Raw genomic sequence first — 70684 nt, 5'->3', positions numbered from 1 at the left:
TTATAGTCAGTTAAAGTCTGTGTACTGTTTCTATGCATTTTGTAACGGAGGTATAATCAATATCAGGAGACGTTGATAGGAAATCTGCTGGTCAATTCTCTTAAAACTGAAAAGAAGAAAAATGTCTTATATTGGAAAGTCTGTTCTTTATAATAAAAGCACTTGCTGGTATTTTTGTCCACTAGGGATTTTGTTGTTTAAAAAAAAATAAATTACATCCCCAACCCCATGTACCAGCCCCCTGGAAGTTCTTAGAATAGCCATGACTTGGATCTTTACATCCCAGTCTTACAAGGCAGACCAGCACCAGAAAACCATCAGTGCTGTATTTGGTCCTAAGCACTGGGGCTGGACTAGCTGATTGCTCTGTGTCTCTTCTGACCTGTCATTTTACATATTCTTATCTTCCACTTCTACTTTTTTTTTCCCCCTATTGAGAACAAATACAGTAATTAGAAGTTTTCTTCAGGCAGAGGGAGGAGCAGAGGCAAAGTATGTAATAAGTTTTGTCTGAACTGTTTTCCTTTCGTAATGCATGCCCTAAAGCTGTGTGCTTAGCTGGGTTCAGTGTAATTGTTCCTATCACCGCAAAGCCTTTGGGACCTGCCCAAAACAGAGCAGGCGGGAAGCACCAGCACTCACATCATGCCCCTTCGCTGGCTATGCCTTGTACAGTAAGTAATAGCCTTCTTCCGTAACCAGTTATTTCTTAATCGAGTGAATGAAGCTTAAAGTCTGATTCTGAAGATCCTAAGTTTAAACCTTTCTGACAGCCTGCGTGGATGAAAATAGTGTGTGATCATGTCATTAAACACACTATAATAATGCAGATACACAATTAACTTTGTACAAAGGAAGTTTGCTCCAGCATTGCCTAGTTTTTGCACTGACAAACATTACCTTTCTTTGATACAGGCTTTAGGAAGTTATCACAAGGAAGGCGATTATAGCATCCTATTTTCACTTGCATATTTACTTTTGGTTGACTATGACCCTTTTGCCTTAAAATATTATTGCCCTGCCAGCTTGCTGTAGAACAGAATCACAGAATCATTAAGGTCGGAAAAGACCTCTAGGATCATCAAGCCCAACCATCAACTCAACACTACCATGTCTCCTAAACCACATCCCAAAGCGCCACGTCTACGCGTCTTTTAAACACCCCCAGGGACGGCGACTCCACCACCTCTCTGGGCAGCCTGTGCCAGTGCCTGACCACTCTGTCAGTAAAGAAATTTTTCCTGATATCCGATCTAAACCTCCCCTGGCACAACATAAGGTCATTTGCTCTTGTTCTATCACTAGTGACCTGGGAGAAGAGACCAACACCCACCTCATTACAACCTCCTCTCAGGTAGTTGTAGAACATGATAAGGCCTCCCCCCAGCCTCCTCTTCTCCAGGCTAAACAACCCCAGGTCCGTCAACCTCTATAGGCAGTTTTGTGTTTATCCACACAGTGGAATATTTTAGTGAAAACCTTCAATTATTTAAAAGAACAAATGAAAATATGCAATTTTGTGTCTAGCATTTATGGCAAGGATGTGTTTTTGCTGTCCTCTGAAAATCCACCTGTTTGATCCAGGCACACTCACTACTGTGGATTCAGCTTGACCCTTTTCCAGGGACGTACATGGTTTTTGGACCAGGACATGAGCCGGTGCCTGTGTCTGCACTCTGGGCAGGGGGCACCAGGGCAGAGGAGAGGGGCAGGAAGGGGGACAGAATGCAGTGCCAGCAGGAGAAAGAAGGATAGATCAAGAACAACAGGTGGGAAGAGGAGGAGGACAAAATAAGGGGTGAGGAAGGCAAGGGGCTGAGGCAAGGGAGGGTGTCCTAGCACTGAATTTGGACCTAGACATGGGAGCAGGGAATGGAATGTGGGCATAAATGGGCAAGAGAAACCCAGGACTGGCAGGAGCAGGAATGAACAGCTTGGAAGCAGAAAGCTGAGACTGGCTGGGGCAGAGGCTGGGGAGTGCAGATAACTGGAGAAGGGGCGTTTTTGTGATGAAGACCAGTTGCAGGACGGGAGGCCTGGGCAACGAGGACTGGGATTGCTGATGTGAACAAAATCAGCCTGATTCTTATCAGACTGATAAGAGAAAGAGATTGAAAGGGATGGAGGTCACAGCCTCAGAAATAGCAGAGAAGTCTGTCCACCAGAAAACATTTTGTCCTAAACTGGGACTTTAACTGTGATTGTTTCTCTGTGGTCAGCAAATATCTGTGCAAATGTCTGATCGTTCTGTAATGCTGGTGTTCAGAAAGGATCACAGCCTATTCATGCTATCACTTACTGCCTTAGTTCAAGTGACCGCAATGTCCCTATTAGTGCCAAAAATAAAGGCCTGTTGTTTAACCTGTGGATGGCTGTATAATGCCGTGCGATGAATTTCCAGTTTGTGGCTTAAAATTTAGAATATTTTTAATAGTATTAAAATATATAACAAGATTAATATTTGCAGCCCTGGCTATATTTTTAAGCTGCACACAGAAAATATAAGGATTTATATCTTGAAATGCCCGTTCAGGCTTTATTCAGAGGTAGCATTTGTGTGTGCTGTGATTCAGATCTTAATGGCAGGATAATATTCAGTTGTTCTCCGAGGACCGTAGTGTTGTTTATTGTTCAGAAGACATCTGATCTGAGGATGAATGTGGCATACGCAGTGAAATATGCTTCCTGGAGAACCAGCAATTTGTTGTAGTGTTTGAAAATTGGGATTGTCGAAGGGCAAAGATTGTGGGATGGATGGTCTCATAATTAAGACGATTGAAGGATATCATGGAAGGTATGATGTGTCTCTGCCTATACCACTGAGCTTCTGTGTGATCATGTTGTTCCAACCCACCATTTTTATTTCCATACTCTTATTTTGTGTGTCTCGCATTCTGAGTGCCTGACTTGGGGTTCTTGAAGAAATACTAAGGACTCACAGCTGCAAATGAAGTTAGCATTTGATCATGTGAAATGCTGTATACTAAACGTTCTGGAAAAGCAAGTCCTAAATGCCTCAGATTATGTTTCTGAAATTAGTAGATACCTTTTGCCATGTGTTTTATGGGCCTCAGTTCCCTATTCCTAAAATGAAGGCAACTTTCCTGCCTTATCTCACAAGAATATTAGAAAAATAACACAGTTAGTATTTGTGAAGCATTCAAGTGCTATATACTGACATGTGCTATTGAAAAGCCATTCTGTCTTCAGAACAAGGTTTGAATAGTGTACAATAAATACATCAGAAAAGTTCGGAGTAAACAGTGGCAAGAAAACAAAATACTGAATAGCCAGTCACTAAATGAGCAGTGTGCATCTTCTTCACTGAATAAGATGGGGGAAGAAGATTATATGTGTGTATAATGAAGCACTGTATTATAACAAATACATCTGTAAAAGCCTAATTCAGTCCCACCATCCAATCCGAGGATCTTTAATTTTTAATTTTCCTATTTGAGTCTTTGAAAATTTATAAACTTTCTTCTATTTTCTGTTTATAATTTATATTAGTGAACGAGCACTGTGTTGACTAAGAGGCTGTGTAAATACAAAGATTTTTTTTTCATTTGACCACACTTTATGTCCAGGCCAGTGTGGCAGGGTTTACAGTTCTTCCCTATCTGTGATATTAGTTAGTCCCTGCATAAGATGAGTTTGCTGAGTCTTGGTTCTGTTTGCTCTTCATCACCTTGCACTGAATCCATTTGGCAGACTTGGCAAAAGGGTCAGTAGTTGCAGGAGGAAGACAGTGGTACTACATTTCCCCTAGAGGAAGCCGCCTCTCCCGCTCCCCAGGGTGGGCAGAGAGATGCTAACAGTAAGTGGGAGGTTGAACTAGTTCACTTGTCTTTCCCCTCCCACATACCAGATACCCTGTACCCTGCTGAAAACTGTACAATTTTTTGGAAAGAAAATATGACTGAAATATCCTCCAAGTGCTCCCCTGCGCTTCCCAGCTTTTCCCGTCCTTCATTTACCTGTGGTTACAAGCCCCCTCATACAATCCAAGCTGTAGATTGGCTCTTTCCTAGCAAATGTTTTTCTCAGCAGACAAACAAGATAGGCACGTGCCCTAGTTTATATTGTGTTGATGTAGAAATGAGGCATCATGGACCACAGTTCACATCCACAGCCGTGCTTAGCCTTCTTAGGAATAAGAGAGGAACTGTAAGTGAAGGGTACCCTACCACATCACTGATTTTAATACAGTGAAATTTAAGAGCTGCAAAATGACTAAGTTGTATATGGGGGGTGGGTTTTGATGCATAAAGTGTGCTTCCCAGGCAAAGTGCTACAAATAAATACACCATTTCTCCTATTTCAACACTGAGGTATGCCATCTCACCCTGGGTGCAGGCCTTCCTACTCCCCATACGTTACTTTATGCATTTCCTTCCCTTGGAGAGAACAACAACCCAGCACGTGTTCTCCCTGCACTGCCCACAACCAGGAGTGGCCAGTGGTAGCAAGTGCTTTGAAGCATCTCTCAAGTTACATCTAATTGCACAATGTCAAAGCCATAAATGATTCAAACAGTCGACCCACTGTAAATACAGATATTTCTTATGCTTTTTAATTGAATTCTTATCTTATCCTACAAAAGTTACAAAGGTATTGAGTAAAAGGCAGCTGTATTTCCGTGTCACCATAAAAGCAAAAACATAGCAAACGCAGAGAATAAGGATAGTCCACAGCCTCCTAATGTAGTTTTGCAGCCATTATTGTTACCCTGTTCCCTTCAGAAGCATGTGCACTTTAAAATAAGAGCCACACAGTTTAGCCTTTGCCTACTAAATCTTTCAAGAAATATGCTCCTTCCATGATACCGGTTTCATAAATTATTGCACTGTGTAGATGCTCAACTGTCTCATCTGAACAGCTTTCAGTACCTCACTGTGTCCAAAAGTGAGCCAGTAATTAACCAAGTAAAGCCTCAGCTTTACCTAATTTTCACCTTAATTTACAAAAGCTAAATGGTAATGTCATGTCTTTTATATATCTCCAGTGTAAAAGATCCTCAGAGGGAGAGTTGAAATATTTTTGTCATAGTTAAAAACTAAGGTTTATTATGCAAGAACTGTGTTTGTGGACAACTGTGTAACCTGTGTCTCAGTTTCGTCATCTGTAAAATGACTGTAACGTTCCTACAGCTCACGAGGGATGGCAAGGTTTGGTAGCATATGATTGCCTTATACAAATGCAACTACTATCGCTGCATGTTTTTATTAACAGCTATTAGTAGAATATGAAGACGAAACATTTAGCAGAATAATGCTGCACCCAGGGTGAACCCCCTTCATCTTTTCACCATCACATCATTTATTTTCAGACTCTGCCACAAAGTACGCATGTTTGGAATAAAACTATACTTATACTGTAATGCCATAGAAATCAAAGGATCTGATGTAGGGGTTGACATACAGGGAAAACACTTGTTTTTAAAGGAAAAATGCCCATAGATATAATTAAATACCTTGAGCAAATTTGGCTTGTGTTTAGAAAAATTTCATGAGGAAAAAATCTATTCCAATTTACAGAATCCAATATATTGAAAACATACAAAACTATTTCCAGGTCAGCCTAAAAGAGTGTCAGGGAAGTGTTTTATTTGTGTGAGAAAACATTGATCAGTCAGGAAGACGACTGCATTTTGAAATATGTTATGGAAAATAAATTCCACTGCAATTATTCTTTTTTTTCCCTCCCTGTTTCTTCCTCTCTCTTTCTTCTCTCTCCCTCTCCCTCCTGAAAATCTCCTGCCACAGCGACTGCATTTGCCTCCAGACTTGTCAGACACAGTGAGCCGCACAAGCAAACAGGATCTGGCAGAATCCGCCAAACTGCTGAGCTCAGGATGTGGTGCTATGGCCATCGGCAAGAAGCACCTGGACTTCTAGTGATTTCTACTTAGCAGTTTCACTCAGTTTTATATGACACTCTAATTATGAGTGTTAATGACTTATATAAATATTTTTCTTAATGATTTGACCCAGCAGTCTATAAAAATACATGTTATCATACGGTGCCTTTTTTTTTTTTTTTGTACTGTTTCTTTGTACTGGTTTTGGGCTTGTTTGGATTTTGCTTTTCATTAAAGCTTCTGTTATGTTGGGTCCTGCCATTGTTCTGCTCGACTGGAAACATACAGTATTTTGTTCCTTTCCTTAAAATATGAAAATTAATCTTAGCCTTTCATTTCTATATGGTTTTTTACAACAAAAAGGGATATTTTATCCAATGGAGTTTTTATATACTTACATTTAATATTTTGTATGAATAATAAGTTAAGTTGGATGGTTTCTTGAAATAAAGGAATGAAAGTAAGCAATTAATTGTCACGTTATTCCAAAAGCAAACTACACAGTTATGGTTTTAAAAACATTAAGTTTAGTAATTGAAATACCATTCTTAAATTTCAGGAAATAATTACATTAGTTTATTAAATATGTAATAATACATTTAAAATACATAAGATCTTTTTTATTCTGATATGCCAGTAATTAAGAATGGTTGGTTTTTTAATCAGAATATATTATAGATAATTATTTGCCTTATGGGTTACTACATGCATTAAAATGCACTTGGATGGAATTCGCTAAGCATAGAGAAAATAATTGATTTCCTTATGTAGTTCAAAACAGTAATCCTAAACAATTGAAGTCAGCACTATGAAATTATGTCAACAGACATAATTCAAGATTGAAATTCAAACCGACAGCTACATTAATGCTAGAAAACCAGAAGAGTGCATTTGAGCTCGGGGAAGGGTGTCACAGCATGCTGGTCTAAAGCAGAGCAGAATATACAAGTAATTCAGGCTTCTGTACCCTCAGATACACAATTTGTGAACTTGTAACTGTTTTGTATGTACCTCTGTGTATATCTCATCAAACAGAAGAGCGGTAAAGCAAAGCTGACCTGTAAATTAAAGTGGTTTGCATTCTTTCTTCTGAGGCTGACTTCCATTTTGAAAGGTAATATCTTCTCCTCCACAGAACTTCTAAGCCACCCGGCTGTAAGATTGCATTACAGTTTCAAAATTTAGTCTTTATAATAGTGTATTACATGGCTGGAGTGAAATTGACTCTTCAAAGGCGGTGTTAATAGGATGCAATAATGGTAACTTATTTTGATGGGTTTGGAACCAAGAGTTGGTTAAGTGGTTTGCTTTTTTTCCTTCTGCAATCCAGGTTCTACTTTATTTTTTTCTTGACAACGCTGTGTAAAACAAAGACATAGCTTTTAAAACTGTCTAACTAATATGATGAATGTCAATCACTTAAAAAACTCCACTGTAGCATAAACACATACTGTATACAGCTTTTATTCTGAATTAGAATAATTGAATCAATGACAGTGATTTGCCAGGATGTCAAATCTATCCATCATATCCTGTCACTACCAGTTTATTTTTTGTGATCAAAATCAAAAAGACTACTATTTTGTCATCAGCTATTTCATTAGTAGTAACAATCAGATTTTCTCTTCTATATTTTTTAGATATGCCTGTTATATTTTTTATTTCTAAAGACACAAATCCTTTTTAACTCTTTTCAAAATAAAGTTTCAGAACTGAACTGTCAGTTTAATAAAGCAAAAAGACATCTACTTTCCTATGCCAATATATTTAAAATATTATCATTGATGTCTCAAACATTTTTTCTCTTTCTGTATTATGTGCAACATTGAATGGAAGTCCTCATTAGGTACTTAAGTGTGCCTTTCAAAAGCATGAAATAATTTAAATACTTAGGATAAAGTGATTTTTAACAAAGATGAAGTTTTACATAGTACGTCTTTTAAATGTAAATAACACAAAACACAGTATTTCTTTGTGAAATATAAAGTCACAAGACATATAAATTGCTGCCAACATACTTAAATAGGTCATTGACTTAACATACGGGGGAGAAACTATCATTAAAGTCACAGTCAAATTCTAGTTAACATATTAACAGAAAATCATTAGTGAATAGCATGTGTATTCCAATATGTACGTGTATATTTGTGTGTCCTATGCATTTATAAGACTTCAATTTCAAAAACTTTGGTAGGTTAATATTAAAGCAGACATATTTTTAATAATAAAGGGAACTCCTTCTGCAAATCTGGATTAATTTTTCTTCTGAGTCACTAAACATGCTTTGGAAAATAAGTGTTAGAGTATACAGATGTACAGTGTTGTTCACCTAAGGCAAAAACATGGAGCAAAATTTCTCGTCTTTTCTTCCAAAATATCGTATCGGTTACAACAACATATGACAGTGACTTGGCTTATCCAGTAAACTGGTAAGTGAAATAACGCTATGTACGTGCTACCTGATAGTATGTAGGTATATAGTGGTGATTTCATTTGCTGCACCGAAAGCAGTTTTGACTTGGAAAGCAGGACAAATGTTTACATGGTGATTTTCTGTGCAAAACATCCTTCGCTTCTTTCTCCTCTTGATTTGAAGACAAATATTTAACTAAGGGGTGCGGCTCAGGTAATCAAAGAATGGGTGCAGCCTTTTTTGACAGGCTGTTGCAATGTGCTACCAGCTTCTTTTTGCATCGTCAGAGCCTCCTTGTTGGCTTGGATGGAAAATCTGTGCGATCCTTGTGCTCAGAGGGCTCTTTTCCGCAGAGATGGTGGTACGAGGAGGGAGGGGGTGGGGGGCTGTTGTGATTTTTAAAGCAGAACTTACTACATTTTCGCAGGCTACAAACTGAAACCACCAAACTCAGCTGGGAAACAATAGATTCATCCCAGTGAAGACATTCCCAATTCAGCACGAGAACCTGATCTTTACAGAATTGTGACACAGTCAAGAAAGCAGTAATGAAATTTAAAAGGTTGTATCTTTAATATGTCAAATAAGAATGCTTTATATAATTTCTGTTGTGTTGAGGTTTTCAAAATATAAGTATTTGCAACATGAGATGAATATTATGGTAGATTAAGTCTTTTTCAATGTTTGTAAAGAAATTTCAAAAGCGATTTCAAGGATGCAGCTGAATTCAATTTTCTGTAACAGTAGCTACAAGCATCTGAAAATGGGCATTCAGCTACTTCAGCTTTGATCCATATGGTAACACGCCACTGGTTTCAGCTTTAAGTTTAATATAAAATACTGATGGTGTTCCAAACACAGCTTTTGGAAAAGTGCGAAAGCCTAACTTACAAAAATCCTTTACTATGCCGGTATTGGAAAGTGAGCTATTAATCAAGTTTTTATGAAACCACAAGGTTGTAACACGTCCCTTTAAAAATGTGTGTGTATTACAAGTATTACACACACAAACACACACATACGCACACGTATTAAACCAGTGTTTCTCCAGGATCATCATATATTAGAAATTTAATCCAGTGTTCTTCTTTTGCCTATGCTGGAGAAACGTTGTCCGTAACTACAGAGCACGACAGAAATAGGAAAGAAGATGCTTTTATGCCTTTAAGAGGTGGTGGAAGCAACTACCATCCCCCATAACATCTCTTGGGGTTTTTCTTTTCTCTTGTGAGCTACCTGAGTGCAAGGCCTACATTTCTTTTTTTAATGACATTGAGCACATGATGGTGCTTATTCAATAATAAATGTACCTGTGTATAAAAAGAATGGAAGTGAATCTTCTTCATCTTGAGAAAAAAAGGCAACAATAATGGAAATAAAGGAGTGGAATAATGAAATAATGGAATAAAGGAAAAAGAGAAAAAAAATCCACCACAATTTTTTTCCAGTTTCTGGTCTAATATAAGCAAAAGTTAGGCTCATTTTATTTTCTCAAAAATGGTTCATTAATATAGTGGATGCCTACATCTGTATTTCAACATCTGAATGAACAGACAGATTTTCAGGAGTGTTGAGCATCAGGCATCCCGGAGCATCTGCTGAAAACTTGGCTGCTTATTTAAACTCCGCCTTTAAACAATTTTGAAAGTTATTAGGCACATCGAACTAATTTGCAGACCTTCTGTTCATATCAAAATGAAGACATCTTTTGCGCTTTCTGTATTTTTTTGTACATAGATTTTCTGGTTCTGTAGAGCTTAATCTAGAAGATCTTCCAGAGAAGTCAGTGATGCTTTATACCGGGAGCAAGCTGGCAGGATTAGGTCCAGCGGATCTTTTCGAAAATGTTAGCAGATCTAGAGAATTTGTAGCTGCATATTCCTCTATCTAAAAAAAATTATTTTCATGTCTTCTGGCATTAAAAGTAAATGTTAGATCCAAACTATAGCAAGAATCAAAAAAAAAAGTCTTCACTCTATGCTGGTAGGGTTTGAGTCTGACCATTCATGCCCGCAGAATGCTCCCAGCACTTACGGCATCAGAGGCACTCTCTTAAAAATTCTTGAAAAAGGCTAATTTTGGTGCACTTTCAGCTACATTTTTGGAGTCAGGTTGGAGCAAAACACACTAAAGAAAGCTCTTGCTGAAATTTATGGGGTAAAACTTAGAGTAGAACAGAAATGAGGTCTGGTTTGGGTTTAGATATGCGATCAGGCAGGTTTCAGTGCCAGTATTTTGAGAAAGCGTATTGTGCAGCAGGAAAGCTGTAAACTTGTTTAAAATATGTTGCTTGAGTGAGACTTTTCTGCAGTACTTAGTATGTATTTATTTATATTATCAAAGTATCTCAGAGCTACTACTCAGAGACCAGGACTGTTTTGTGCAGGGCATCATTCTTGGCCTGGGACTTGCACCGCTGCACAACAAATTTGCCTTCCTGACCTGTTTTAAATCAATAGGACAGGGATTGTCCTAGCAGGACTTGATGCCAGTTCTAGCCCCATCGTCTTCAGCTAGCAGCCGTAGCTGGAAACTGCACTCCGGCACTTGACTCCTGACCAGGGAAGTTTTAATAGCTCCCTTTTCACGCTGAGCACATTCAACATCTTTATGGATCCAGCAGATGAACTAGTCAGACAACAGAGGTACATCTGCTATCCGTTGTGTGTAACGAAACTCCTGCCGCCAATATGGCCTTGCACTTGGAAAAGCTAAACTAATGAATAAAGCTGAACTCAGTCAAGACCAGATAGCGACTGGCAGGCGGAGGAAAGCGTTTGGAAGAATTCTTCAGCGTGGCAAAGTTTCCATTTATGGTGCTTCCCAATCTACGTCCAGGATAGCTCAGCAATTTTGGAAAATTACTTGAGTGAGAGGGAGTTTGACAGTACCCTCCTGGAGACAGTGGGGTAGCAAGTCCGTCTGTGTGGGAGACAGAGCCTTCCCAGGAGCCCCCTCAGAACTGAGGCGTTCTTCCCAACCAGCAAAGGGTTGTAGGTAGGGAGCTGCAAACATACACCACCAATATGCCAGCTTCAGACACGTAAATAAAACTTAAGCACAACAAAACACTGGGAAGAGGATGGAAGCACAAGCGGTACTGTAGGCAGGCAGTTACTTCCTGCCTGACAGAGTACAGCAGACAGACACAGGAAAAGAATATATGCAAGGGAGCAGAACAGGGGGTTTGGTTTGCAGTCCTTGCCTATAGAGGGCTCTGTGAAGTTTTAAATATGTCCTTGCCCAAACAGGTGTAAATCAACAACAGTTCATGCGGAGCAACTGAATCATAACTTGGAAAATAATCAGAAACTTAGTTTAAGTAAGAATTGAAGGGTTTGAATGCATATTTTGCGAAGTAGCGGTGTTGACTTTAATTCAGAGAACTCAAAGTGGACAACTTGCTTCTTTAAAAGCAAAAAAAAAAAAAAATTTAAATGACTGGATTTTTATTTAATCCAGTCTGACAGAGGAAGTTTTAAAAATAAATAAACCTTCCCCAGCAGTATTTGAAACACAAAGCTGCAGACTACGGACTCTGAATATGAATCCGACTTTGCAGAGAGAAATATAAAGGGTAAAACATAAACAGTTACAGGGAGAAATATAGATTTTCTTTACTTGTGATAAGTTAACATATTTATTTAATAAAGTAACAACCTGAGGGTGTTTATCTGCTGTATGCAGTTCCATGTAAATCAGAGTCCTTCTGCTGCCCTATATGTAATTTCTGTGGAATAACTGTTTATAAACTTCTCAAAATCCATTGGCATAGGCCTGACTTGGAGGAGGTTATCTGTGAATCTTCAAACTCCTCTGGTGCAGCTGGAAAAGCTCGTATGTCCCGGGAGAGGAAGAACTGCAATTCGCAACCCTCACCGATTTTAGCAGCTGCAGCGTACGTGAGGTCTCTCAGGTGCCTGGAGGCAATTGCAACCTCTGCTGGAGGATTTCATGCAGCTTACAGCTCCTGTCAGGCACCTGAAGGTAACAAGGATCCTCCTGGGTCACTCACAAAATGTCTGCTCACCATCTGACCCAGCTGCAGTTCAAATTTGGAGGTCAGGCTCCAGCGTCTGAGAAACCATAGACCTCTACCAGCCCAGCAGAAATAGTATCATGGTCCTTGACGGGGTCAAAGCAGCTCCGGCACGCAGCCCACCAGCATCAGACCTGCAGTGGTCTGATATTCTCGGTGCGTTAAAATCTAGTCATCAGAGGTTCTCAGTGAAACTTAAGGGAAAGCAGGTTTCATGGGGACTTTTCTCTAAAGGGCCATCTTCAAAAGAAACAACAGGGATTCTGGCAGCTGGAGGTTTTATGAAAATCTGACACATGTCAGCTGTACATGTTAAAAGGCTGATCAAATGGTTTCATTCCTTTGAGGTTTCATTTCTGCAGCCCCTGTGAAAACACCTTCATCTTCCACACAATCGCTATGGAAAACTAGTAGGGTAGTGACCTATCCTAAGTAACGTACGCTAAGTAACTGTCTGCTGATATATTAGGTTTTTCTTTCTTTACATCTAAGAGAATATTAGGGGAGGAATTAATTTAAAACATGTTCTAAAGCAAGGAACTTGCCAACCTGGCTCCTATCCAAACTGTACTATCTTTACTACCACGCATCTTATGTGGATTGCTCCATCCTCTGCTATTTTCTCTAAGAACTACTATACAGATAACGTATGTGAGAGACTTGCCTAACATCATTCTCCAGCAGTAATCCAACGGGAGCTATATTCCATGCTTTGTTTTCCACCCAAAGAGGAAGAACATTTCTTCTGCCTCTACCATGTTGCGCAGGCAGGGGCTTCAGAGGTCCCTGCACACCTCAGCCAGAGACATGCTCCTGCGGCTGCCAGCTCTCCACAGCAAGACGCGTAAATGCTCACCGTCTGAACGAGACCAAACAGCCATCACAGACTCTACTCTCACGTCTATAATTCATATGCCTATTTCTAAGGATGGGGGGATTGTATTTGGGGATTTGTAGGTGCCAATCACACTTCTGATTAGAAACAGGTCTGCAGAAGCTCATTAAGCAAGCAGGTGTCCTGTCAAAGAAGAGGTATTTAAAAAGAAGATGCTGCACCATTCCCAGAGCAGAAGAGCCTTATCAGCTGCACATGGAGCAATGCTCAGCTGCTGATGCTGGGGACAAGAGCAAATGGAAACAAACTGAAGGGAAAAAAAAAATAATAATTACACATTTTCAGTTTTCCTAGTGCTGTTTTTACCATGGAAATGCAGAACAAATTTAAACCTTAGCATAACTCTAAACCTGCACATATCACCCAGAGAAAATGAGATAATACATTTTAGTCAGTAATACCAGAAAAATCAATTAAAATTAAAAAAAAAAAAAAAAGCCAGACACCTTTGGCCTTGGAAAGTGAATGAAATAGCACTACCAATGGCTGGAAAGCTGGGGGAGGCAATGGATGTTATCAATCCCAGGTTGCTCTTTGCAACTGTAATCTTGCCCCCAAAGATAAATCCTGTATTAGGCTGCCTAAAGTAAACCAGCCTACAGGGGCATTTTGCTTACTTTATAAATAAAACCTAGCTAAAACGTCGTGGTGAAATCCCCTTTCAGTGTAACAGCCTGGGTGAGAAAGCAGCTCTTTCTGCCTCCTGGAGCAGGGCACACACTGGCTCGTGCTTACCTTTTAAAAGCAATTAAAACCGGTATCTGCACGGTGCGAGGCAATTCCAACACGTATGTCACCGCATGCATGTTTGCTTCGCCATCAGCATGTATGGCTCGTCATCTGTCTGCTCTGAACAATAACTGTTAGGTTAGCAGCCTTTTCACTTGTAAATGTAAATATTGTATCTAGAACTCAATATTTGAAATACAAAATACAGTGTTATTAAGACAGAGCTCACACATCAATTCTTGTGTGACTATAATTTGTGAAATGCCTTAGGAGGGGCTTATAAATAAAGTAGAAGGTGTTATTATGAAATACATTTTAACCAAATGCACAGAAATGTCTCGTTCCTATTGAAATCAATAGCAAAACTCCCACTAATTTCAGAGGTAAAAAGAGGAGACCCTTGGAAATTGCTGTGTTACACCAAGCAATACATTACGGCAGATTTCAGTCTTTGTAAGTAATACAGCTCTAGAAGAAGAAAGGGGATGAAAATGGGTGTTAGAGGCTGTTCAGAGCACGCGGAAGGTTTTCATTTCCCACTTATGCAGCTGGTAGCAGTGTCTGGCAAGGCAGCACGTCCCCGCGCAGCCGCACGCAACCCTTTCGCCCGTTTGCAGCGACGCTCCGAGGCCGGTTGGGCGCTGAGGCTGCTCCAGGGCTGGCACCGGTGCTCAGGCGTGGGAGCCCCTGCGCGCTCAGCCCCGCGCCCTGACCCACCCTGGGGAAAAGGCTCTTGACAGGGCTGTGGATGCGACGTGCAGTCCAAGGCTGCCTGTAACCCGCAGAGCCCCCAGCACGCATGGCAGCAGCTCTTCAAGGCAAGCAACGCTCTGGGGACCAAATGCCCTAACTTCTTCCCAATGTGCAGCCAGCCAGGGACTTTTCCCCACCGACTGCCTTCCATAGGGCACAATAACAAGCCAGTGAGCCAGAAATGTCTCCTCTCCACTGCGGCTAGCTAGCCTGTCACCAAAATAAGCTCAAGGTTCATCCGTGCATGCAACAGCTTTATAGCATTGTTGCGACTACAGAGGTGCAGGGCTGTGAAAGGCTGCAGCCCTGCAGCGCAGCCTGCCCTGAAGAAGGCTTCAGAAGGGGCGTAGAGGGCTGGTGATGGCTCGATGGAGGCCACCAGCAGCTGGACCGCAGGCGGTGGAGCTGCAAGGCCGGCAAAACCCAGGAAGGGCAGGGAACATCTACGGGGAGCTGCCCCTGCCCACGTATCGGCACCTGCAGAAGCAGCAGCCACAGCACAAAAGCTCTTGGGGGAGGAAGGGATGGGAAGCTCATTTCCGTTCCTGGGTGCGCAGAAGTTGGCATTTAGATAACAAACTACATTAGTAGGTATAAACACGCTAAGGGGCTATATAAATGCTGGGTTTGTACCTGTAATTAATTGTTCCCAGAATCGATTAGCTCTGCGAGAAGGGACCTGCCTATTGTCATGTTTAATGCAATCTATCCATGTCTCATAAATATATAATGTGCATGTGCATGTCCGATAAAAATACATGTATAATTAAAAATAAAATCCGTGTTTCATTAATATTTGCCAATGGATGGCTTGCAGGTAATTAAAACTGCTTAATGCTGATATAACAAATATACTTGCAACTGACCAGTATCAATTAAAAAGAAAGTTTTTAATCTAATGTTTTTGCACATTTTTGCTTGCTTTGGGCTCTTGATTTTATTAACTATCATCTCATGCTTTGAGCGAAGCTGCTCTTTGTCCCTAAAGGATTCGGAGTTTACGTGCATTTAATCTCGTCTGCAGTGTCGCGACTACCTCAGCACCACAACTCTGCTACTCCAAGTTTACAGTGACGTGTTATCTGCAGTGACAGATACGCCGAAAGGAAAACATAACCAGCCTAGATAGTATCTGTGCTTTACAAAGGCTGCTTGTGATGCCTGTGCTTTGACTCAAAACTCCCCGCGCATTGGCTTTTTAATCATGAGATCCCTTTTTCAGCACAGCATCGCAAGTAACAACTGCACCACAATGAGCCAGCTTCACAGATATGGGAATGTTTAGATTTCCCTGCCAGTGACTAAAGGCCTTTAGCTTTCACTAGCCAGTCCCAGCTCGCATTGTTGTTGCCTGTTGATTTGTCTTCTCTCATTATTCCTTGACATGCAGCTCTCCACCCACGCCCACACTAACAACCCTCACACAAAGCGCATTGAGGTATTAACCAGGTTACAAGTTCAATGGAAAATTACACTAAGATTGTGCTGTGTGGCAATATAAAGGGATGGTATTCACTCTCCCAAAGAGCCTGTTAAAAACACAGCTGGGTTTGGGGTTTTTTTTTTTTTTCTTTTTAAGCATCCTAACAAAAACAATTTTTAGAAGTCAGGCATGCATATTTGTGCGTCTATGCGTCTATACGTACTTTATGTATAATTAAAACAGATAGACACAGGCGTGCATCGCGTCTCCACCCCTGACTGGCATGATGCAAACTCCCCGCTGGAAATTCTGCTGGATTCTGGAGTTCATTTAGAACATCCCCAGAAACCCAAGCTAAATAAACAACCTCCTCCTGCTCTCAGCTGCAATTCAATACGTGAACCTATCTTCTTTTTGTTAGCCCAAATTACAGGCTGGTGGAAGTGCTGAAAGTCTGTAAAAACGTTTCTTAAGAATCCCTCCTTATTGCAAACTGAAAATAAATTCAAAATAAAACTTAATGAGATTAACCTAACACAGTAACAAAATTTGCAACACCACACTATAAGGTTAAAAAGAAAATAGTATAATAAAGGAAATACAAAGGCTTTGGCATGGTTTTTACAATCAACAATGGTTAATTTTGATATGTAGTTGTGAACAACTTCAAAACACTTAAGTTTAAAACTCTTGCAAGCACTTTTAATTGATTAGGAATGAATTCTAGATGCACAAAAATGATTGGACTGTGAACAGTAGTACAACTATATCTAAGAACAATTAACTCTTGCCGACCAAAAAGAAACGTATGATGCATGAAAATGTGTATAAAACATCTATAGAATATTCTTGTCAAATATAAATGAAATTAACTTTATTATAGAAATCATTCTGGGAGATTTCTAGGGAAGACAAATACTTACATTTCGACATAAAACAAATTGGATTATATCGAAGACACAATCTACCTTTTATCTATCAAACTCCTTTCTCCGTCGAAGTTCTCTCTTAACCCCTGTTTGCACATAGCTTCAGCCGTTAACAACCTTTGGAAATACCAACAGATATTTTTCTTACATAAATCTAGTGCGTATTGTTCCAGGTTTAATTATATGCAATGGAATGATACAAACTTGGAACATCAATCCATAATCTATGAACAGATTGGTAGAAGTATTCGATATATCTTGATAAAACTCTTAAATTCGTGGCAAAGCTTGTTGATCATGGCTTCTTTTTTTTTTTTCCTTTTCTTTTTTTTAAACAACTTCATGACCAACACAGATCAAACATCCATCCAGTCTACATTGTTCTTTTTTTTTTTTTCATTATAACATACAAATGCCCATTTACAAATAATACACCAAAATGAATAAAAGTTTGGATACCAAAATGAAGATTTGTTCCAACTGATATAATGCCTTCAGTGTACAAAGGTCCATGTGAAAGTCTTTTCCATGTGTTACAGCGTAGGGCACAGTTGCAGTACAGAAGTACTCTGAGAGCCATTCTTCCTTTATAAAATACTGCTGAACATCCAACTGTTGTCCATATAGTCATTTACGGAATTAACACATGTTTTACTGTAATCTTGGCCAGTATTGAGACATATCAGGTTCACTGCCAGGAACTTGCACCGGAACTGACACTCCAGGGGAAATGAGACCTGAAAATTGAGGGGGAAATGGATATTTTAGCATTTCTATACACAGCACAACTTTTGCTTTACAGTTTCATAGATTTGTGCTTTTATTACGGTAAGTATTAAACCTTGCCATCTACCAGCCTGCAGAACCAGGTGTGAGGGGCTATATTTTAAAAACCTATGCGCATCTCACTGATTTGTTGTTATAAATAAACTGTCATGCTTTGAGATATATGCCAGAGCCTCGGCTCATTTGTATCAATTGGGAATTCAGCCCAAAACACACTGAACATTTATATTCTTTTTAAATGTGTCTGGCTTGGTCCTGCTTATGCTGACCCTTTTTTACCCTATTTTGCCTTCCTCTACCCCTTTGGCAGCAGCTTAAAAAGCACATTTTCTGCTCTAGCCCAAAAGGTTATACATCTTTGTCTTCTGCCCAGTTTGGCAGCTACTAAACCCAACAGAGAACCCTCTCCCCAGTGATGAGGAGAGACTTCTCCCAGCAAATACATGCGAGAAACCGGATGGCCGGAGCAAGGAAGCCATGCTGGCAGAGAGGTGGGGGAAGGACGGGGCCACTCACCTGTGGAAGTGGTGCCAGAGGTGCCCATCGGCTGGCTGTTCATGTGTGTCTGCATGTGAGGAGGGGTGTATGTATCATAGCTCCGTCCATTCACCGATGGACTGGTGGGCAGCATGCAAGAGTAGGAGGAGGTCTGGCTGGGTACCGGGGGCTATGGGAGCAAAGGACAAAACAGCATTAAGTATCAGCCAAGGTAAACACCACATTACTTTCTTCTGGATGGATGTGCCAGCCCTCAGGAGCAGCGTGCATGAGGAAAAATGAGCTTCAGTTTCAAATTCAGGGACCCCGGAGTAAATCCCTCTTCAGGAGCTCAACCAAGCAGCCTCTTCCCCGAGGTTTTTGGTCTACAGAAACAATGTAGACAGGCACCGGTACCTTTTCAGACATGCTTGGTGAGCAGATCCCTACATCTAGATGCTAACGAAGGCACTACATACCTAAGCCAAGGAACCAAACCCCTTGTTTGTGCTAATGTAGAAGAAAGATGTCTCCTGCCATTTGCAGCCACAGAGAGACCGAGCAGGACTGGCATCTTACCTTGCATTTGGTGGGGTAACTAAAAACTATTAGCAGCGTAGCTAAAAATTACTCCACTGAGGCACACAGGCTGGTCCTGCATCTGCGAGCATGTTGCACATATGCAGAGATGATATATGTGTTTGGAGTGACCGAGGCTCTGAAGAGCTGCAGTCACCCCAAATCCATGCCAGCAGCATCCCAGGAGACCAGACATCTCCATTTACCTAAACACCAATCCTTAAAACTCCATCTGCTGGGGGCGGGGGGGGCGGGGGGAAGCTGGGGGCAGGGGGTGAGGGATGGCACAGTGCTGGGGAGGGACCAAGCAGGGGCATCTCCCGCTCTAGAGTGCCACGTGAGTGGAGACCAGTGTAGCCCTGACACAGGGAGGCAGCGGGGGAGCAGGAAGCAGGATGAATAATTCCCGCTCCAAGCGGACAAGACTCAACATGTCTGCACATATTTCCTCCATCCACATGCTCCCAACACACACCATCTCCAAAAATACTGACAGCCTTGCTCGCTAAGCACACACGCTGTGTTCCGGGAGAACCAGCAACTCGCCCCAAGTCCGCAGGTAGATGCCGACTGTTCGGCTGCCAAATCTCTGGCTCTGTCATCGTGTGGCCATCACGTCGTGGTGGCCACGTAGGCAGGGCTTTCCAGAGCAGCTCACACATGCTAGGTCCCTGCCCAGGTGCCCAGCAGTGAACCAGGGTCCTCCCGCTTCCCCAAGGGTCCCCTCTCCCGTATCAGCCTTTTGATCTTTAGTCATCTGCTGTCAGCCCGCTGCCGGGAACGGCACCGCCAGCCTCCAACGTCACAGAATAGCGACCTAACCAACGTCATTTCTTTCTGCAGACTTGTGAGACTCTAACTTTATTTGGTTAATTTTGGTTCAGCAATTAGTAACATAGTAATTGCCGCAGCGAAGGAGTCAGGCTTTCTAATCTGCTCGCCTGTCTCCAGCAATGGTCAATGCTGTGTGCCTCAGACAAAGCTGTAAAACTCCCGTAATTGGCCAGCACCTTCCTAGGCCAACCCCACCATTAAAAAAGGAGGAATTTTGCATCTGAAAGGTCTATAGAAACAAACCCCAAAGGAACAGATTTCTTCCTAACCCAGCTGGTGATCAGCTAATGCTTTCAGGCATGAGGATTGACAGCTCTTGCAATTCTGGCTTAGCTGGCATAACCACTGATGCTAATCACATCCTTCCCTCTCTCAGGTGTTCCTAATGTGATGTGCTGCTACCACATTACCTACGCCGAGAGGGTCAGATGCCCCCAGCAGTGTACTCGGACAGCAATTTCCACAATACTGCACCAGTGAGTTCCATAGGTTAACCATGGGGGGTTGGGTTTGTTTTGGGGTTTTTTTCCCCCAAAAAAGGGTTTTTCGTCCCAGGTTTGTAATTTTGAGGACCTTTCTTTTAAAATTTGGGAAAAGGGCTTTTCAAAGCGCTGAGACTTGCAGTACCCTTTCCTTTGGGATTCTCCCAAAACAGGGCATCTTTGCAGAGGCCAGGGAAGCCTTTGGTGCCAGTTTCCCTGCAGCATGGTTTGGGTCCATAACTCCCCGTCTTGGGGAGGAAGAGCCACTGCACACCCCAGGGACTGCCAAGTCCCAAGGGAGCATCATGCCATGGTGTCGGCGCTGGACTTACTTGCATAGGCAGGTTGTTGGCCATGGTGAAGCTAGGCATGGGCGGCAGCGCGCTGTACGTGTTTGTGAGCGCCGTGTCCGTTCTGCCCAACATGGAACCTGATGTGAAAGAGGAAACTATAATAGAATAGACAGATAGATGAACACATTAGTTTAACCACAATTACAGTCAGCAATACAGCCTCAGAGTCTCATTTTCCCAAGAGGACGGATGAACGTGAACAGGTCAGTGGCATTACCGGGGGTGGTCGGTTGTGGGATCGGCTGGTAAACGCTTGTGCTGAAACTACTACTGATGGGAATGTGGCTGGGAGTGTTGCTGGCTTGTCTTCGCTGGTTCCTCAGCTTCTCTTCCCTTCTCCACTTGGCCCTTCTGTTAGAAAACCACACCTGCAAATACAGCGTTTGAGGGACATGAGTGACCTTACAAGGACTAGAGGTGCGGGGCCTCCCCCTTGTAACTCAAGGACATGCTGACAGAAAGCTGGCTTGCAGCATAGCAAAGCAACATGTGAAAGCAAACCCCAGCTGCTGTTATTTTCATGGAGGAGGACATGGACAAATACCCACTCATAAATAGGGGCTGCCCTGTGCTTTGAGAAGCCAGGAATAACAATATTAGAATAGTAGTAGTAAAAATAATAATAGTTGTAATCACACAGCAACTCAGTACCTGTATCCTTGCTTCAGGCAGGTCTATTTTAGCAGCTAGTCTCTCTCTTGCAAACACATCAGGATAGTGGGTCCTCTCAAATTCTGCAGAAGGAAATATTATTGTGTTAGTTGCAAAGAGTTAATGTGGCCAACTGTAAAGTCAGAGTCGTTCCTGCACTGCCTATGCTCTGAATGCTCTTAAGAAACATCATTGTAGAGGCAAAGCTGAGCTTTGTGTGTGTGTGTTAGGAAGAAGGATGCCTTGCCTGCTGGGGGATATTGCTAAGGGGATATAGGGAGGCTTGGGTGCAGTGCTGCATCTTTCAAGAAGCAGTGAGGGCTTCTGCCTCGGCTGAGGGGGTCCCCAAGGCAGCTCTGACCCTGTCACCAAGAAGCGAAATGGCACGTCGCTAAATAACAGCGGAAAATAATATCCGCAGCAGGTCAGAGGCGAGGTGCGCCCAGGCCGGTCAGGGAAAAGGGCACCTGCTCCCAGCCCCGGGCGGCAGCAGCGCTGCGGATGGGAATAAGCATGGGGGCAGGAACAGAGAGCTGCTGCCAGCCCCAGCTGCCTGCCCTCGCCTTCCCAGCGTACGGCAATGTGGCCCGGCCTGGGACACAGCACAGTCGGCAGGAGGAGATTTATCCCCCGCGAGAGGAGCCCGGGGTGCAACACCGGTGTTTCAGTATGATCTGTGCCCTGAGTACATTCCCTTTGAAAACCTCTTAACAGCCTATCAGTGCATACCACAGCCATCGATGACTATTTGGAGCTCAGTGAATAAAAGAGCATGGAGAGAGCCACAGACTTAGAATATATACGTATATATATGAGGCATGTGAACGCCATGTTTCTGTTCAGCTCTTAATATAGCCAGGGCACATCTTGCTTTTCTCTTCTACTTCAGCTGTAGGAAAATGTCACTCACCTTTCTCAAGGGCCTCGATTTGCTCTTGGGTAAAGGATGTCCTATTTCTCTGCAGCTTTCTTTTCAGCTGGAGTCTCATTTGGGCCTCGTCTGAATCTTCTCCATTAGAGCTGATGGAGTTAGTGTTTTCCCCTCCTCCCTCCTGTTGCGGACAGCCATCTGCGGAACGGAGAGTCAGAAAGTGAAGTGCAGGTACCCTTGTTTTAAGATCCCTATCAGAGAAATAACGCGATGGGGAACAGGTTCGGCCATGTTTGCTGACACCCTCCCTTACAAACGTCTCCAGTATCACAGAAACGTTGCGCTAATGACATGGGTAACACAGAAACATTTCAGTTTCCAGCATTATCATAAACATTGGAGATGAGGAATTACAATCGCCCGGTCTTAATTTCATTTTGTTTTTCCTCTGGAATAAAACCCACATGCAAATACTTTCCTCTGAAAGCGATTCTTTCCATGAATCGCTGCTGAAGTGCCATGGCAGTCTTCTCCGTCTGCTGCATTTATTTACCTATTGCTATATTTAAAATAGTGATGTTCAGTATTTCAGATTATCTATAATCAGTAATTCCTATCTAATCAATTAGATGTTGATAGGTTTGCAGAAAATGCTATTAAGAAACCAAACCAAGCTTGTAATCTTTTTTAAAAAATATTTATCCAGTTTTTATTTGAATTCTGCACAGTCAATTTCATTTTAAAGGTTGTGAATTTAGAAGTGCCTGCATTGTTCTGCAGTTTTATTCAACTATTGTATGAGTGTGCATTGCCTTGACACCTATTACTGAGCACAGCTGTAATTATATCATCACCAAGAACAGGCTATAATTGCTGAAAATGGAATTTTATATTTAGATAAAAGGACTGTCCATTCTTTGTAATGTGTTGCACCAGAGAAAAGTAAGATTTCTTTTAAAATTTTAACATGTAATTTTAAAAGAAATAGTAGCGAGTTCACCAACTAGCTAAATACACTATTCTGCAGCTGAACATTTGGCATATCATTTAAGCGGTACATTTGTAATTAGGGCACTTCCACCACTTTTAATGTAATTTCTGTCATTAAACAGGGGAAAGTTTCATTGTGCTCTCCTTTCGGGCAGTCGCAAGGATGCGCCCCGGGCCTGGCCGGCGTTGTGGGGCGCAGAGACACCCCAGGCCGCCGTGGGCAACCGAAGCGGACTCTTCTGTCGAGGCAGGGAAGGCGGTGTCCCTAAATTAGCTCTCCCTTTCCTTTCAAAGCATATTTTTTGAAGCGTTTTGATGTCGCATAAAGGGGGAGATGGGACGAGGGACGCATGGGCTACTTATGCTAATTCCCTTGAAAAGTTACGCCAAAAATAAATAGCGACACTCCCGCTACATCCTTTAAATATTGTGGGAAATCAACTTTAAAGTAATATCATTTATAATCGGGGAACAATAGCCCCGGCCTTCAAAGCTCGGGGGGAATTGTGACAGGATCTGGTGGGACCCTTTCAACCACTTTGAAATGTTTTAAAACCCGAACTTTCTCCCCCATTTAAACACAGGGATTCAGCGGCCGTGGTCACCATATGGGCGGCCGCAGCCCCATTGAGGCGGCCGGCGGCGGGTGAATAGCCGGGGGGGCGGGGGGGGGCTGCCTTTCAGGGCACACAAAGCCGCCGGGCCCGGGGAGAGCCGCCGCGGCGGGGCAGCGCCCGGCCAAGCGCTGGTGGCAGCGCCGGGGGCCGCGCCCGCCCGCTGCGGGGGCCGCCGCTCACCTCCGCCACCGCCCTCATCCATCACTGTCCGCGGGGCCGGCGGGGCCGGGCACCGGCACCGGCACCGCACCGCGCGGCACCCCGCGGTCGGGGGGCGAGGGGCAGGAGCCGCCCCGAGGCGGCGGGGATGGCCGCCCGCCCCGTCGGGGCTCGGCAGCCCGCCCGGCCTCCGCCGGGGAGCGGGGGCACCGCCGGGCCGCGCCCGCCCTGCCCTGCCCTGCCCGGGGCCAGCCCGGACCGGGCGCCCGCCTCGACCACCCACCCCACCCCAGCCAACCCCTCCTGGGTTTTAAACTTTGGAAGCCGCGTTTTTCGCAACCGCGTCTCGGCGCGCTCCCCGCCTCCCCCCGAACCGGGAGCTTTACACCCAGCTACAGGTTTCACCTAGGTTAAACCCCTTAAGATTATTTAAACCCCCGCGCCAGACAATTAGGATACCTTCTTTTTAGAAGCCCCCCCTCTTATTTTTTTTTTTTTTAAAAAGCCCCTAAAAAAGCGATCTCAATAGGGCTGTTCCACCTTCCAGACCTAATCCGTAAGAAAGCGAGTGAATGTCCGTCCCTATTATCCTATAGCCAGACCATCTGACGCTGGGTATAGGATTTGTTTCCTGGAAGAAAAAAAAAAAAAAAGAAAAAGGAAAAAAAAAAAAGACGCTGGGAAATAAAATCATTCCTTAGTTTCTTAGTGTCTTAATCAGTGAGGCGGAAAACAAGCAAAAAAAGATAGCAAACCAATTGCGGCACCTCTCAGCTATAGAGATGGGATCAAAACATTGTAGCATCTGTTGAAAGAGAAAGTGTCTAAATCCTATAGAAGGCTTTAGTCTTATGAGGGGGGGGGAGGGGGGAGAAAGATAAGAAACAGTGTCTCGGTGATCCCTAAAACCACTAAATCACTGGAGAATTTCTCCCGGATAGAGATGTCTCTTTTTGTTCTGTCAGCCCTCATGTATCCATTATTTTATTCACTGCTGCATGGCGTTTATCAGATTGAGACCATATTTGTACCCCTCTGAGACCTAACCTCGCCTTATGCTTTTTGAGTAATGGACTCTTAAAATCCAGTAACATACCCCTGCAAGGGAAAAACATCAGAGGGAGCATGAATATTCCAGAGGAAATCCATTTTATTAATTTTAATTTTGCCATGCGGATGTTCTAAGCGCCTGCCTGCCTCCCCCTCGCCTCTCCTGCCCACGCACACACGCACCCCCGGCCCGGGGCGGCCCGGCCCGGCCCCGCTCCGCACCGCTTGCAATTTGGGAGAGGGCTCCCAGGCTCCCTCCGCCCCGCACGCTCCCGCCCGGGACCCGCGCTCCTCCGCGGACTCTGCGCTGCTCTCCGCGCCACGGGGCGGGTCACCGCAAGCCCCCAGCAGCCCCACCGACCCCACGCACCCCGTGCTGGGGCAGCCAAGGGCCGCCTGGGCCCCAGGTGTGCCCGCACCGCGCCGCTCCGCACCCGCGCACACCGCGCAGGGCTGGCCCGGGGACACCGCTCTGCGGCAGGAGGGCAGGCGGGGGGCGCCCTCAGTGCCCCCATTGAACGCTTTTTCAAAATAAAAAAATAAAAAAACACCAAACCAAAACCAAAACAAAACAACCCGGCGGGCCGGAGGTCGGCCGGGCCCTTTGGACCTGCACGGGCGGAACCTGCGCTCCCCTCCGCCGCCGCGGTTCGGCTCTCGGCTGCGGGCCGAGGAGGGCCGGGGAGCCCCGGGGAGCGGCGGGCCGGGCCGGGGCGCTGGCAGCGGGGCGGACGGCCGCAGGTAGGGGCCAGCCGGCGGGGTCCGGCCCCGCTCCCGGGGGGACATCGGGCACACGGAAAATTGGGGGGGGGGGAAGGCCAAAGTGGGGGTGGGAGGAAGCCAGGGCTCCGCTCTATCTTTCTAGTGTCCTTCATAGATTGTTTTCTTCTCTTAAAACTGACATGTCTAATTGGCAAGCGGTGCCATATCGTGTCCAGAGGTCTCCTGTGGAACATTTCTACAGCTGTCTCCTTCAACTAGACGCTTATTCATGTCGCCTTAATGAGAAACAAAACGATCTCTAATGAGCAATTACATAGCGACAGAATTGTTCCCATAACAAATTCTTGCGTGTGACAGAAACATCCTTTGTACCAGATATTCCGCACACTGTTACCGATTTTTTTTTTCCTTGCGGGGTGAAAACAAAAAGCAGGTTGTTGTACACATACACCTCTTCTAAAGGAGTGACCACAGCCAGGGAGAGAGCCGAGCCTCAACAGAGCCCGCATTCAAAAAGAAGCCATTAACCATCTTAAGTATGTAACGTAACATCCCATTATCCTTCATATTATCCCCTTGTCATTCCTACAACAAATACCTATTAATCTTCAGGATAAACAGTTTCCTATATTTACAAAGTTGTTTCGGGTCCGTGAGGAGGAGCTATAATCAGCCCTACGGAGACAGCTACCGATCCCCCGCCTTGCGAGACCCCATGGCAGCGAGCGGGAGCCCCAATTACCGGGCTGGCGGGCGAGGTTAAGGATCGGCGCCGATCCCGCCCGGCTGCCGGTACCGCGGCTCGGCCGGCGGCCGCTGGGGCTCCCCCGCCGGGACGGGGACGGGACTCGGAGCCCGCCGGGCCCCGCCACCCGCCTGCCCGGGGAGGCGGCGGCACGGACGCCCTCGGACGCCCTCCGGAGAAGATCGCCCGCCGCCCTGAGCACGGGGAGAGGGCGAGGGGACCCGCGGCGGAGCCACCTCCGCCGGGCGAGGCCGAGCCGCCCCGGGCCGGGAGCGGCGGCCGGGCTGCGCCTTACCTTGGGCGGGCTGCCCGGGTACCGAGGTGCCGGGGTACCAGCCGGGCCGGGTGCCCCAGGTCCCCGTCTGCCCGTTCAGCATCCTTAGCTTGTCGTACATCCCGTCGGCACCCATCTGTTGCTTTTCGCTAGCCAGGTTGCGTAGGACTCTGTTTATCGACGACACCTGGAAGGCAAAGGACAGGAAAGGCAATGGTAGTGCGGTAGCGCGCTCCCCGCGAGCCACCCGCGCAACCCCCGCGCCCCTCCGCGCCCCGGGCTGCTCGACCTAGGCGCAAGTCAGGGGTTCCCCGAGCGCCGGCTGCGCGCTGCGGCCGTGCCGCCGTGTCCCCGACTCGCTCACTGCCGGTGGTGGTGGTGCAAACAAACAAACAAACCACGGGGCGGGTGGGAAAGAAAAAAAAAAAAGAGAGAAAAAAAAAAAAAAAGAAAAAAAAAGCCCCAAACCCAACCCTGCAAAACCAGAGTGATGGCTTCGACTGATGCTCGCGGTCCTGAGGCGCCAGGCGCAGGGGTGACCCGCATATTTTTATTTATTTTTTTTTCCCCTCCTTAAAGGCATTTGTCAGATTCTGTATGAAAAAAATGCGTCTGACCCTGCCACATGCAAATGATGTGAACCTGCTATCCTCTCATCTGATATCAAAACAAAGAAAGCAGAGGCTCGCTACGGCTACCCAGCATTGTACACAGCACACAGGAAGGTTTTTTTCATGAACTTACACTGGGTATATTATCGTTGGTACAGACCCCCTCTGATAGTAATCTGTCTCGAATCTCCCACGCAAAGATGGAGGGGCACTCTCGTTTATACTGCGCTATTTTGCTTACAACTTCTGGAGTCGCTACTCTCGGTTTACTACCTCCGATTGCCCTGGGTCTGATGGAGCCAGTTTCGTAATACCTGCCCAAAATTTTACTCACACATCCATTCGACACCTGGATAGGGAAGCGGACAGAAAATCACATTATTAATAATTTCAAGACAAAAATAAAATTGTTTAAGTATGCATTAAACAATGACAAGCTTACGTTTTGATTGTCCAGCACTTGGACTTTTGCATCTGCATGGGTCTATAACACAAAAATATACCTTAAATGGTATGAGAACTTACTTAGAGAGTCTTTTTTTTCTTTAAAAAAAAAAAAAAACATTCGTGGCCCTATCGTCTACAAATGTGATACTTTCAAAACATTTGGGAAAAAAATCTGGTCAAAACGTAATTCTTTTAGTATTAATGTTAAAATACGCCTTAAATGCGAACAATAGCTAAGCCAGACTAGTCTCCATCGTCCTCACTGCTCTTAACCAGAGAACGTGCGGGGGACAGGGCGAGCGAGGGGTTATCAAGACCTACATTTACAATGTACCCCTGAGCTGCGCCAGATCGCGTTAGTGTCCGTAAAGACAGAATCCGGGCTAAAACAGCGTGGCTTTGAGGGGGTTTGTTTGTTGTTTTGGGTGGTTTTTTGGGTTCCTTTTTAATCTTTTTTTTTTCCTCGCTTTTTTTGGAAGAAGAAAAAAAAGGTAAAAATAAAAAAAGCAGTAAGCCACGCCAAATGCATACAAATCTCACAAAATCATAAGTAAATGGGGGAGGGGGGGAAGGAGGAAGGAGAAGAAACTGAAATTATGCCGAGCCGTATAATTCAGTTTATTACAGCGAACTAACTGTAACGGGGGTGCGGGTTATCACCGGACGGAAATAAAGGGAACAAAAAAAAAATGTAAAAGCTTTTATAAAGTAGAGAGATATATATACGCGTAGAAAGGTCTATTTGCAGCAACAATCGAGATAAGCAGATGGATCGTTTTATTAGGCTGGAAGGCGGGTGGTGGCGGTGGCGGTGGCGGTGGCGGTGGGTGGGTGGGTGGGTGTGGGGGGGTCGGCAATTAGCGCCCGGGCGGCCAGCGGTGGACAAAGCGGCTCTGGAGCGGAGCGGAGCGGAGCGGTGGGAGGACGGGGGGCGCCGCCGCCTTCACCTGCAGGATCCGGGAGATGTCGCAGGGCCGGGCGCCGCTGTGGGCGAGTTCCACGATCTTCTGCCGCGTGGAGTCGGGCAGCGGCCTCCCGTTGACGAACACCCCGCCGAGCTGGTTCACGCCGCTGTGACCTGCGGGAAGCACAGCGCCCACCATAGCACCCTCCGCTCCCGCCCGCCCCACGCGCGCAGACCCCGCGGAGCCGGCCGGCGCGCCGCTCCTGTCCGCGCCCCGCCGCGCAGCACCGCGCAGCGCCGCCGCCCCGCTCCGCTCCGCCCGCTCAGGGGCCACCGCGCCCGGCCCCTGCCCCGGCGCCGTCCTCGCCCGCCGCTCCCCGGGAGCCCCCGCGGCTCCGAAGGCGCCCACGCCAGCACTCCCCGCCTGCAAAACGCGCGGCAGCGGCGAGCCCCCAAACCCAGCCCAAAAGCCCAGAATATTCCGGGCTGGATCGCCTTGGGTCGCTTCCTCGCTTTGCCCCTTTTTTTTTTTTTGTTTGTTTGTTTTCCTCCTTTTCCTCCTCACCAAAAAAAAAAATACCCCAAACCCCATCGCCAACCAAGCCTGCCTGCATCCGCACAGCCGCAGCTCGCTTCGCCAAAAGCAAGGCGAGAGGCTGCCTCGGCAATGCCCAACCTGAAGCTCCAGGCTTTGGAGGAAGTCTCCCTGGAGAAGCTCTGCTCTACGCGCGCTCCGCTCTCCTCTCTTTGGAGCCTCCTGATAAATTGACTCCAAGAGCCCAGGCTTCTTAGCAATAAATAAGCTCCAAATATAGAAGAGGGGGAAAATATGATGAGCCTCTCTGACATTTGTCTTTAAAATAAAACTAGCTGCACGTCAAGTTTGAGCTTAATTTCTGGAAATAGGCGGAAGTCGCCCCGGATCATGCATGGAAGGCTAATTGAAAAGATCAGTTGGAGCACTTGTGGCAGGCGTGTCACTTTATGACAGTACTCTGCTTTTGAAAATTGCATCGTCACGACAAATAGTAGCATGATAAAACGACCCTTTCTGTCCGCATTTGGATATCACTCAGACTAGATTGAACTCTACTCGCTCTCCCTCGGAGGGAGGCTGCGGTTTGAGGTAGCCGGGGGGCTCTGCGCGGACACAACCGAGGGGGCGCGCTCCCCGCGCAATGGATTCAAAGTGACACCGGGGCTGGGGAATTTGCCGCCCCGGCCCGGCAGCGCACCCGGCGCTGCGCCTTGCGCTTCCCAGCGCGGGGAGAGGAGCTCCGCGTCCCTCCCCGCCTGCGCCCCGGGGGGCGGCACGGCTCCGGGCGCCGGGGGGCGGCCGGGGGGCGCAGTCCCGGACCCCCCCGGGCCCCCCCGGCCCCGCCAATGCGTGCGGGGAGCCCATTTCGGGGGGGCGGGGGGGCCTGGAGGGGGGGGCTCGCCGACATAAAAAATGGCAGCGGGGAAAGCAAAATCAAAGTTTCACTTAAAAGGTTAAGCCTTAATCATTATATAATTTCCCTGGAGAGCGGTGTAGATCTCGCCCAGTGGCAATGATTATGCGCCTTGTATTCTATTGCTAGTCATCTAATAGGAAAACATATGGTGTCAATTTGGATGCTCTGCACCATATACACCCAGGAGTTATTAACACAAAGCCTGAAGAGCCCGCCGCGACCTTTAAACAAAATAAAGGCTTCACCCGAATGATATCTTTTCTGCGTTTTGCAGTGGCGATCCCAAACGGCCAAGTGAAGGCATTTCCCCATTACCATAAGCCCTCGGCACGCCACGGCCAAGGGCAGCCGCCGCCGTCCCTGCGAGGCACAGGTAATGCCCTCCCCGGGCTGCCGAGGCTCATTTTTTTCCTTCTTCTCATTTCTTTTCTCGTTTTTTTAAAGTATGAAAATACACCTCACAGACAGGCACGCAGCGCCCCCCCCCCCAACCAAAACAACAACAACAACAAACCAAGCTCAAAACCAAACCACAACAAAAAAAAACAACAAAAAAACCAGCTCCACCCGAGCTTTTCTGAGAAACCCCCAAAACCTGTGGTTTTCCCGGTGCTCTTCACACGGGGCGACAAGTTATTAACCGGTCTAACGGGGCCGCGCAACTCGGCCTACGCTCCCTGCCGCCGCTACACACGCAAAAGAAGCGCAGCCCCCGCGCAGGAGCGCCGCGGGGTTGCGCGACCTCGTAAAATCGCGACGGCCGTGATTTTGCGAGGTCGCGCAACCCCGCGGCGCTCCGGCATGGAGCCCATCCCGCGGAAGATCCGCGTCCCGAGAAGATGGGGGCCTGCTCCGGGCTAGCTGGGACCTGACCCCCGGTGTCCCCCCACCCCGATCTCCGCGCAGCCCCTTCTGCCGGCGCGCAGGGAGAGGCCGCTTCTCACCACCCGCGGGTCCGCGCGTTACCGCATTGTGCCTTGCCCCTCTGAAAGGCGCGCAGGCCCATCGGCGAGGTCTTAAACAACATCAGCAACAACAACAAAAGGCAAGAATAAATATTAATAATCCACAAAAGGCAGCGGAATCGGGAAGCAAATAAAACCAGGAGGTGGTGGGGAACCGCACCTAGCACGGGGGTGGATTTTCCCTGCCCAGCTCCCACTGTGGAGCGGGTGGGGACACACGCCAGGGCCTGGGCCACGAAGCGGGCAAGCCCCGGTGGCCCGGGAGCCGTGACAGCGCTCCCGGTCCCTCCACGCCGCCTACGGCGGTACCCGCTCCCCGACGGGGCGGGCGATGCTCCCGGCCGTACAGGGGCCGCCGCGCCCGGTGGATCCACCTCCCACCCCACCCGCACCCCCCGGCCCGAAGCAAGCCCCCGGCCCCGGGCTGCCTGCCCGCTCCTGCGCGCCCGCGGCTGCCCCGCCTGCTCTCCGCGGCCGCGAAGGGGCGCGGAGTCACTTACTGTTCTGCATGTTGGGCTGATAGAGCAGTATCCCACGGGGGTCGCCTATAGCAGTCTATCAGTGACAAAATAGGCGTTAATCAGGGGACGTAGCGCACACGGTCAAGCTGCAGAGGCTAATATCTCCCGGGTTTACTTAGTTATCCTTAGACGTCTTCCCCCGATTAGTTTAAGGATTTGGGGGGCTTTAATACCTCAAGGTAAAAATGTACATACGTATCCCTAACACGCGGAAAAAAAAAATAAGAAAAGCAACCCGCCAAGTGGTTTCTTGTTTTAATTGCATGCAGGTGGCGTATTGCCTCGTCGTTAGTGCCCTTGCTGAGGTAGTGTATTAAGTGGAGCGACAACAATCACAAAGAGTCCGAAGTCATGTTTTTAAACTTGCCTGAAAGCGGGGTGGACTGTCCTCTCATACAATTTAGGGACTCGCACATCTGCGTGTCACTAGTTAAAGTCTTCCCTCTAGGACAAAGCAGAAGAAGTACATTAAAAAGTGCGGAGCGGCGCCGGGGAGGTGAGGTGAGGTGTGCGGGGCCGTGCGGGCCGGGGGGAGCCGAGCGGCGCGGAGCAACGCGGGGCGGGCGGCGCTGCGCGGGGGCTGTGCGGGCACCGGCGGCGGGGGAGGGGGGGCCTGGGGGACCCTCCGCCGGCTGCCCTGCGTGCTGGGAACGGGGCTCCATTTTTACCTCCGGGTATTTCCTCCGGTTATTTATTTTTCCCTCCCCTTTCCCCGCTGCACTAGCAACTTTCTCTCCCTCAAACTCCCCGTCTTGTGATTAACTTCTTTTTTGGTCTTTAGATCTTCCCCTTTTTCACTGTACTGTGACACACGCTGTCTACCTCGCCTCACTGCTTTAAAAAGTAAGAACAGGAGGGGGTGAGAACTGTTAAACAAAGCCTACAGAAAGCGAACAATGGCCTCCATTCTGCTCCTCTACCCAAACCCCGAGTGCAGAAACCCAGGCTCCTTAACCGGCCGCGCAGCTTCCCAACTCAACGGACCAACAACCCTCCAACTTACAAAGAGCAGAGAAACAAGCCCCTTCTCCCTTCATTAGTGCCTGCCTTGACCCAGCGCCTGGACAGTCCCCAGCGCCTTTTTTCTACACCACCCCCCCCCCCCCGCTCCCTCTCCCCTTCCCCTGCTCCCTCTCGCCACCTTCCCTCCCTCCCTCTCTCCCCCCACCCCACGCCAGGCCACTTATTTATTTATTTATGCGTCCCCATGTATTTATTTGAAATCGTCGCGGGTGAAAATGGAAAAGTAATTTCTCGTTATAAATATCTGGCGGTAATTGTGTTACTGGTGCGAGTTGTTAGGGGTTGTAAAAAGATACAACAGCTCAGTGGGGTGCTCAATTGGGGAGGGACAATTACAATAAAGAGCCCATTCAAGGGGGTTGCTAAAAAAAAGGAGGTAAAATAATGAAATAGTCGCAGCCTTCATTTTCTCTCCTTTTTTTTCGCCTAAAAATACTCATTCTCTTTCTTTTGCGCCTATAATGAATATTAATTTTACTCTTCCTGCATATGATGGAGAATTCAAAGAGGCACGTTTCCCCATTCAGGACTAGCCATGGTATAATTTATTAAGTAGCTTTTAGTAATCTTAAATCCATAAAAATAAACATCAAACAAGTACTTTCTCGCAGCGTGAAGACTTTAACTGGTAAATATTTACTGCTCTTTGGAGAGCTACCTGATTAGCAGCAGAGCAAGCTACACTGTACTTCAATGGAGACGTGGCGATATCTCCTTCAGCTGGACTGAACGTGAAGCCATCCCTTTAATACACCAAACACGTCTGCATAGACACACACCGAACGGGAAACCCACTTCTTCAGACACAGTTTCCTCACATATTTCACGCACAACTCATAAACGTGGGGCCTACGGGGTTAAAGAAGCCATCAGAAAGCCACCATTAAACTTCCAGCCCGCACGGACCTCAGAAATGACAATGAGTGGATTTAAAATGGGGGGGGGGGGGGGGGAAGGCGGGGGGGGGAAGAGAGGAGGAGGGGGGAAGAAAAAAAAAGCCACGAAACAAAACCAAACCAAACCCCAAACACAGCCGAAAGCGTTTTACATTAGAGGGCGAGGGCAGCCAAGCGCTTCAGCAAGGTAAGAGGAGGTGTGGGGCAAGGGAGCTGCGGTTCTGCCCAGCAGCTCCCAACGCCTCCCGCGGCCGGCCCGGCAGCCCCCGGCGGGGCCCGGCCGACCCGCACCCCCAGCAACACGGCCGCCAAATCCCCTTCTCCTGCCGTAACCCGAATTCGCTGATCCCCTGCAGGGACCCGCGCCCCGGCCGCCTCCCCAAGCCGGGCAGGGAATGCAATTCGCCGTGTCCTAATAGGCCTGGCCTAATCTGCAAGTCGGTTTTTAATCTCGAAATCTTTATATAATCTGATGGCGGATAGCATTTTTCCCCCCTCTCCCCGTGACACCGTAATTAGACCTTAAGATGACAAAGTTTAGCGTTCTCGGGGCAAATGAGAAAAAGATAAAAACGAATCGGTTTGCCGTTAGGCGTTGGTAAAGGTCAGCAGCTGTAAACATTTATTGTCAAGGGCCACTTTTATTATTTTATGTTCCTAAGATGGAGAAGATACAGTCACTTTTCTTCTCCAGGACGTTGTTGTCGTTTTCCAAAACAGCCTTTGCCAGGTACCTTTAATCTTTCGAGAAAGTTTGTTTTTAAACTTTCCAGAAATGATTCCTGCTCTGTGCGTCCATGTAACACCTCCGTGCAAAGCGTTACAAGGTTAAATTCAAATCCAGATTTTTTTTTTTCCAATTGCACTTGCCAGCGGAAAAGGAATCAAGTTTATTGTTGCACTTCCAGGAGCAAATCCTTTTTTTTTTTTTTTTTCCGCGGCGAAGAGTTTGCAACTTCTTTGGTTTTTTTTGTTTTTTTTTTTTTTTTTTTAAAAAAAGCCTTGCTATATTGGGAGATTGCAAGGCAGGGGAATCAAAGGGATGAGTATGTGGCTCTTGCAGAAATAAGCGAGATAGGTTTTTTTTAAAGAAAAAAATATTTTTTAAACATATCGATTTAAAAAGGCACCAAAAATATTTCCCCACACAGGGACCACGGCGCGCCCGGGTGCCGAGGAGGGACGGGGCGGTGCGAGGCGCCCGGCAGGGCCCGGGGTGCGGGCAGCTCCGCGCCCCCGGCGCTTCTCCCGCTGCCGGAGCTGGGAAAGTTGCCGGCACTAGGGACAAGTTGGGAAGATCCCCGGGTGGCTGATTAAAGCTGACAGCCCTTCAGCTCCGCTCAGCTCCCCGCCTGTACCGCGCCTGGGAGCTGACTTGGCCTAGGATGTCATTTATTGGCTTGGTTGGGTTGGTTTTTTTTTTTCCCCTCACGCAACTCTCCCGGCCGCTCGCTCCCTCTTTTCCCCCCACCATCACGGGTGATCTTTCCCTAACCGAGACCGCGGGAACACAAAGCACAAGCCGCGGACGGGGCCGGCCCCGAGGCGACGAGGCGCCGCTTTCCTCCCTCCCACGCGGTGTGGCGTGGGGCCGCAGCCCGGGACGGGTCGGGGCCGTGCCGGAGGCGGCCACCCGAGGCGACAGCCACAGCCCCGACCCGTCCCGGGCTCCGGCCCCGCGGCCCCTACGAGCTGGGCTACCGGCAGCATCGGCAACACACACGCACCGGCGCCCGTGGTCTCCCTGCCCAGCAAACGCTGCGTGGGAATTACTGCTGCTCGTGTTGGCACTGGTTTCCGAGTCAGATGCTTTAGCTTTTCCAGAGGACACGGGCTTATGTGAAAGGCAGAAAGTTTGTGAGCTCCTGGGCTGGAAAGTTCCCTGGGAAGCTCTCCGGAATGCAAATGGGAATATGAGCGAGAGAGAGAGAGAGAAAGAGAGGAGGAGAGACCGAGAGCCCTGCCTAAATATTAAAATGCAAGGAGGGAGAAGTTGGGAGAAGAAATGAGCAGACTCACCTTTATGAGGCATCCTGTCTTGTTGTCAAAGCTCCTGTCAATAGTTTAAGAGCGCACTGATTTGAAATGATGGTGCTTTAAAAAGAGTTGCCAGCAAAATAGTTTTTCTCCACTGAAGCTGCTGGTTGTGTGATCTTGAATTCCTGGGAAGGAGACAGAGATTGACAATAAAATGGGCTGTCAGTGACTGGAGAGCGAGAGATAAAAGAGTGTGCGAGTGAAGTGGGGAGAGAGAGACAGAGCACACCTATGCTGATTGGTGATGGTTCAAGTGTATTAATGTATGTGTGCCTTGGTCTCTGCCTCGCCTCCACTGCTCTTCACTGGCCCATTAGCAAAGCCTGACCTCTGTCATCATCTTCCAGCAAAACACTTCCTCCCTGCGCCTTAACCAGAGCGGGAAATGCGGCCGAGCCGGGGCTGGCTTTTCAAACCCACTAATCACTCCGCAACATGCAAATGCTCCCCTCGCTCCCACACAAAATATTGCTTTATGCAAAGCGACGCCAGCGCCTCCCCGCCGCCGATTGGCCGCCCGCCGCCCGGCACGGCTCAATTGGCCCAGCCCTTTGAATATGAATGTGCTGGGCCCGGCGCTCCGCTCCCCGGCCCCGCGCCCGCCCGGCCCGGGGCTCCGCCGGCCCCGCACCCCCGCTCCGAGCCGAGCCGGGCCCCGGCACCGGCGCCTCTGCAGGTCGGGCTGGGGAAAGGGGGCCGGGGGAGGCGGTGGTGGGTGTGGGGGTGGGTGGCGTGGCGAAGGTCAATTTGCATTTAAACAGTTCGCTCCCGTCCGACAATGGAGATAAGGGGAAAATAACATTCAAATGGTAAAGACATAAATATTTGGGAGACAGGGGCTTTGTCAGCGGTGAATCGCCCGCAGGTCCCCGAGGCCGGCAGCCCCCCCTTCCGCGCTGCCAGCTCCGGGGAGCGGGAGGCTCTGCCCGGCCGGCAAAGAGCAGAGCAAATACACCATTTACTTTGTGTATTGAGGGCTCTTGTGAAAGGCCCTGAAGAGTCCTTTACCAAACACTCACAAACTTCTCCCACGTGCCATTTGTTGACTAAGGGCTGCTGGGCTGGGTTTTTTTGGTTTGGTTTTGTTTTGTTCTGTTTTTTTTAAGGCACGACGGAGGACCTGGGGAGGGGAGGGGGGGCCCGCAGGCTGCAGCGGGGGCGGGCAGCGCCCAGGCGCTGGGCACCGCTTTGTGCCCAGCCGCCGAAGGGGCTTCCCCCCCACCCCCCCGCCTTTTGCAAAGGGAGCCCCTTCACTGGCTGCCAGAAACTCGAGGGGGAAAGTAAGTAAATGACTTTGCTGCTCTGACCACACACCACAAGTACATTTGTTGAATGCCGGACTATTAAGACACACCTCAGTAAACTCTAAAGCAACCCCTCAGCGCATGCATTTAAGGTTACACTGGGAGCACCAGTCCGAGCTCAGGGTGTCCCAATCGGTTATGGCGAGTGGTCCGGGGGGAGGGGAGGGGAGGGGGGGGTCTGCGCAGAGGGGGTGTGTGTGGATGGCTTGGGGGAAAGAAAGGGAAGAAGGGACAGGAAAAAGAAATTCCAAGAGCCACCGCGGAAAGTGGAGAGTATGAACGCGCAAAGCATAAAATGAAGTCGTAGCCGTATACACTTGACTTCTCTTGACATGTGAAAAGTGCTAAAAGTCAAAGCTCATCAATAAAGTATCTTGAAATTGAATAAGAGCCCTGACAACCATTGCATTCTTAAATAAAGTACAATGAGGAGACAAACGACTCTGCCAAGGAGTTTGCATGTGAGTGAAAGGGCGCCTCAATGGGAGCGGGATAATGGGCTGCCCGGCCGTCATGCACTGTCATCCCCGGTCCCGCCGAGAAGCTGCCACAGCTCCCTAATAGCACAAAATGGGCTCTTAAGAGACTGCTGCCTTCCCCTCCGCCGCTTGCTTCCCTTCCCCCGGTGCCGGGGCGCAGCGATGGCCGCCCCCGCTCAGCGCCCGGCGGGGAGGCCCCGGGAGGCAGGGGCTGAGGCGGGCAGCCTCTCCCGGGCCCTCCCCTGAAGCCGGGACCGGGCCGAGCAAAGTCCTTCCTCGGAGGCTGCGGGGAAGGGAGAGCCGCCGGCGCTCCGGCCCGGGGAGTCGGCCCGAGCGGGGCTGCGGCCCCGGGCCGGCCTCACCTGCAGCGGTGAGGGGTCGGGGGCCTCTCCTCCGGGCCACTCTCGGCTCCTGCCGCCTCGCCCGGGCCTAAGCCAGCCTGTGGGTTTGGTGGGTTTGGGGTTTGGGTTTTTTCTCCCCCTCCGACTCATGCATATTTATAGAAACGGAGCCGAACATCGCGATGGACATTTGGGCGCGATGGGATCTCCCCTGAAGGTAAGGCAGGGCAGGAGCGGGGGAGCCCGGCTGCGGGGCACCCCAAGGGGAACTCTGTCAAAACCAGGGGCTCGGGCAGGATCCCCGGCCCCCCGGCAGCGCCCTGCTCCCCGCGCCCGCCTCATCTCCTCCTCCCCCAAAACTTTCTCAACTATCAGCTGCCACTAAGTTAACCTTCCCGTGGCCAAACATCATTTCAGGGGCGCCGGAGAGAGGAGACCTTTCCGAACGACAAAAAGAACCGAAAGAAAGTACGCACCGCTGTGCCGCTGGCCCGCCTGCGGGCCGGGTCCCGCCGCCGTCCCGGAGCAGCCTGCCGCCTGCCCTCCTAGTTGCCGGTGGCCGAGGCCGGGCGCCCCGCCGCACGCATCCTGCAGGCGAGAGAAAGGGGCTGCAGTTTGTCAGCTCGCACAAATCTCGGAGGCTCCGAAGGGATTTTAAAAGCTGGGATCTAGTATTTTTTTTTTTTCCCTGGAGTGAAGTCAGTCGTGTCCGTGGGCTTTGCTTTGTTGGTTTTTGTTTGTTTGGGGTTTGTTGGTGGTGGGGTTTTTTTCCTCTTGCCTTTTTTTTTTTTTTCTGGCCTTTTCTCGTCGCACTCCCTCTCTACCAAATGAATGAATTATTTTTAATCTCGTCCACGGGGCGTTAAAGGGGGAAAAGAGAGAAACCACTTTGTCCAAAATCGCAGGCAAATATCATTTTTACAAGCTCTCAATTAGCCATCCCTTGGATTAGCACCTTCTTACGCCTCCTCGCCAGAATAAAGCAGCCGTAATCTTGTTGCTATTTTCCCCTCGGGCGCAGCGGGCTTTGTGTTCCCTCCCCCCAAAAAAACTTTCAACGCCCCCCCCAGCCGAAAAAAATAATACCGGAGAGGGGAGGGGAGGGGAGGGGAGGGAGGGAGGGGAGGAGAGGGGAGGGAGGGCAGGGGTGAAGCCGGTGACGTCACGCGGGGGGGGCGGGGGGCGCCGGCGGAGCGGGAGCCCCGAGCGAAAGTTGAGAGGAAGAAAGAGCAGCGGGGCGGGCCGCCGCGCGTGTCCGCGCGGGCGGAGTGGGTGTGCGCGCGTGTGCGCGCAGCGGCGCGGTGCTGCGCTGCAGCGGGGCCGCCCGCCCCGTCGTATCGTGCAGCGTCGCGTCCCGCGGGACCGGGGCCGCGTCCGGCCCGGCGCGGAGCCCCGCGGGGTCCGGCCCGGCTCCGTGCCGCCATTTTACCTCCGCCCGCGGCGGCGGGCGCGGAGGAGCTGCGTGAGCACGGCCCCACGGCCGCCCCCGGCCCGGTTACTCCCCGCCCGGCCCCCGAGGAGCGGGCGGCCCGCCCGGCCCCGGCCGCCGCGCCCTCCCCGACGCCCCCCTCGCCCACAACCCCGACGTCCCCCGGCAGCGGTGCCCGGCCGGGGGAAGCAGGACTTGCCGGGACCGCCGTGCCTGGATACCTCCTGAGGAAATGCGTGCTTTGCTTTTTCTTTTTCCCTTTTTTTTTTCTTTTCACCTAGCAGCTTTCCAGCCGCCGTTCGCCCTTCCAAGAAGGCTGCCGCCTTCCCAGCCCGCCCGGCCTGTTTTTCCTTTTCCTTCTCTCTCTCTCTTTTTTTTTTAATTCTCCTGTTTTTTTAGGAAAGTGCTTTTTCGACTCTTACAGATGCTCCTCGCGCCTTTTTAATCAGGCGAGAGGAGAAGCACTGCTCTGAGGTGCTTGGCGTTCCCCTTTGCCAAAAGCCCTGCCCTCCTGCAAGCGCAGACCGCCCCCCCTTCCCACGGGTGAGGGCTGCGCCGGCGGCACCCGCTCCGGCGCAGGGTGCGCCATGGGACCCCGCGGCTGTGGGACCTCGCCGCCCAGGCCGTTGCTTTCGGCATGGACTTAGACACTCTTTGAAGATTCCTACTTTAAAATCCGCACAGGATTACTATAACTAGCATTTTTCTGCATCTGTTTTTTCTTTCCCCCCTCCCCCCCCCCCCCATTATTTTAACTATTCCAAACAAAAAGAAAAAAATGGGCATAATAAAAAAAAAGGTTTTTTAAAAAAGGTAAGTAACTATCAGATATGGCAAGGATTATTTATTTTGATTTATTTTTCCTAATTAAAATAATCTTCACTTTTTTTTTTTAACGTGATCTCGTGCCTGGGCATTGATTTGTGTAAAGCAGCAGCGTTTGCTTCCCTTTCGTATTTTGTTAGGTGTTGAAAGCAGAAAGTGCTGAGTTAGATACTCCGGTATCGTCTCGTTGTATTAATATCTGGGCTGCAAACTACCTTTTTTAATACCCAGAAAAATGCTTAAAGTCCTCTTGTCCACTTCGGTCTAAAACTGAAGAGATACACAAATCCTGACGTCTTAGACTACAATGCTTTTGCCTTCAGGACACTTAATGCCTATTTGTATATGTAGAGACAGTGTTTGAAACCTATAATGCACAGGACACTGAGTTAAGTGGAGCTTTTCTAGTTTATAAACAATCTGCAAAAAGTTTGAAATCGATTTAACCTCTTTTATGTTGGCCTTTTGCATAAGGCACAGCTTTGTGCGGGGGGATTAAAACAAGAAAAAGGGCTTTCTGGACCCTGCCGAAGTCGCTCTGAAACTGGAAGACGAATATACATCTTTCTGTACGCGAAAGCCTTTGATTAGATATATGTGAAAAGTGTCATGCAACCGGACCCGCTCGAAAAGCCTTCAGAAAAGAAGAGGGGGGTGGTGGAAGCTTAGCGCATCCTGACGGGCTTTTTAAATGCTATTGATTGGAACAAGCTGTTCAAAACCCCAGTAACAGTTAATCTGCCTGTTAATCAAGCCACTAAGGAGCTCAATGCGAGTTTTATTAGCAACTGGAGAACACAGGCAGCAGAAAGGATCAAAAGCCTACACCCTTGATATTTGTAAAACCAGCCTTTCCCAAAAATGTATTTTCAATTACAGAGTAATTCGGAGCTTATCAGGGCTCGCTCGCAGCCCCACGCAGATGGTTCCGCAGGCGCTGCCAACGCCACGAAACCGAGTGAAGCCGCATCGCATCGCGCTTGCCCGGCCGAGGTGCGGGGTTTAAAAATAACGGGGCTAATGGGGGGGTCCGGCTCTCGCCTCTCCCCCACCCCGGGCTCTCCTGGCCTCCTGAATGAGCAGCAAAACCTAAATTTGGCAAACCACGAGGAAATGAAACTCCTCGGATTCACGTCCACCGTGCTTTCAGGCGGAGGGGTGGAGGGCTCTTTTTCTTTTAGCTGGCGTATTTGATTTACCGCGGCAAGTTTGCAGGGGACGTTTCCCCCCGCCCATTCTTTTGGTGGAGCCGGTCATTTAATTTCTAAAAAAATAATAATAATAATAATAAAAATTTAAATCGCAAGATTTATAATTTGGAGAGCCGGAAAGTTGAATTTCGATTAATGTAATGACCAGAAATATTATTATATCAGCTAAAATCAACATTTGATCTTGTCATTTTTAATGCAAGCCGATTGCTTTATATGTCAGCGAGATATGCATATAAAAGACTATCTGGTCAGAGGTAATTATGTCACAGCTTTTTCTCGGCATGACAGCTGGATAAACACCATCTCCAATAAACATCTCTAATTAGGGAGGAGGATCTGCGATAGATGGTGTTTGATTTATTACTGAAGGAGAATGTCCATTTACCGGTATATTATACACGGGGAGCGTTCCCGCTAACGCACCATAAGGACTATTTGGAGATGCTCGAGGACAGGTAAGCGATGTTTTAGGTTTTACGCTGTTATTTTGTTTCGCGTTATTTCCGCGCAAGAACGACTTTTCTAGGATCTCTCTCTCCCCTGCTGACGCTCTGATTTAGCAGAGGCACCTAGGGCTGGGAAGGAAAGCCTGAATTTGGGGGGTGAGAGGAGGGTCGCCTCTTGGCCACAGGACCGTCCCCAGCCCGAGCAGGGCGATCAAGCCTCCGTGGCGACCTGCGAGCCCTCGGCGTTAGCAGCCCCAGACGACAGCCCGCCTCCCCTCCCCGCAGCCCCGCCACCCTCCCGCCTTCCCGCGCCCCTCCGCGGGGGCGTGCGGGCCCGCCGCGCCCGACCCTCCGAGCCCCGCTCCCGCCCCCTCCAGCCGGCCCAGAGCCCGAGCCGGCCGCCGGCTGCGCCAGGGCCCGGGGGGTGCGGAGCAGGGTCCCCCGACGGGCGCGGTAACCTGCAGCTGCCCCCGCCACCCGAGACGGGTAACCGCGAGGGAGCAGGGGCCCCCGACGGTCACGGGGCGGGGGGAAGGGCAGGGGGCTGCACCGCCCGCGCGGGGAGGGGGTGAGGGGGAAATTTGGGAAGCGGCTCGCACCGCCAGCCGCCCCCTCCGCCCCGGCGCGCCCCCTCCGACGGGTGGGCAGCGGCCGGGGCCGCTCCCTCCCACCCCCACCTGTTGTGCGGGGCTCCAGCCCGCTCCCCTCGCCTTCCCCACGCGGGCTGGGGGCGCCCGGCTGCCCGGGGTCGGGGTGCCCTCCCCCCATCGGGCCGGCGGCAGGGAGCGGCCCCAAGTCGGGGCGAGCGGCCGGGGGCGAGGGGGGCGTGCGGGGACGTTACCTGTCAGCGGGTGCTGGGGGCCCGGGCGCGGCAGTCCCGCCGCCGGGAGGAGGTACCTGGCGGCTCCGGTCGCCAATTTCCACGCAAGAACCTGCCACACAGTTTAAATGTCAATGACAGCAAAAGAGGGGTGCTGCCTTTGCACTAACTTTCCCTTAATATCCACGCCAGCGCCTCCCCCATTGGCTGGGCCGCCCCGGTGACGTCACGGCGGACAGTAGTTAGCTAATGAGACATTTTAGGCGACACGAGCGCGGACGGCGCGAGCCCGGACACGGCCCGGCCCGGCCCAGCCCGGCATGGCATGGCATGGCACGGCACGGCATGGCCCGGCCCGGGTCGTGCTCCGGGACCGGGGCTCCCCCGGGCAGCGGCGAGGCTGTCACCTCCTCCCGCTGGCTGCCGGCTAAACGGGGGCTGCGGCCCGACGGCTCGGCCCAGCCGCAGCGCTGCTCGCAGCCGCGTCTGTACCTGGCCTCCCAGGCTGAGGTTTAGGCTGAGGTTTGGCTCCTTCCCCTGTGAAACGCCCTCCGAGGGGGGACACTCGTAAAAAGAAACCCCCAAAACCCGGCCCAGCCCTGCGATTGCTCGGAAAGGCCATGGCCGCTCCAGCCCGCCCGCATCTGTCCTGAGGGAGCGGGGTGCTGGCCCCTGCGAGGCGGAGGAGGCAGGCCGAGGAGAGCCAGGGACACGCGTGGGCCGCCCCAGCAGTCCTCCTGCGCCGTGACAGCCCCTGCGGGTGAGCCGGGCCCGGTGGTTCCCCCCCCCCCCCCCGGTCTCCCCGCTCTCCCATTCCGCCCCCTCTCCCATTAGAGAGGGAGGGAGAGAGGACGTTATTTGCACATACTTGTCATGGTAAATAATTTATCAGCAAAGAGCCCCCCCTCCTCCCCCCGATAGTTTTATTGAACTGCACTTAAATGTTTCATGAAGCTGCCGCCTGCCTGGGATGAGGCAGATACATTAGGTGGGGGCTCTAACGGCAGGTGGAGGGGGATGGCTTTGCGGGGTGCCGCAGGGCTGCTCCCCCGGCCCCGGCCGCTGCTCTGCTCCTGTGGGCCACGGGGGTCCCGGCTGGGATCCCGGTGCCCCCAGCTCGGCGTGGCCGCCTCAGTCCCGCGCCTTGGCGGGTAGCGACAGCCCCGGGGGGGCGGCCCCGGCGGCGGGGGCCCGGCGGCGCTGCCAGGAAGGGGTTTCGCGGCGCGTTTGGAGCCGCTGCCATTAAGGGGCTTGCAGCTCCCTGCAACCCGGCAGGGTCCTCCAGGGAAGCGTTGGAAACACCACGGCTCCCGCCTGCTTATCTGGCTGTCAATAAAAGGAGATGGCTCCTAAAGCAGGGCCAGGTGCTGCCTCCCCTGCTCTCCAGCGCGCCGCTCTCCAGAAACTGCTCAGGCGTGAAGCCAAGTCTGCTTGGCCAGGCCTCGGCGGAGGCAGGCAAACAGTCCCCTCGCCAGCGCCAGAGCGCTCTCTGTTTGCCTTTTTATCTCCTCAAAAAAAAAAAAAAAAGAGGGAGAGAGGGAAGCGAGGCAGGAAGGTGGGGAGCCGGGAGCAGAGTCCGTGTTTGGCCGTGAGATCGCCGCAGAGGCTAAAAAAAGGAAATATATAAAATAAAATAAAATAATGATGCTAATAAAGGATGGAGGGGGGGAAGCTGCCAAGCGCTGCTCTCGGAGGCCGGCGGCACCCCGGGGGCGGCGGGGCAGGGCCGGGCTGCCTCTCCCCGCCGGCCGCTGCCTCGGGAAGCTCCGCGGCGGGGCCGCCGGGACAGGCCCCGTCTCGTCCCTCGGACCCCCGGGGCTGGGGTGTCCGGGGCGCAGCGGGACCCCCCCGCCGGGCGGGCAGTTCCCGGAGACCCTCGCCCCGCCGGGGACGGAGTGGCTCAGGCGAGAGCTGTGCCGGGGAACATGGGGGGGGGGGGGGGGGGAGGGAGGAAGCTCCCCCACCTCCGTGTGTGTCCCCGTTATTTTTTTCCTCCCGATACCGTCGGGTCCGCAGCCTCCACCTGGGCCGCGGAGGAGGGAGGTGGCTCCGCGGCGTAGCGCGGAGCGAAGCCCCGTGGGCACGGAGGGGAGCCGGGCTCGGTGCGGATGCCGCCGCGTCGGGCAGGGGCAGGAGCGGGGGCATGGCAACGTGTTACAAATTTATAAGCATTATACATATTTGATTTACACCACGATACGAAGTTGTGGTTTGGTAGTGTTGTTTTTTTTTTTTTTTTTTTTTTTTCCCGAGGATGCCCCAAACCCCCGTGTTCGCATAGATTGAGCAATTCTCAACACACACTGTAATAATGAGCTTTAATTCTCTATCCAAGCAGAACTTGAGCAATAATAATAAGCACATCAGAACAATTTGTTTACTGTGGCATTGCACAGGCTACAGGGTCCAAGACTAGCTACAATAAACGGTAAAAACCAAAGGAAACTCTCTAGAACAGGAAAAATATTGCGGTAGAATCGTGGTTTTGGCTTTCAAGGAAAGAGGCACTTGACTAGCATTTTAGCCGGGATATTTTGCCCTTGTCCAAGGTATGTGTTTTTAAATACTTTCTTTTTATTTCCCCCACACGTTTCTTTGCTTGTCTAACATTTCTCTTTTGTCCCCAGGACTGCGTTTAAACCTTGGTGCAGAAATGTAATTTTGCTCTTGTTTTGTTTTGTTGGTTTGTTGTGTTTTTTGTTGGTTTTTTTTTTTTTTTAATCCTCTCGTCCTGTCGGTTCAGCCCTCTCGCAGTTTGATAGAAAGTGAATAGCTCCATCTCTTCGAATAAAAAATACCTGAGTTATTCTTGAAAAGGCTTTCCGTGTGTTGCCATATGCAGGTCTGCGAGCTTTCCGCCCGCGGTGTGGATGGCAGCCTGCGAGGCTCTCCTGCAACCTGGTAAACGGTTGCACCCAGGCTTGTCCCGCTGGCCCGGAGCGGGCTGAGCCGGCGGGCGCGGGCGCCCCGGCTGGGGAGCCCCGGCGAGCTGGGGACTTGTAACAAGCGGGATTAGCGGGCGGGAGTGTGTGCGGGGGCTTTAATTTAAGATGCTGCGAGAAACTTCGGTGAACTGAAGCGTCCTAAAGACAGAAATTTAGCTGAAAAATAACGTTTCCCCTCGCGAAGATTCCCGCTGTAGCCGACTGTATATAATAAGACTATTATTTTCAATGCCGTAACCTTGTTTTCTCATCCAAAAAAAAAAAAAAAAGAGTCAAGATTTTTAAAAAGTATGTCTTGCTTAAAAAAGAAGCGTACAGCTATAAATAATTTCTTTATACCTTAACTTTGTACCTGGGCTTTCTGTCTCTTTTTTTCCTCCCCACCCCCACCCCCACCCCCTCCGAGGACTCCTAATGCTATTAATTTGTCTAAAACTTTATTCTGGGCTGTCTTGAATTATTTCCCTTCTCTATCTTTTAAAACATTTTCATAATAAGCGTGACTCCGGACAATGTTTGATTTGTTTTTCTCCCCTCATCCCGGTTTAGACTGAGACATTAGCTGAATTCCCTGAGGGTGATTGGATGCAATTCGCTGAAAGTCGACAGGCACGTCCTGGATGTTAGAAATTCACTTTTCCTCAACGTGACAAGGCTGAGTTCGATCTACAATTGTATTTGAAAGGGCAATGAGCGGAAAGATCTCCCATCATTAAAGCCTCCCTCTTCTTTAGCAAAATAACAAGATACTTCATTTGCACACAAACACTCAGGGAAAAAAAAAATCCCCAAGCCCCAGCCGACCCGCGATAACTCTTTAATAAATCGCTATCTCTGTATAATTTGGGAGTGGGGACGACATATCAAAAGGTATCGAAGGTCCCCCAAAGCGCCCATGTGATCAAGTTGACTTTTTACTTTAAATCTTGAATAAGATGTGAGTTGTAACAAGGGGATTTGCACTTACTCCATGACCCTTGTAATTGGATTAAATATAGACTGAGACGTACAAAAACATACCAAGATTGACACCTGCCAACTGGACTTCCTTATGATTGATTGTGATGCTTCGTGCTGGCAACAATAATGAAATAAATTGTATGGATAAAACAGCACATTTGTCATTTCCGTGCCATAAGAGAGGAAGGCAGCGTGTTAGGCAAGCTGTTATCTGACAGGCACGAACAGCAGACACAACTAAAGAGCTAAACAAGGATTCCAGACATTGACAAGACAAATTATAACTTGTCACAACCTTTTTAAATTCAGAAGTTTTCAATTAACATATATATTGCTGTTACATATAAGATCGGGTGGACTTAAAACATAAACAGGCAGGGACGGAGGGCGTCGGGGGGCCGCGGGGGGCTGCGGCGCCGGCGCTGCCCCGGCTGCCGGCGCTCACCGCAGCCGCCGCGGCCCCGGGGACGAAGCCCCGCAGCCGCCCCGGGAGCCGCCCCTGCCCCCGGGGAGGGCTCTCCCGGGGCCGCCGGGGCCGGGGGGACGAGGCGGCGGGGACCGCTCCCGGCCGCCTTTGTCCGCGGCGGCGGCGCGGAGGCCCGGCGCAGGTAGCGCATCACCTCGCGGCGAGCCGGCTCCCCGGTGATAAACCGCCGCCCGCTCAGCCCGGGCTGCAAAGCGCGGTCGACGGAGTGTCCCGTCGGTAATTGATTTGGATTTATGGCTCCCGGCGGCGGCTGGCGGCGGGGGGGCGGCGCGGGCGGGGTGCCGCGCTCCTCCGCGCCCGGCCGCACCCGCGCAGCGCGGTCGGGCCCCCCGCCTCCCCCGCCCGCCGGGGCTGCAGGGCCCCTCCGGGAGCGGGACGGGAGGCGGCCCCCGTGGGATCCCCCGAGGGACCCGCGCCCGGCACCAGCCTCGCTCCTCCGAGGGCGGCCCTGGCCTTCGCCTCCCCACGGCCACTCGTGACCGGGCTCTCCCTAGCCCGGCCCCGGGGGCCCAGCGGGGAAAACCCGCCGTCCTGCCGAAAAGGGGGACCTCCCCTGTGAGGGTCATCGTGGCAGAAGGACTTGCGTTCGGACTGGGGTTCCCGGGGTGCCCAACGGGCAGCGAGCCCTGCCGGGGGCCGGGGCCGGCGAGGGGGGGCCGGAGCCGGGTTTGCGCCATCTGGTCCCCGCCGGGTCATTCCTGGGTAAACTGCGGCGGCAGGCGGGAGCGGGCGCACCGGCCCCGACCCCCCCGCCCCAGCCCGCTCCTGCCGCGACCCCCCAAAGTGCCAAAGACAGCGCCGAGGTTTTCGAGCGGGACGGGGTGCGCTCGGCCCGAGGAGGTGCCGACCTGCGCCGGGCCGGCCCGGCGAGCCTCCGCCGGGAGCCCAAGGGAACCCTGACTCCCCCTGAAAACTGTCGGGTCCCGCTCGAGGGGCAACTCCAGCGCTTCAGAAGTATTTTTCGTCCTCTTTTCTTTTGTCTGAGCGGATTTCTGCTGGGCCCGAGGTGACGAGTGGTCAAGTGCAGGGCTGCAGCAACGCCGCTCTCCCGGCCGGCGCCGAGGGCAGAGCGGAAGGACCCTCCCCCCAAAAACCCCGAGTCCCAACTTGGGAAAAAAATAACTAATATTCCAAGGCGACCTTTCCGTTTGCTGTAATTACTGCCAAACTCATTCCTCTAAATTAAATGCTGCAAGTGATTTGAATCCTTGTAAAGCAAAACCCAAGTTCCATCGAATTAGTTGTAGCCTGCCTGCTTTCCCCAGTGACTGCATCTATTAACATTATAATCTCAAACACCATTTTTTATGTAACACTATTGTTAGTAAATCAACTCCTCAGGTCCACAGAGACGCTGACCCCTGGCAATTCAGTGAAAGTGTAATTATCTCCCCGAATCTTGGACAGATTTAAGAGATTACATTTCAACTAAATCTATATCAATGCTAATTTTTTCCAGACTCCAGGTGCTAGGCACTCCGAAATGGTGTTTCTGCCCAGCAGAATGGGTTACAAAGAGGAGAGGGCTTGCTGTGTAGAGGGCCAAAAGAAATGAAGCCCCACATAAAATTACACCTATTTTTTTGCTACAAAACCTGGTTCTTGTATGGCAAAGTTAAACAAAGCAGCTATGCTAAATTAGCGTTAAATAAAGGCTAGTTTAATGCTCGGTTACAGTCAACTGGTGTATATTTGATGGCTAATTGTCTATCAAAATTAAAAAGAAAAGAACAAATGATTCGTTATAAGAAGGTGTTAAAAGCTTCGACAAAAGGACATTTCACAAATATAATATCTGTGGATGGCGAATTGTCCTTTTGAAGCTTTTTTAATGTAATAAAGGCCTGGGACTCCCTAGATATGAATAATGGTGTGAAACGCGCTCTTTTATTCGGAAAGAGCCTCTTTTAAACCAGGCGCTTTAGTAAAACTGCAAGGACAATATTCCGGGAGGAACGGGGACCCGCGTTGCTGTGATTTCCGACGGCCACTTAAATAAATAATGCCTCGGCAGTAAAAAGGCATTTAAATGTTATTTGGTTTGCGCTTAAAGAGACCTAAGCACCTACCCGGTGGAGAGCAAGCTCTCACTTGCAAATCAAGCGATATCAGCAGGGAGAAAACAGTATTTGTAGGGCTGCGGGGACGGGGACGGATCCTGCCCCGGGTGCCCGGCGCCGGGCGCGGTGCGGGGCCGCTCGCCCCGCATTTATTTCTTTATCAGAGTAATGGGCCAGGAGATATTCGGGGGAGGGAGGGGGGAGAGGGAGAGGGCGAGCGGCAAAAATAAGAGGAAAAAAAACCCGGTAAACTGCACCAAAAACCTGTTGTGCGAAGTTAATCCAAGAGGCTGGCGGGGGAGCGGGCGCTGGGGCAGGGTCAGCCCCGCCGCTCCGCGGGCGCGGAGCCTTGAGCGGCCGGTCCGCGCGGGGAGGGAGCGGCTCCGCGCCCCCGCGGAGGGCGTGTGGGAGAGCCGGAATATGCAAAAAAGCCCCGGCTAAATCATGCAGCAAGAACGACAAACCGTCTGGAAAATGGACCCACGGAGCAGCAAGAATGTATTTTTTTATCTTTGACAACTTGTGTCCTAAAGAAACTATCTTGAAGATAATTGAAATGATTACAATTCATTGCTGCCTTACTTTGAGTAAGAACAGTCAAATAATGAAATCTTAGTAATACAGCAAAAATTTAATTTACACTACATCACTGCTCGAGGTTTCCCTTTTTTCCCCTCTTTTTTTATGCCCAGCTTCCCCTAGAAATTTTGTGCTCACACCTAATTCTGTACTTCGTTGCATTATTCATATTTTTCGGGGTGATTTCCCATCCCCTCCCGCCCTTTCTCCTTTAGTAATGGTCTTCTCTGAAACTTCCAGCGGCGGGTGTGTGTGTGTGGGGTGGGGCTCTGGAAGGAGAATATCCCAAAGAGAAAGGAGGGACCCCAAAACTAACCCCAGCGAGGCCGAGGCGGCTGCCGCAGCCGGGAGGCAGAGGAGATGACCCTGTCCCACGCCTTGAGCAGGGGTTTCGGCTAACCTGGCCTCCGGCGGTCGTGGGAGGGTGGTTAGCCTAAACCTCTGCTCAGGCTGCGATAAGCAAGGGCTGGGCAGGCAAGGACCCCCCCCATCAGGGTCTGTCCCACCCGGGGCAGCGGTCATAATTAATTTCTGGAAGCTGTTCTGGATCTCAGTCCCTCCTATTATTATTATTATTATTATTATTATTATTATTATTATCATCATCATCATCATCATCATCATCATCATCATCATCATCATCATCATCATCACATCATCATCATTGTCGTCGTTGTCGTCGTCATCATCGTCATCATCATCACCATCATCATAATCATCATCATCATCACCACTATCAATAAAACTTATTATTGTTACTGTTACTATTACTATTAATTACTATTTTTGCCAGGAAAATGTTTCCTGGAAGCCGTAGGGTGCCCCCAGTGATGGGGGAGTTGGCTGGGGTGCTTTTTGCCAGAGCTTTGGGTGGAGGAGGGCAGCAGGGCTCTCCCACCCTGGCAAATGCAATGGAGGCAGGGTGACTCTCTGCCCCAAGGTTCTCCTGGCCACCCTAGCCCCCACAAGCCTCCCTTGCAGTTATCGGCCGTGGCGCTGCCCAGAATGCTCAAGCCCCTTTTCGGCCTCTCGCCTCGCAGATTGTGTGGGAGGCAGCCTGCCTTTTAATCCAAGTCAGAAATGGACCAGGATACATCCTCAATGAAACTAACTGTTTCTAAAAAAAAAAAGACCATCTGGTAATTGTCTTCCTTTAGATCTTCCCTTAATTATGCTTTTAATTAAAGATGGTTCAAGGCATTGGACCACATGAAGGGCAGTAATTACAAATTACATTACAAACCCAACAGATGTAGCTCTATCTGCTGGGAAAAAGGTACCGGAATAAAATTTGACTAAACTTTAGGATAAATTAATCCGCTGCCTTGAGAACAGAAGCACATTTTTTATTATGCAGACTCTAGCCAGGATTTAAGTTCTCTGTCATGATTGTTTTCATATTTCTTTGACATCTATTGATTTGGAGGCAGCTGCAAGGCTTTGTCACAAGAGAGAAGAGCAGTCACAATATATTAGCTTGATGGCATAACTCGAATATGAGTAGGAAGGATAGAAACATGACAGGGAGCCACGTGACCGAGTGATGGGTCTCCAACAAAATAAAGAAATTAATTTTTAATAAAAAGCTTTAAAAATATCACAGCTAGTGTAACAGTGAGAGGAACAAGGGAACTTGTTAATTATCAAGATTTGGAGCCTCTGAAATTTACCCCCAAAGACTAGAAGGGGACAGGCTTTTAATTTCCAGTTAAGACTTGTGCATTGAGCAAAGTCACAAGGAGCAAAGCCCCTGCAAAGAGCGCGCTTGGCTGGAGCCCACCCTGCCCCGGGAGCCAGCCCCGGCCTGGGGACGCCAGGTCACCCGGTCACCACGGCAGGGCTCCCCTTCCCTACCATGAGCTGGAAATGAGCATCTTGTTTTGCCCATGATCCGCTCAGAGGCAAAACTCTGAAACCCCAAGTGGAGTTAATGTAAAGCCCCCTCGGTGAGCAGATGCAAAGCAATGCAGACCTGATAGCCTCTGTAATGAGGGAAGGCAGTGTAGGCTCAAAGATTTCCAGAGGGAATATCGCCCCACTAATCTGTGGTCACTGATGGCTCCGGATAAGCCCTGCATATTGCAGGGCTGCAGGAATAGAGGCGTATGGACTCTCTTAAAATGACCTGGTTTGCAGAGGCTAGCTGGCACATGGGGAGGAGATCAAGAAAACATGGGCATAAAGGTTTACAAAACCCAGTTTTGGTTCAGTGGATAAAGACATCATTGATGATCAAGGGTCTGTTTTTAAGAAAGTCTGCATCCAGTTAAAAGTATGCGCCTCTCCCGCATTTTGCCAAAATCCTGTGCTAAACATATAACTGGGAGCTCAAAGTATTTGAGCAGGTTTGGGCAAGGTAGCAGAATTTCCCTGTCTGGGGGAGGCTGTTTGTTGAAAGCAGTCATTGAAGTCAAGCTGGAGAGCAGGGGCAGTGAGGATTCACATGTCAGACACTCCATCAGACCATTAAAAAGAAATTAAGTTGGGATGTTTTGTCTTCCCCTCTCCCATCTCCACCTCTGTGGGAAAATCACAACAAAAATCCAGCCAGCGCCTTAACGTGGCGGGTGAGGCTGTCTCCCCTTCAAGCCGCAACACAGTCTGCAATGCCTTCGGCATCTCTTGAAGGTGAAATTGGACACAGGAGACTTTGGGTGCGAGGTTGCTCAGAGTTCCCCCATTTTGCCTGCAAACACTTGCACCTGCACCGCCTGAGATCTCTGTGGGAGCAGTGCACGGGCACCCTGAGTGCTCAGACTAAATGCATGCATGGTCGTACCATGGCTCTGGCTTCTCTCTCACACACGTAGACACAAACGGTGATGCTCTTTCATCCTTTCTCAGGCATGATTTCCAGCATGCCTCTGCTTAGCTGAGCACGACGGGACCTGGCCCAGCTGCTTTCAGCCCCAGAAGACGCCGCAGCACAAACCAAAGACAGATTAACGCACACGCACACCCCTTGCACCCGACCTCGGCTATACATTCACACTTTCACACACCCTCTGTTAGTAGTGTCACATCTTTTTCCTTCTGAGGAGCGCTAACCCCTGTGAGCGTCTAACCCGTTTTCATACCAATTTCTGGATTTCATCTTGTGTGCGGTGGAGAAACATGAACAGCTCCTTGTGGCTTCTTGGGCTCTCGTGTCAGGAAGGTAGTTATGTGGTCAGACCTCCTCAAATGTTTCTTAATCAGCTGACTCTGGGTGTCCAGTAATACTGTAATTTATGATTGCCAAGTGTCAGTAGGTATGGTTACACAGATACAATGTGTGATACATTACATTACATGCAAGCTCTCATTTAATTTTAAAATAAGCAAACATAACAGACCTCTATTTGTTAAAATTTTAGCCCTGTATTTTGTGATCATTTCCTGCTTTCTGAAAGCGATGCCAATGACAAAATTCCCTATCAGAAATGCAGAATATTTTCAGGTTTAAAAATTATGTTACTGTGAAAATTATAGATGTTATCCAGGAAAACCTATGTGTATAATACATCTAGTCACTACAAGATTACAGATCTTCCTGAAAAGCTCATACTGCTTTGTATGTTTGTCTTTTGTATGTCTTAGCAAACAAAAACTTTTGCCCCAAATTGCCATAGTGCTTTTAAACCAGATTTGATATAGAATGTTTACTTAAATATATTGATATTCTATATTTATATTTATATATTATGTATAGTCTGTATTTACATTCTACATAGAATATAAATATATTTAAATAAATCCATATATAGAATACATTTGTATTATATATGGAATATATAGAAATTGAATCTAGATTTCTATAATACTTAATTTCTTTGTGCTTTGATTGCTCTGCCTACGGTCCCATGTGTCGCCATTCAGAAATGATGCAACGTGCTACCGGACAAATGTTTCTTTGTGAAATATTTTAAAGACCACAGATGTTTTACTGCTCTGCTGGGTAAATCTCAGACCCTTTTTGGTGACGTGGTCTGTACTTGTTTACATAGCAAGTAAGCAGGTGACGTGCTTTTCTTTGAGTTGCAAGACTCACCAGGTATAAGGTTAAAGCCATATATACAGCTCTGGCTTTTACAGGTCTGATCCAAAGCTTGCTGACGTGCTGGACAAATTCCCAGGTCCACATGATATGGTCACTAGGCTGAAATCACAGCCTGCGCAGTGCACAGTGGTGTTTATATCAATAATTGAGTACCACAGGTTTTATTTCTATTCTTTCATGATCAATACCAAGCACATTTTTTTTCTATTATTGTCTAAAATTGAGCTTTTTCTTGAAAAATGAGTCTTCTTATAGCTCTTTAGTGTGGAGAATGTACAGCCTCATATGTGTATTACCTGGTTCCGGGGATCTGCCCAGTAGGTTGGGTAGGGATTGAAAGCAGACAGTAAATGAAGTATGTGGAAGAGCCTGCGTCTTTAACAGCATATCTCACAGCCGCGATCGCTATTCACGTGTGAATCGTATTTCATGCAGTAATGATGTTGCATAAACTAGCAGTTTCAGAGGCGCGGAGTAGATGTAATAATGTCAGCCTTTTCTGGCGTGGAAGAGCATGTTCTTCGGAGTTTCCCTGAGCCGATGTTGTCTGCGGAGGGTCATGAGTTGGGAACGTCCGCATGATTCACAGCAGCAAAACCCAGCTCTGCAGGTCTACCTAAGTGACCAGAAAATCCTTCTGTCAGGCTGTCATGCACTTTGTGAAGCTGTGTTTTTAAACATGTGTATAGATGGAATATTGTAATTTTTCTCCAGTTTTAAAGATGGATTGTCTCAATAACACGTCATCGAGGTGAACAAAGAGTGAGAAAATACTCTCTCTAAGCAGAACAGAAGCAAATTTAACGCTTCCAAAAGACACTGACAATTATTTTCCTGGGCATAATGATGCCATGTTTTTAAGGTGTAATATTTTGGAGTTCTGTCCCTGTTAGACGTTTGTGTTAGGCGTTGTAATCGGGGTATATCTTGCTCAGTGGTAGCAACTTCCTCTGTAGTGGGTTAGATATTGCAGGCTTTACATGGAGACTGAAAAACTGCCCGTTCTGCACCTCTGCCAGCATGTTTGTTCCAGTTAGGTTTGGGAATAGATTACAATTTCAGTAAAGAAAGAATATATGTTGATATATTCTTCTTAGAGTAAGTGGGGAAAATATGAAGCTGCTGTGGTGTTTGGAATGATAGGAAGAGCCCCTGGGGACAATATCCAGGGCATTTGTGGGAATTCCTAGTGATTCCAGGGTATATTTATTACATGGCTTTTCAGTGTAATAACCAAATACCTTGTCTGTGTGTATATTAGATCTTAGAGATTAGATGATATATGAACATTTCTTCATATTTTGTTACTTTTTCTGATTAATTTGAAATTGAAGAGTTTGAGATGTTATTAGGAACTTTTCCTTTCTTTCTTTAGCAAATTAGTCAGTTGTCCTTGGCCAGTGAGTTGCAAACCATTTCTTGTAAACATTTGCATTACATTCAGTTACGTAAAACATTGTGTAAGGGTGTATCTTTGGAAGACTCTCTGTGTGTGTGTGTATGTGTGCATTCACAAACCTATAGACATGGCCCCTCAATTTTCTGGGTCTCTCAGAAGGAGAATATCTCTGTTACAAGGACACATTTATCTGTATACGACCTGTTATGGGGCAAGTATGTCGAAAGGATAACACTACACTTGCGAACTCTGGCTAAAGACACAGCAGGACAGTATTTTTTCTGTATGTCCATCCTTACAAACAAGATTTACTGATTTGCACTGAGAGTCAAATGCTTCCTTCACATCACTTCCTCACCAAACCCCACCAGGAATGGTACCTACGCTTGTACAATACAAGCAGATCCCAAAACAAGGCAAATAGGTGGCAAAGCAGGAACTTTCACAAATATTGAAAAGGTTCTTTTTATTGTCTTAAACAAGAAAACGATGTTGGTCTGCCTGTGCTGTATCTGGCTGTTAATTACTGGTGTGCACCACAGTTGGGTTTTGAAGGGCCCACACGTGGTCCTGAGCTTCCTCAGCTGGGCAGCAGCAGAGCACTCTCTGCTTACATTAACTTTTACATGGTTTCCCCAATGAAATCAGAAATCCAAAAGCATCCAATCCCATCCCCATCACTCAGGGACAATGTATAGATTTGTCACAGTCCTCGGAGGACTGAGAATCCTGAAATCAATGACTGGATTACACTGATCCGTATTTGCAGATGTCTCATCTGCAATAGATACATTATTGATAGGTTGCTTCATTTTACCGAAGCATTTCAGATCACTGTGTGGGAAGGTACAGTGGAATGGTAATTACATTTTCTGGTGTGAGAAATACTTCTTAAGGAAGCTGAAGCCATGGCATTTGATGTGGCTGTAAATTGCTGCTACCTCCTGCAACATGTCTGAGAGTACATTTGATCACGACATCGCTGTACTATGTAAGTTTTTGCAATAACAACAAAACATTTCTGAATCAAGCACTGGGATGGAGAGACCCATACAAGCATATGAATACGTCAACAGGGAGACAGAGCCTTTCCTGGAGCCGTAAATTTCAAATAATTGATGCTGCTGTTTTACTACTGATTTCTCCTGGTACACACTCCCAGTTAATACTAAATAGTGGGATGTGAAAAATCCCATGAACAGTGAAATCAGTGGGACTATTAGGACATTTAAAAAAAATCAGGACTGTAATATTTTATGTTATACTTTATGAGCAGTAGGATTTTACATAACCAGTAATAGTGGTGTTTTTGGGAGTAAGAGGGTTGTGGCCTGGGTATAAATTACATTTTAGAACTGAAATCGCTAAGTACAAAGAGTTAGAGGATACAGAGCAGCGAGCGAATGCTGCATGCATCAGAGATCCGTATCGATCTAAATAATATGTGATTAATACTAACCACACCTGGCAGAAGTGTGCATCACACCCCAAAGCCAGTTTTACAGCTAGATGAGAAAAACAGAAACTAAAGCTGCATGGAGGAGAGTTTAGTCTCTTTGAGGCCAATGGAAGTTTAGCCTTTGCCCTCCCCTTTCCCTGTCTGCTGCTCGGTGGCTTACTGCAGACATCGCTTACTTGATCCACAGTGTGCAGGTAAAAGGAAAGAGATATGACTCAGATATTGCAAATTTTGCAGATTTTGCATTTGGATGTCCATGTTTTCCAGACAAGAATGGGTTTTTCTAAGGGTTTTTCATGAAGTGCCAGTATCCTGTGTGATTTCTCTCTGAGTCACATTCCAAATCCCCGTATTTAAACAAAAATCTCTCTTTCACTGTCATATTTTGACTACCAGGCATAACATCCTCACATGGTTGTTTCAAAATCTGCTGTACAGTTTGGGCACAAACAAGCAGCTTGCGTTCGTGAATAAGCATCTGTCCCAGGCTTTTAAATTCATGGGGGTGCAATGGAGACTCAGGCACATCAGTAGGTGTTGAAATTCTTAGATAATAAGGAATTTACAGCAGCTTTATGGTTGGATATTTTTTCTTGTCTTCAGCCATGGCATTAGCAATGTTTATTGCACGTAGCCATATTCTTTGCATATTTGGAGGAGTAAATTAAGCATCTATGTTACACTCGTATCTCTTGGAGCCTATGCCTAAAACAAGATAAAAAAAGCATCTAAAATCAAGAGTGTGTTACATTTTCCCTAAAAATATTATCCAAAGAATGAAGCTGATACAAATAGTGTGCTTTACAGTAAATAGGTAAAACAAAATTCATTACTTTTAGATACCAATCTAGCCATTTCAGTTTGATTCAAACCAAACCACTGAAAAAAGCTGTGGTAAAGGGAGGAACCATCAGTGAGGAAGAAGACATTAAGAGAGAGGAACGTCTAATGAAAGGAAACCCAATATTGACAGATTATGCAGAGCAGAAGGAGATGGGTTAGAAAAACACAGTCAAACACAGACAGAAATATGCTGTTTAGCAGGAGGGGGCAGCTACATAAGCCAGCTCCAATGTGAGCGATTTTGCCTTCCCCTAACATATAAGGCAAGCTATCTTCAACACAGGAAAAGCTTTCTGGAGCCCCGAATCCTTGGATGGAAAGGGAACAAACTCAGAGCCTTCAGTGAGCTCTGAGTTGCGTATAGCCCACCTGCCTGCACTTTGGGCTGGCACCTCTTCACAGGTCTCGCAGATCCAGTTAGGTTTGGTTTGGACATGAGGTGCTGCCTGCAAATAGCCTGAGAGCGTCAGCCCAGCCAGGCTTTAAGACAGTTTCTTTGTAATTTGCCCCTGAGACAGACTGTGTTTGCTGGAGTGTGGCGATGGTCCTTGGGGGTGCTTCTACAGACCCTGCTCCTAAAAATCTTCTGCATGTGCTTTTGCAAGGGATTTCACTGGGGTTCTGAGCTTCCTGGCTATATGCAGAGTTAAGGCTCCACCTGAATCTCTGCAGGCTCAGGGATCTGTATCTTAATTATAAAGTGGAATACATGGATGTAAGTGATTTTTGGTTAAGAAAGATCTTCATATATCACATCTAGTGAATGCATGGTTCTGGTAACAGCAGAGCAAAGTAGCCATTGCATTACAGAGCTTAGAAATGAATTGGACTCAGTTAGGTTCGATATGCTGTTTTGCAAATTACTTTTGTCTCATGTTATGTGAAAAAAATTTATTTTACTGATATGACATACTGCAAAGTAATAAAGACTATCCCAGTATCTGGTGCTTACTTAATACTCGTAATTTATGTTGATTGTGTGCACTCTGTTTTTAACCACTATTCAGCCATCTATAAATCAATCACCTGAGCAAATTCATTGAGAAAACTGCAGAAATGCATTTTTGAGCACAAATCTCTCACTCAGTAAAATGCTGAAGTTTTACTAAGTGGATTTTACCTCCAGGAATAAAACATTGCATGCATTAATTTTGTGCATTTTTAATTATATTTTATTGCCCAGCAAAGCATATCTGCAAATATCTTCATGTATACAGAGAGCTGGTATCATGGCAGAGCAGGTCTGCGCCTGTGTCTTAAGGGGTCACTGAAAACTAGATGTGCAAGTCCCCACATGGCAGCATAAGCCCGCTGAATATTAACAGCAGTTTATATAGGCTGCTTCAGTGCAGATCAGATGTAGCAAAAAAGCCTTCCAGCTTGCACATAAGCTGTAAAAATACAGAAAAATATTACACAGACAGCAACTGCTTTTGAAACATTAACGTCATGGTCACAGTCGTGTACTCATTTTGGAAGGCTCTTCAGCAACAGGGTCATAATATGGATTAAAAGCCAGAAAAATGCAGTGTTAAATAGTGCGGCTGTACTCTCCCAAGCACGAACTAAGGCATAAAATACTAGGAAAACACACTGTTACACTCAAAGCTTTCTTCTATCAAGGCAAGAAGGTGTTCATTGATGCTCAGTGTCCAGGACCTGCCTGAAACCCTTGTGCCTGATTTTCAGAAGCTTTGTACCCCTGCGCCAGGATGGGGAGAGGCTCTGGGTCAGGCCCTGCATCTATGCTCTTGCAAACTGTTAAGCACTGGCAATTTTCATTTGCTGTAAAAGCAAATATATTATATATATATAATGTAACAGAATAAAGGAAAGCCCAGATGCCATTTCAAAATTGTAAAGTGATATCCTGAGTTATTTTATCTCATATCTGCAAAGTATTATCAAAATATCAGCTGCATAGTACAATGGGAAAGGGAAAATATCAGCCTCGGAATGTCTTATACGCATTAATGATTTCCTCTGGCAACAAGAAAACCTACTCACACCTCCAACTTTAGGAAGAGCAAATATACTCACAGAAATCCCCACTAGTTTCTGCCCTGAAGCCAGCTTCTTAACTTTAGGATCACTTTTATTTAAGTTTCTTACACTTCAGCAAAATGCAGCAGAGCTTGACAAATTCATTTTGCTAGGGAAAGTCTGCTACGACTTGTTTCCTTTCTGGTTTTGAAATGGGGACGCAGTGGAAAGCATTCCAAAAGAAAAAAAAAAAAAGATTTTTTTTCACCACAGTTAAGATAAATTTTACAAGGACTGTAGCACACCATGCTGCACACCGGGAGATACTGGTGTTGGTTAATAAGCAGAGTTGTTAAAAATCCTTGTATACATTTCAGGTGCGGTTCAGCTATTTGGGCTTACAGATTTTACCTTCTTAGGCAAACAAAATTATTTTATTTTGTAAATGAGTTTTTTTTTTAATGCAAAGGAAAAATTAGTTTTTGAATAGCAAGAAATTATTATTAGAAACTAACAAATTCTGTCAGGACCTTGGAATTATAAGTATGCACTGAACTGGATTGCTCATTTTATTCTCCAGTGTGTTTGACTTCACTAAGTAGGTCAGACCAGCAGCGAGTACAGATGTCGTAAGATAAAGTTAAAAATCCAAGCAAAAATATGGAAAACATGTGATCCCCAAACCCTGCAACTCAATGAATACTTAAAAACCCTCAAACCCATTCTTGGGTAAGAAACGATATCTGCAGAAGTTCTAAGTAAATTTTTTTTTCTAAAGAAATAATTCAGAGACAATTGTTGGTGGCAGAGACCATATAAAGAGCAATGAGATTATATAGGGGTTCATTAGGTCTGTGCTTATTTCATACAGGGGGCTGTCTGCAGACAGCGGGATGGATCAGGCAGGATGGACACATGTCCTTACAAGTCCCTGTCCTGAACCCCAGGACTGTGCTCGAGCAGCAGAAGCCATCTCAGCCATCACTGGAAAAAGGCATCTGGGGCTTGTTTCTGGTTTAGGCTACCAAATGCTATGAGGAGCTTCACGGAAAATGACTTATGGCATCGGTGCTGCACAAAAATATCCCAAATATATATACTGTGCCTGCCCTCAGGGGTTAGGGACTGTGGTAGCTGAAACAGGGGCTGGAGTGCAAGACAGCGCTGGGGATGTGCCCAGCCTGGGGGAGTGCAGAGTTTTCACCCCAGCCTCGTGGTGCTGCCAGCACTGCGGGGACAGGGTGTGACTGGGGTAGGTGAGTCCTGAGATGTGACTTGGGTTGGCATGTCCAGAGATGTGACCAGGGATGACATGTGCTGTGATGTGACCCAGGCTGGCGTGTGCTGTGACGCAGTTGAGAGCAGCAACTGCCCAGGGGCAGGGTGGGGGCCAGGAGGGGGCAAGGGTGACCTGAGTCACAAGGGTGTCACTGTGTCACCTTGGTCTGCCAGCCCCAGCAGGCACGTGGGTGCAGCCTGGGCACTGCCCTCTCCATGGGAGGTCCTGGGCACCACAGGGCACCTCTGCAAGGCAGTATTTGAGCAGGCGGCATCGCCCCAGCTACCTGGAGATGCCGCTGTCTAGGGGACAAGTGGGTGGCATCAGGAATTGATATGCACAAATAATTTGTGAGGATACTTAGACCATGAAGGAACTGATTCAAACCTGCAGAAGGTCTGGGCAGGGAGAAACACGCCCAGGTGAGCATTGCCCTGTGGACACAATGCTGGTTAGACTGGCCGCAGCAGCTGCTCCCCCACCCTCTGAAATGGTTAGGCAGTGTCCTTTCTTAAAATTGTGGAAAGACTAGAAAACCAGCACATTTAGTGGTTCCCTCTGTCTCCTACTTTTTGAGGTTTCCTCCCCAGTCAGATGGATTGGACAAAAAGTCCAGTCTGAAAAAATCTGAACAAAACCTGAAAATCTGAACAAAACCAAAATCTGAACAAATCTCTGAACAAAAACTGAAGCGCTCACAGATGAGCCTGACCCTGGGAGCAGGACCCCCAGCAGCAGTAAGTTCCACCCAGCTCCTGAAAACCCGTCAGAGCCAGTGACGCTGGCAGCTCGGGAAGAGCCTGGCGTTTGCTCTGAGCACTACTCTGTGCCGGGAGCATCCCGGTGCTTCAGGGGGTGTTTCCTCAAACTTTCACCTTCCCATGCTGGAGGCAGATGTGGGGTGTGGGAAGATGCTGATGTGGGATGTTGATGTGTAGCAAGGGAGCTGGGATGCATCCTGCCCACGTAGTGCCACACGCTGAGGCTGGCCGTTGCTCCCTGAGGCCAGAGGAGGCCCTCTGGGAGGATGCCCTGGACTGGGACTGACTCTGCAATGTAGACCTGCAATGTCACGGCCACCAGCAGCAGTGGGGAGGCTGCAGGCAGCAGTGAGCCTTTCCCAGTGCCTGGCTGTGCCCGATCCTCTGCCGTGAGCCTGGTTTCAGCTGTCACTGTGGCGGGAGCAGGCGTGAGTCCAGGACGCCTGGGCTGTCACCCCGGTTCGCTCTCACTGCAGTGCTCGCTGCCGCCTGCCAAGCGAGCAGCATAGGGGAGACAGTGGATAATGTGCTGTATTGTGTTCTCCCAGCACCTTTTTCTCTTCCACAAACTAACCATTGTGTGCATTTTATCATGATTAAACTCCAGATGAACATCAAAGAGAAAAGAGTTCATCAAAACAGGAATGAAACAAAAGGCTTTTAAAGCGCAGTTGTTCTGCACCAAGCAATGCTTTTCAAAGGCAGAAAAGTTCATGTTAAATATAGACTACCTTACTGGCACTGCTTTAATGGCGAGAGCACCCAAGCAGCCCTCAGTACCATCCGGCAGCTGTACTTGTTGCTGGAGCTATTATAGCAAATCCCTCTCCATTTTCGAGGCTCTGTCATGCGTGGGTGCCGGAGCTGGCTGAGGCCACTGGTGTACAGGGAACAGCCAGAAACAGCCTGGGAAAGCACATGCTTTATTCATACAAGTGAGTGGCACTTTTCTGCTCAAAATATAAATAGTGAATGTTTTTTTCTAATTAAGTGCTCTCTAATGACAGTTGGGAGACTTTGCTTTTCCCCAGGTATAAACACTGGGAACTTAAATAACCGGTAATAGTTTTGCAATTTACAATCATGTTTATAAGCTATAAACTGTGTAAAATGTACTGGCCGCTAGAGAATTTTAAAATCTGGTTGCAGCTCATGGACCAGGTCTTTCTTTTTTTTACTAAAAAGCAAAAATTGAACTAGTTGGAGGTGGGGCGAAGGAAGGGCTGGTTATGTGATTAGCACTTCTTGCCCAGGGAAGGCAGAGCAGGTCTCCTTAGAAAGAAGTCCATTAGCTAAGGTCACGTTCTAAGAACGAGCCTGAGGTCTGATCCAAAGTCCCTGGCATCTGGGACCAAAAACAGTCGGTGATTTCAACAGGATTTTAAACTCACAAATAAATATTTATTACTTACTTGGCTACTTACAGCTTTCCCTTAAATCGGAAAACTGGAATACTTTTTTTGTTAAGACAAGTTGATGTCTTCTCATTTCCCATTCTAATAATTGCTCTGGTGAGAGAAAGCACAACAAAGTGGTGCAGAAGGTAAGAAAAGTTTTAGCCCCTAGTGAAGGGGATTAATTAAACTCATAGTCTCGGAGTCAGTAAAGGATTTTTTTTCTAATATCCATGAAGAAATAGATTGCTTATGGATTTGGAGAGCTAGTTCACAGAAAAAAAAAAAAGCCAAATGCCCCCTATTTACCAGCCCTGCAATCATCAAGCATGCCAAACTCCCGTTGAGGTGGTGCTCATTTTGTGCCAGAGAGACAGCTTTGTGGGACAGCGATCCCACAAAGCGATTTTCATTCTCAACTCTAGGTAGAAAGTTTGTTACCATGGGTTTACACAGGGATCCATTTATTCACCCCAAAAGTGGAAGCTTGAGGATGATGGTCTGTAAAGTATGTTTTGTGGAGGGGTACAGGCCACTTTCTCTGTTAAACCTGTAAAGTGTAAGGTTTTGTAGGCAGAGCGAGTACATTTGTTTACCTAAAACAACAACCCTGTTATTCGTAGCCAGAAAAACTGAAGGTAACAAATACAAATAAAAATCAGAGAGGGAAAAAAGCCTCTTAAAGTCTTGCAATATCAAAGCCAGCCATGCCCTCTCCACTAGCTTATTTTTAAAAGCAACCCATGCAGGGAATATATGTGCCAAAGAAATCCACGGGCTGAGGGTATTACATAGTGTGATCCAGACAAAGAGGATATTTTTTTGTAAGTCCATGTAAAGCTGAATGCAAAGATAATCCACAGCTCCAGAGAGCCTGCAGGTTGCTACAAAAAACTCAAGAAAGCCTCTGCAAGAAGGGGTAAACAATTAACACAAATTTTAAATCAATGCGCTGTCACCTTAATAGCCAGTGAAGTCAGCTAAGACGGGTGTAATATGATGAGACAGTTTAATTCTTGTTATGACATTAGCTGCAGACTTTTGCAACAGCTGAAAATGCTGGAGTGAGAAGAGTTTCCAATTATCACTGAGCTATGATACACAACTCTGGATTAGACCGAGGCATGAACGAGGGCTCCTCAGCCTGACAAGCAACATGCAACAAAAGCCGCAGAAGTTTCTGAAATCCAATGAAGATATTTTCCCTTCTCTCCTCTTGCTGATACGCTGCTGAAAAGGTTTATTTCAGATAAAATAAGGCCTTTTTTAAGAGCCTAGCAGTGAAACCAGCTCCCGAGCTGTGTGTGATACAGTATTATATATCATAAATCCGTACATCCAGGAGGTGAACTGAACCAATCTGAAGCGATTCTGTTTTCCCAGCATTAAGCTTCAAAAAATGAAAAGTCACCCAGGCTTGAAGCGCGGATAGACAAGTAATAAGCCATGACAGCACTTCACGGGAATCCACAGGAATAGGCAAGTAGGTCTGGGTGTCAGCCATATAAATATGATCATCAGACCCAAAGCTCCGAATAATACCGCCAAGTGTGAGCATGTCAATATTAAAGGCAAGTGGGCTGTGAACAGGAGCCCGAGGCAGTGGCAAGTTTAGCTGATGGCCTGCCGGCCAGGGAGGCTGCACTCCTTCCCGAGAGGGGCTAAGCCGGTCTGAAAATGCAGATCCCTGAGCTGGGAATGAGCTGTAGTTCACATGCGGGAGGGAAGGCTCTCCTTCTTTGTAACATGGAGCTGTGCTCACTGGCAGGGGATTGTTTTTCATGTTTTGGGGTGGTTTTGCCCCAGTTTTATTTAGTAGCTTGCTTTGAACCTTTTATTTTTTTGTAAACCTCACAAGGATGACAATCCTTCTGGACCCTGCATATGGAGCAGGATTTATCACGCCAAACCACGCACCTCCCTCACAGTTTCTTTCAGCCTCTTAGGGGCATTTGCAAACATAGGAAGTAGCTGGGAGGTTTGAAATAGTGACTCTTTAATCCAAAGGTGGCCCATTTTGTATTGCTTATGTCACGTCACTCTGTCTTTGTTAATATTCCTTTCGGAAAAATGGGTCATGGTTTCCTTTTCCGATTGTAGAGAGAGAAATCATTTTGTCAGGCCTCCCCCTGTACAGTACTTCTGGGTTTCCTCCATGTTATTTCCTGCAGCTGAGAATACAGGGTCTAGAATGGAAAAAAGTAGTCTGGTAGGAAGGTAATAAGAAGGTAACTGGGGAAAGCCCCACTCTGAGCTGGAAAAGTTCTTTGCTTAAAAAAAAAATGTTATAATTCACTAAAATGCCTTTTCCACTATCGTGAAAGCCCTGTGAGTGTTCCACATTCACTGATTATATCCCAGAAGTCTTCCTCCGCCCCCAGCTGGGTAAGCCCTTTGCTGAAAAATAAGTCATCTCTCTCTAAAATGCCTTTCCCCACTCCTTTAAAAGCCCCGTGGGTGTTCACAGAAGTCACCCCGGGTGGCCCGGACCACAGAGAGCAGCGAGGGTCCTGCTGCCTGGGGTGCTGCAGGGTGCTGTCTGACAGCAGGCAAGGGAAAAGAGGATTTCCCAGAGGGAGAAAAGCTGAAACTCCACTCAGCACCCACCCCTCCACCCCCAAATCCTAGCAGGGGAGACCTGTCTGAAGTCAGTCTTTGTTTTTTCTTTTTCAGCAGCCTTTATTTGGCAACTCATTTTTAGAAAGGTTGACCCGAAAAAGTCGCTGTGTCATGCAGTACCTTATTCTGCATGATAAGGTAAGATAATTTCTCATTAAAATGGTTGGCTTTTGACCTCCTACTCTTCCTGGTGAATGAATAAATAAATAAATATGCTTGAATATGTTCTGGAAATGCTCTCTTTGCTATTTGCAAAACAGAAAGGAAAGCTTTGGGTCTGGCATGTGCTGCCCTCCCAGACACTCCAGGGGCCAAGGGGCAGCTGAGGGGTGACTGAGGGGTGGCTGAGGGGTGGTCAAGGGGCATCCATCCCCTTGCAGGTGCTCCTTGTCCTGCAAAACATGCCTTACCTGCTTGGCTCTGCCCTGAGCCCCTTTGCACGCAGTTTCACTACCCTGGTGTAGCCTGCAAAACTCTCAGTTCAGGGTGTCGCTTGCTGTGTGCTCCTCTCCCAAAAATTCACCTCCAGCTTTTTTATTCTGCGATGCCAAACCCCTGGAGTGAAAAGGGGCTTTCATGCCTTTATATGGAATTCAAACCTGTATTAGGCCTCAAAAGATGTTTTTATCAAAAAATCTCGACAGCTGCCAGCTTCCCTGAATCCCAAACTATCATTACACATTTAGTCTTAGACAGGGGATTTTTCTGGATCTTCCCTCCTGACCCAATGATAAAGCCAAGTTGGTTTGAGATTGAAGATTCATTTATCTCTCCTTGGCAATTATCTCTATTACTGTCCACAATCCTTCCCAATCTTTTTAAACAACATCCTGCTATTAAAGCCACTTGGCAAGCATTTAAAGCCCTGGGATAAGTTAACCATGCACAAAATATCCCACTTGGGGAAGGATCCAGCTATAAAAATAAATGGTTTACGTTCCGAAGGCCATGGTTCAGGATGGGTATTCTTTGTTTGTGAAGAGAGGTCATCATTGCTGACAATAAAATTATGTAGGACCTGATCCTCCCCCACTGAGCTCAATAGCAAAATCCCTCCTGATTTCAATGGTGTTTTCCGGGGTCAGTCGCCAGGAAAGCCGACATTCCACAAAGTTGCTGAAAATCTATAATTGGATATATTAAGAGGGCTTTCAAAGAGATGTCAGATTCGGAGGCTTAGTGTAAACCATGCTGCAAAGGGGATAATTCTGAATAACTGAATCAATAAAGCTTTTTTTTTAATGTTACTTTTCTACTTGATCTCTGATGGCGGAAAAGCTAAGTTCTGGAGACTCACCATCAGTACGGAGGAGGTGCCGGGGGCCTAACTGGAGGGTGAGCCACTGCCCAGTGAGAAAGATCCTGCCAAGAGGCCAGGTGTAAGCTGCCAAAGTGAGGGATGTAATCCTGCAAAGTGTTTGATCCAGTGGGTTTGCTTACACTATGGAGGTAACTCGTGCATGTAAGTACTGGAATACTTAGCCCTTGTTTTCATGGGGTTGCTGGTCCCCTGTCACAACACATCTCTTTGGGAGATATGATTGAGAGTTTTGATTAATTTTGCCATGCCTTACATGTCTATATTTAGTAAAATGAAGCCTAGTTTGTATCTTTGGAACAAGATATGGATTTATCTCCCAAACGCATTTTTTTTAACTCACCGGCTGTACTTCAAAGTGTTCTTTAACGCCACTTTGAAAATGCTCACTGGTAGCTCTTTAGGAACTGGAAATCTTCCATTTCTACTTACATGGTGCTTTTCTGGCTGTCGAGCATCATTTTCACTTTGGTTCTCACGCAGAGAAAGGCCACTTGGCATGGAGCAGCTGTGCTAGGCAGGGTGGGCGCAGGGATGGTGATGGGCACCGATGTGCGCGAGGGTCTCTCCCACCACAGAACTGCAGGGCAGGGACACAGGCATGAGGTTTGCACCGGGCTGTTTCACCCTTGCAGCAGCATGATTTATAAATGTGTGCAGGTCATCTCCCCTCTAGTGTCCCCATGCCACGTGCCCCAGTCTTGTGGGTGGTAACGGGGAGGGTCCCGCAGGTGACGCTGCCATCACTGCCTTTGGGACCTGCCACAGGTCCCCCCTGTGGTTCAGACAGGTCCCCCATGTGTTTCAACTACACTTTCCCATTGTTTCTTTTTCCCTACCATGTCGGTGAAACAGCCCTCCATGGGGCCGCTGTCACAAAGCTTGCTCCTCATTCCTAGAGAGCTTGTTTTTTTTCCCCCTTTCCTTTTCAGTGAAAGCTGAAATTCAGCAGAAACTGATGAGACCACCATGGAGAAATGCTGGTTCACCGCACTGGCTAGTACCAGCTTGATCTGGCTCCGGCTCCGGGATGTGCAGCCTACAGACACAGTAATGAAAAGAAATATTCTGAAAAGGATGAGTCAGCTGGAGGCCAGTGGGGAGAGCGTGCGGGATCTGACTGGAATTTAAAAAGTTATGAGGCTACATGTTGTTCTGAGCCCTGCCAGCGGAGAAACGCATACACGTGAAATGCTTTGTCATCTGGCATAAGTATGTTACTTTGCTGATTAGCTGGTAAACTCTTTTCAAATGTTTTTAGACAATAGTAAGTTCATGAAGTATAAAAACTTCCTGCTGACACCAACAACAAGGATCTGCTTTACGTGTTATTCCGAGCTGTCTTCCCCAGACCCCACCAGACTACTGAATAGCCATGAAATTTTTCTCTTACTACATATTAGATGACTTACCCATTAAAACAGCTGAGGTAGCTTCACACCTTCACTTCTGTGCTATAAGCACATCTACACTGATGTGAGCTGTGGGTACACTCGCACTCATAGTGCAAAATGTATTTCTGCACTTTATTTTTGTACATTTGTACCGATCAGGACAGCAGCAGTTCAGTGCGAAGCTTCTTCGCTCACTGCTCCAGCCAGGTACTAACATGTCCATCCTGCCTTCTTTGGAAAGCAGTGCCCAGCATTCAATGCTTCAGAGGATTATTTGCAAGTCAGACAACAACTTTCAAAAACTGGAGGTTTTGGCTGTAATGTTCTTTAAATAAATGACATAAGATTTTCATATTTATTGGGTGAAAAGATATGCTTTCCATTCCCTTTGTATAAAGAGCTGATCCATCCATTCCTGCTTCCTGAAGCTGGTCAAACTGGTGGGGAGAGTCTGTGCTCATTTCTGGAGCGTCGCCAAGCAGGGGGTCAGGAAGGAAATGCCACTGACACCGGCTGTGACTGGCCACCCTTTGCAATTGCTCTATGCCTGCCTCTCCTACTTTCCTTCATCTTTCTTTTCAATGAACCTTGCCATTTACCTTGTCATAAACTGCATAACTGCTCATAAGAAAGATGGTTACCTGCCAGCGAGTGCAAGGCATAACTAATTGGTACCTCTCAAAGAAGTAGGTCTCTTTCTCATGTGTGGATGAATGAGACATCAGTTCAATCAGACTAAATCAGAACAGGTAACTTCTCAAAGTTATTCCCTGTAATCTTTTGTGGAAAGCAGGGAAGTATCAACAGTGCTTTATCGCTCTCGACATGGTGTGAGAGGTTATTCCCCAGCTGCCTGGGATGGTTAGCAAAGGGCCCAAAGTGGGCTCAGAGCCATTAGCAGTTTTCGCCAAGGGCTTGTAGAGGACCTTTATGCTGGGAAAAGAGACACTGGTGAGTTTTAGACAAGGCAACCCAATCTCAACCCCAGGAAAGTGGTGGAGCAAATAATCATACAACTGTTCGTAAACACCCAGAGCGGTAACTACCGATGGGGATTTGTCAAGAACAAACTGTGGTAAACCACTCCAGTTATTTTCTGTAACAGAGGAAGTCCTGTCATGCAGACAGAAGCAGTGGCTGTAGCTCTGGCTCCAGGTTTCTCTCACTTTAGGAAGGCAGAGTTTCACGTAATTTTTTCTTGAGCAAGGTTGGGCAGCATGGTTTGGATAAAGCTAGTGTAAGAGGTGCTGCAAAACCACAGCAGCAGCAGCAAGACAGTAGTGGCTGATTCACTGTCAGTTCAGACCAGCAGTGAGGTGGGCTCAAGGACACTCAGCCTTGCAACCAGCCAGTGCTAAATTGTCATTCCTGCCCTGGATAGTGGGACTGATGTTAACTACTTAGAGTCTCAGATGAACTGAAGCAAAGAGGACCAGCGGTCTGTGGAGCGGTGGGATAGCATTCAGGAGGACCATGTTGGGCTGGAAGAAGCAAGGTGCAATGCAGGAGGAACAAGGGTGCTGCATCCCGGGATGGGGTGAAGCACAGCCAAATGGACACCATGCTCCCATTTGGACACTGTGCTTCAGGAGCAACAGGGATGATTGGGGAGCTTTCAGAGGTGAGGAGTGAAAATTATGAAAGACCTGGAAAATATGACTTATGAGGAACAAATAAATGACCTGGGGCTGCTGAACTTAAAAGAGGAGAAGGTGCTGAGGAGGAAGAGATTATAACAGCCTTCAAGTATGCTTGAGATGGTCACAAAGGGGAAGAGAAGGACTTGCTCTCTGTGTTCCTCCTGGGCAGGGCAGGAGCAAATAGGCTTAGTGTGCAGCAAAGAGATTCAGTTCAAACCTAAAGCAAGTCTTCCCTGACAGTAAAGCCAATGAGACACCAGGACAGGCTGTTGGGGTGAGCCATGGGAGCTGCAGAGACCCAGTGGATCTTGTCTAGGGCCAGTGGGATGGTCCAGATGATCCACTGAGGTCCCTTCCTGTCTTTTTTTTTTTGTTAATACTGCCATGAAACAGTCCTACAGACTTCATCAGGCTACCTCCTGGAATAAAATTTCCTCCATGGGCTTGTTTCTCTGCCACAGCTCACCTGTGTGATCCTTCACTCCGGTGCGAAGTGGGTGTGAAATGCTGCCGCTTGGATTTGTCGCTGTCGTACACCTCTTCTCCAAAGTGCAAATAACTCCCCAGGCTGCGAGCTGGGGGGACGAGCTCACGGTAAGCGATGGGCTCTGATTGATGAATTTTCACAGCAGGTGAGAGCAGCAGGAGACACACATATTACAGATTTCATGTACAGACAGTAGCACTCGGGAAGACAAATTGAGTGAATACCCCAAGATGTGGCTGCTGGGTCAGAAACCAGCCCCCAGCATTACCCAGTGGCAGACAAACGCCTGCCCTCAGCCCCAGCATGGGGCTCTGAGGTGGCCCTTGCCCTGTCTGTCCCTGCTGAGGTGGAGGGGGAGACACCACTCCCATGGCCGGCTCCCAATTTTTCTCATTACCTGCTCTAAGCTTCTCTCAAAGATAAGTGGTTCTTGTGCAAAGCAGCTTATTTCGTCCCAGCAAACAAGAAAATAAGTCTGGATGTGAAAGGCTGGTGGGATTTTGACAAGATGCATGTAGAAGTTGGGTGACTAGTCTTAATTAGGCCATCTTTGTTTACATTTGATGTTTATCAGCTAATTGGCATGGCAAGGTGTGAGTCACACAGCTTCCCTCTGGCATGAAATCAGTTCACAGGAGAAAAACTGGGAGAACAAATGATCCCAATTATAAGAAAACCCACTGTGCTAAT

General features: G+C 48.0%; 2 protein-coding genes and 1 long non-coding RNA gene across 6 annotated transcripts in view; 1 reads left to right on the top strand and 2 right to left on the bottom strand.

Annotated features, from left to right (window-relative positions):
* The window catches only part of ELP4 (elongator acetyltransferase complex subunit 4), a 154070-nt gene extending 147848 nt beyond the window's left edge, over nucleotides 1-6222 (top strand). For both annotated transcript variants that reach the window (XM_075094917.1, XM_075094919.1), the window contains one exon: nucleotides 5766-6222. In XM_075094917.1, the coding sequence (XP_074951018.1) occupies nucleotides 5766-5897 (132 nt within the window). In that variant the 3' untranslated portion in view covers nucleotides 5898-6222. The remainder of the gene's footprint in view (nucleotides 1-5765) is intronic.
* Nucleotides 6223-15180: 8958 nt separating this feature from the next.
* Nucleotides 15181-29329, bottom strand: PAX6 (paired box 6). Of its 2 annotated transcripts, XM_075094920.1 has the most exons (10): nucleotides 29271-29329; nucleotides 28638-28768; nucleotides 27377-27592; nucleotides 26654-26819; nucleotides 22114-22272; nucleotides 21204-21286; nucleotides 20770-20920; nucleotides 20532-20647; nucleotides 18344-18494; nucleotides 15181-17778 (listed from the first exon to the last, which is right to left on the bottom strand). In XM_075094920.1, the coding sequence occupies exons 4-10, from the start codon at nucleotides 26766-26768 to the stop codon at nucleotides 17693-17695; spliced, it is 861 nt and encodes a 286-aa protein (XP_074951021.1). In that variant the 5' UTR covers nucleotides 26769-26819; nucleotides 27377-27592; nucleotides 28638-28768; nucleotides 29271-29329; the 3' UTR covers nucleotides 15181-17692. The 2 variants fall into 2 exon arrangements, with proteins under 2 accessions (XP_074951021.1, XP_074951022.1); XM_075094921.1 differs by lacking the exons at nucleotides 28638-28768; nucleotides 29271-29329 and having other exon boundaries at nucleotides 17538-17778; nucleotides 20532-20629; nucleotides 27377-27460.
* Nucleotides 29330-31868: 2539 nt separating this feature from the next.
* Nucleotides 31869-42477, bottom strand: LOC142057948 (uncharacterized). Of its 2 annotated transcripts, none has more exons than XR_012660818.1 (4): nucleotides 42370-42477; nucleotides 38091-38202; nucleotides 35473-35615; nucleotides 31869-31978 (listed from the first exon to the last, which is right to left on the bottom strand). It is a non-coding gene; the product is annotated as an uncharacterized LOC142057948 (long non-coding RNA). The 2 variants fall into 2 exon arrangements; XR_012660817.1 differs by lacking the exon at nucleotides 31869-31978 and adding an exon at nucleotides 33275-33406.
* Between the last annotated feature and the right edge of the window lie 28207 nt (nucleotides 42478-70684).

Source organism: Phalacrocorax aristotelis, chromosome 5 (assembly GCF_949628215.1).
Source record: "Phalacrocorax aristotelis chromosome 5, bGulAri2.1, whole genome shotgun sequence".
Taxonomy (NCBI): Eukaryota; Metazoa; Chordata; class Aves; order Suliformes; family Phalacrocoracidae; genus Phalacrocorax; species Phalacrocorax aristotelis.
Note: the sequence above shows the minus strand (reverse complement) of the source record. Positions and strands in the feature narration are given on the sequence as shown.

Bases quoted from the DNA above. Each gene is read 5' to 3' on its own strand.
- PAX6 (XM_075094920.1), bottom strand. From the start codon at position 26,768: ATGGGTGCCGACGGGATGTACGACAAGCTAAGGATGCTGAACGGGCAG. The intron at 20,648-20,769 runs GTAATGCCACTG...ATTCTATTATAG, and splicing joins CCCACAACCGACCACCCCCG to TTTCCTCTTTCACATCAGGT. The intron at 18,495-20,531 runs GTAAGTCCAGCG...TTGCTCCCATAG, and splicing joins CCAACAACCTGCCTATGCAA to CCCCCGGTACCCAGCCAGAC.